Source organism: Pan troglodytes, chromosome 17 (genome assembly GCF_028858775.2).
Source record: "Pan troglodytes isolate AG18354 chromosome 17, NHGRI_mPanTro3-v2.0_pri, whole genome shotgun sequence".
In the NCBI taxonomy this organism is placed as follows: Eukaryota; Metazoa; Chordata; class Mammalia; order Primates; family Hominidae; genus Pan; species Pan troglodytes.
The window spans coordinates 27,506,050-27,578,138 of NC_072415.2; the positions used below are offsets into that span (position 1 = coordinate 27,506,050).

At 41.4% G+C, this 72,089-nt stretch overlaps 1 long non-coding RNA gene across 1 annotated transcript; it reads left to right on the plus strand.

Moving 5' to 3' along the window:
* Positions 1-31,948: 31,948 nt before the first annotated feature.
* On the plus strand, positions 31,949-34,833 carry LOC112206240 (uncharacterized). Its single transcript, XR_002940431.3, has 3 exons — positions 31,949-32,021; positions 34,286-34,403; positions 34,548-34,833. It is a non-coding gene; the product is annotated as an uncharacterized LOC112206240 (long non-coding RNA).
* Positions 34,834-72,089: the final 37,256 nt, after the last annotated feature.

Sequence of the window (72,089 nt, forward strand, 5' to 3'; positions counted from 1 at the left end):
CCTTACCTCACCTTTTGTTGAAGAATCCTGGACTCCTGTTTTAATTCAATTTGCTTTAATCTATTGCCAACACTATTTTTTTTTTTCTTTGGATGCTCAAAGTTTTCCAAATTTGGCCAGCAGAAGCCTCTTCTAGTAGACTCCTGTGTCTTTTTTTTTTTTTTTTAATTAAATGGACACAAAGTCTTGCTCTGTCACCCAGGCTAGAGTGCACTGGCTCACTGACTGCAGCCTCCAACTCCTGGTATCAAGGGATCCTCCCATCCCAGGCTCGCAAGTAGCTAGGACAACAGGTGTGGACCACCATGCCCAGCCAATTTCTGAAAAAATTGTATACAAATACAGTCTCACTATGTTGCCCAGGCTACTTTTGAACTCTTGGCCTCAAGGGATCCTCCCACTTGGACCACTTAAAGTGTTGGGAATACAGGTGTGAGCCACTGTACTTGGCTTCTGTGCCACTTCTACCGTCTTTGTGTGTTTTTGAACACTTTCTTATCTTCTGGAACAAAAATGATCCAGGCCTAACTTGTTGTACTTTCCCCGCCCCCAAACTGAAATTAGCCATTTTTCCAGACAGCCCTGGTTCCTTTTAGTGGGAATGCTATTTAGATTAATGTGCTTTAATATATAATACTTTTATGTTGTAAAATATTACTTTTGGATAGTTTGCAGAATTATGATAATTTACTTTAGAATCTATCTCTTCCATCATACATCAATTCTATGTACTTGCTAATTATGGGAATAATTTCTGAGAATTTTCTTTCTTTTTTCTTTTTTTAGACAGTCTTACTCATCACCCAGCCTGGAGTACAGTAGCACCATCCCGGCTCACTGCAACCTCTGCCTCCTGGGTTCAAACAATTCTCTTGCCTCAGCCTCCTGAGTAGCTGGGACTACAGGGCTATGTCATCATGCCTGGCTAATTATAATTTTTAAAAAAAATGTTTATCATTAGACAATGGTTTTCCTTAAAGTAGGAATAGTATTTAGTTTTCCCTACAGCAGTCTGTATAACTTTATAAAATAATGGTTCACAGATTTAAAATGTATTATTCAAAGTGATGAGGCTGGGTGTGATGGCTCATGCCTGTAATCCCAATACTTTGCGGGGCTGAGGAAGCAGGATCACTTGAGGTTGGGAGTTCAAGACCAACCTGTGCAACATAGTGAGACCTCGTCTCTACAAAAAAAAATGTAAAAATTAGTTGGGTGTGGTGGTGCATACCCATAGTCCCAGCTACTCAGGAACCTGAGGTGGGAGGATCGCTTGAGCCCAGGAGTTTGAGTTTATAGTGAGACATGATGATGCCATTGCATTCCAGCCGGAGTAACAGAGCAAGACACTTTCTCAAAAAAAAAAAAAAAAAAGTGATGAGATAGACGGGAAGTGTTTAACAATTTTTGGTTTCTGAATGAATAATTTTAGTACATCATCTTAAAGTTTTCTTCTAAAGCAATATGATATGATTTTGAAATGAATGGCAGCGGCCTCTACAGGAAATGATCATGTAATTGCTTATTTAATTGAATGATTCATTGACTATGACACATGAGGGAATTGTTTCTGTCACACTGTGGTATTGTCTGTCTAATGTTTAGCTATAGGCAATGGATGAGAAATCCTTTTTTGAGACGGATTCTCTCTCTGTTGCCGAGGCTGGAGTGCAGTGGCGCCATCTCTGCTCATTGCCATCTCTGCCTCCCAGATTCAAGAGATTCTCCTGCCTTAGCCTCTGGAGCAGCTGGGATTATAGGCACATGCAACCACGCCCAGCTAATTTTTGTAGAGACGGAGTTTCACCATTTTGGCCAGCTGGTCTTGAACTACTGACCTCAAGTGATCCGCCCACCTCAGCCTCCCAAAGTGCTGGGGTTACAGACGTGAGCCACCACGCCTGGCCGAGAAATTCTTCTTTGCTGAATTCACAAGAACAGTTGTGCAAAGTCTTGCACATATTTTAATACTTCTAAATATGTAAACATTTAATAATATTTCAGAAATTTGCCCTTTACCCATTTTTCTTTTGTGTGTGTGTGGTGGGGGAGGGTTATTGATTTCTTAATGCAAGAAAAAATGAGGAAAAGATAAAGTATTATCAAGAGAATATCAGTGGACACAATTGCTGGATATACATAATATTGGCATCTTTTCAGTACGAAAACATTTTAAGCTCTTTGGAAAATTTATCTCTGCTAGAGATGTTTATAGATCTAGAGTCCTGCTCTTTTAAGGCCCACTTAAACTTGAAAAATATGTGTTTTTGTTTTGTTGCTGTTATTGCTCTAGTGCGGTAAAATATCATTTTAACCATTTTTAGGTGTGACAGTTCAGTTGCAATAAGCACATTCACATTGTTACGCAAGGAAAAAGGCATGGTTGTAAGTGGCAGGTATTTCCCTATGGAGGTCTATTTTGAGTTATGTCAATCACAAGGGAAAATCTCTCAGAATATTGTTTTATTAAAGTCCATATGGAATGGAAACAGGAGTCAAGGTATATAACATTTCATCTAGTGAGGACAAATACTTCATATGTAAAATAAGAATGCTTTAAGGAGAAATAACTTTTTATTATATAAACCCACTTGAAAATAGACAACTAAAGCCTTTTGAAACTAATATACAGAGGGCAAATGCTATAGCCAAGCCACAAAATGTAACAATAATAAAAAGATAGTACTATGGATGACAAAAGAGCAAAAATGTATTAAGCTTTATTATAGGTCAAGTGCTGTTTTGGCATAGAAGCATTTGATTCTATTCTGTTACTTAATCCCGGTAACAATCCTATTAGGTAGACGCTGGTACATTGGAGAAGCTGTGCAGTGTTAAGAACATAGTTACTGGCCGGGCATGGGGCCGCACGCCTGTAATCCCAGCACTTTGGGAGGCTGAGGCAGGCGGATCACTTGAGGTCAGGAGTTTGAGACCAGCCTGGCCAACATCAGGAAACCCTGTCTCTACTAAAAATACAAAAATTAACCAGGCATGGTGGCCCGTGCCTGTAGTCCCAGCTGCTCGCATGGCTGAGGCAGGAGAATAGCTTGAACTGGGGAGGCAGAGGTGCAGTGAGCTGAAATCACGTCACTGCACTCCAGCCTGGGCGACGGAGCTAGATTCTGTCTCAAAAATAAAAATAAAAATAAAAATAACCTAGCTACTGCAGCCACAGTTCATCACCTGGGCTTAAGTCCTGGTCTTCAGTCCTGGTCTTCCACTTGCTGTGTGGCTTTGGGAGAGTTACTTAATTTCTCTATACTTTAGTTTTCTTATCTGAAAGATGGAGACTATGCCAAAAATAGTACTTACCTTATAAGATTGTTGTGAAGATTAAAGACATCACTGTGTGGAAAACATTTGGAAACTTGAGCCAGATACTTTTTTTTTTTTTTTGAATCAGAGTCTCGCTCTGTCGCCCAGGCTGGAGTTTCAGTGGTGCGATCTCGGCTCACTGCAAGCTCCGCCTCCCGGGTTCACGCCATTCTCCTGCCTCAGCCTCCCGAGTAGCTGGGACTACAGGCACCTGCCACCACACCCGGCTGATTTTTTTGTATTGTATTTTTAGTAGAGACGGGGTTTCACCTTGTTAGCCAGGATGGTCTCGATCTCCTGACCTTGTGATCCTCCCACCTCCTCGGCCTCCCAAAGTGCTGGGATTACAGGGAGCCAGATACATTTGACTTTAAAGCTCCTGGCCAGGCTCAGTGGCTCACACCTATAATCCCAGCACTTTGGGAGGCCAAGGATGGAGGATGGCTTGAGCCTGGGAGTTCGAGTCTGCAGAGAGGTATGATGACACTGCTGCATTCTAGCCTGAGAGGCAGAGGGAGGACTTGTCTCTGGGAAAAAAAAAAATCAGGAAAAAAATACAGCTTTTATTCACTTTAGTATGCTCTTCCAGTCATCCATTCATTCCCCAAATATTCACTGGTGATTTACTGACATGCTAGGCACCATGCTAGGTGCTGAGATGCAATAGTGATGAAGAAAGCCGAAAACAGCTTTCCAACTTGGGCCAGGCAGAATGACTCCAGCAAACAAAGGTAGCGAGAAGAAAGGCCATTCTGCCATCAATATTCACAAGTGCATACAGAGTGGGCTTCAAGAAGTGTGCCCCTCGGGCACTCAGAGAGATCCAGAAACTTGCCATGAAGAAGATGGGAACTCCAGATGTGCTCATTGATGCCGGACTCAACAAAGCTATCTGAGCTGAAGGAATAAGGAATATCCTCTACTGTATCCATGTGTGGTTGTCCAGAAAACGTAATTAGCATGAAGATTCACCAAACAAACTCTATACTTTGATTACCTATGTACCTGTTACCACTTTCAAAAGTCTACAGACAAAGTGGATAAGAAGTAACCACTGATCATTGAATACATCAAATAAAGTTATAAGACCACCAAAAAAAGGCCAAAAAATCTCTGCCACTAAGACTTATAACATGGAAATTGTTCAGCCTCAATGGTATTCAAAAAAATGAAAATGGTATTAAATGCTAAAAGGCAGTGTCAACATAGGTTTACTGAAGTGATATTCTAATATACAGGAAATGAGTATGAAATTACTGTAGCTAAGCCGGGCACAGTGGCTCACACCCGTAATCCCAGCACTTTGGGAGGCTGAGGTGGGTGGATCACCTGAGGTTTAGAGTTCAAGACCAGCCTGACCAACATGGAGAAACCCCGTCTCTACTAAAAATACAAAATTAGCTGGGCCTGGTGGCGCATGCCTGTAATTCCAGCTACTTGGGAGGCTGAGGCAGGAGAATCGCTTGAACCTGGGAGGCGGAGGTTGTGGTGAGCCGAGATTGCACCATTGCACTCCAGCCTGGGCAATAAGAGCGAAACTCCGTCTCAAAAGAAAAAAAAAAGAAGTTACTGTAGTTATTTTAGAAAACAATATAGCTATAGGTATTGCCATAAAATATTACATGATTTATTGCAACAATCCTAGAAAAAAATCCAAAATACAAAATTCTATCTAAAAGCTGTCTGTTGTAATATCATTTATTACAGGAAAAGAAAAACAGATGCAAGGTGTGTATCAACAAGAAAATTTTAAATGACGTATGATGTAGCTACTTAAAGTAGTGTTTTGGGCCGGGCACAGTTGCTCATGCCTATAATCCCAACACTTTGGGAGGAGGAGGCAGGCGGATCACCTGAGGTCAGGAGTTCAAGACCAGCCTGGCCAACATGGTGAAACCCCGTCTCTACTAAAAATACAAAAATTAGCCCGGCATAGTGGCACACGCCTGTAATCCCAGCTTGTCAGGAGGCTGAGGCAGGAGAATTGCTTGAACCTGGGAGGCGGAGGTTGCAGTGAGCAGAGATCACACCACTGCACTCCAAGCCTGGCGAGAGAGCTAGACTCCATCTCAAAAATAAATAAATAAATAAATAAAAGTAGTGTTTTGTAGCAATGAGGACATTCAAAATAATAATTGTAGCAGGCAGATGAGTGTCCTCCTGAAGATAGCCATGTCCTGATCCCCAGAACCTGTGACTATGTCAGGTTATGTGGCAAGGGGGGAGTTAAGGCTGCTGATGAGCTGACCTTAAAATAGGGGGATTATCCTGGATTACTGGGATGGGGCCGATGTAATTACAAGGGCCTTTAATGTAAAAGAGAGAGGCAGAGAACCAGTATTGGGTGATGCACTGGGAGAAGACTTGATCGGCCAAGGCTAGCTGTGAAGATGGAGGAAGGGACCATAAGCCAAGGAGTCTGGGCAGCCTCTAGAACCTGGAAAAGGTGAGGAAGCAGATTCTTCCTGGAGCATTTGGAAAGGAACACAGCTCTGCCAGCCTCTTGATGACCTCCAGAACTGTAACATATTAAATTTGTGTTGGCAAAGTCTAGCTCTGTGGCCCAGGCTGGAATGCAGTGGTGTGATCTCTGCTCACTGCAGCTTCGATCTCCCGGGCTCAAGAGATCCTGCCACCTCATCCTCCGAGTATCTAGGACTGCAGGCACACACCACTATACCCAGCTAATCTTTTTATTTTTGTAGAAATGAGGTCTCACTATGTTGCCCAGGCTGGTCTTGAACTCCTGGGCTCAAGTGATCCGCGCTCCTCAGCCTCCCAAAGTATCGAGATTTCAGGTGTAAACCACAACAAGCAGGCAATTTGTGTTGTTTTAAGTCAGAAAATCTACAGTAATTGGTTGCAGTAGCAATAGAAAACTAATGCAATAATCTTGGGTGGGAAGGTACCAAAAATTTACTGCCTGCTTCTAGGCTGCATCTCAACTGAGTCTTTAAAGTGAGCATGGCCACTCCCGTGGGAGGTGGTGAGTGAGTGGCCGATCCTAAGGAGAGGGAAGAGGATGGGCAAGAAGATGGTTTGAGTTCTTGAGTTCCAATTTTATCTTCTGCTGAATCCTTCATTTTCCTTCCTCAACTGGTACTATTCCTAGTTTGACAAATAACATAGCTTTTCAAATTCTGGTTGGCTTCAGACAACCAGATATGCAACACTTTTGGATTTCCTTCTGGGATAAAAAAAAGAGACCTCTAAGGAAAGCTATGTTTTCTTCCTTCTTTTCCTTCAGCTAAGTGTGTCTCTTTACTGTAGCTCCTTCCTGAAGGCTAAGGATGCATACAATATCCTGAGTTTTTCCCACTAATGATGCAGTTCCACTCACTGATGCAAAGACAGGCATTCTTTTTTTTTTTTGAGACAGAGTCTGTCTCTGTCACCCAGGCTGGAGTGCAGTGGTGTGATCTCTGCTCTCTGCAACCTCCGCCTCCCGGGTTCAAGCGATTCTCCTGCCTCAGCCTCCCGATTACAGGAGCGTGCCACCACGCCCAGCTAAAAAAAAGTCTACCTTCACTTTCGGGAGTTAATATCCTTGTTTAACTTCCCATTGCCTGTCCCAGAGAGGCTTTCTCATGTAGCTCAGTAATTCCTATAGTTTACAAACAGGAAAGTTCCAGAAAGTTTAAGAACAAATTCTGAAAGACCTATGAGCAAATGGTGCTGAATTTAAATATGGCTTCTTAAAGTCACATTTCATTGTCTTAGTCAAAGCAGAATTATTAAGTGGTTATTTTAAATTCATTTTTAAAATTAGCAGCTTCAGGTATAACAACTTTGAAGCTAGAATAAATATTTATTTTATATTAATAACAATGAATTGTGCCAAAAAAAGATACTCAGCTTCATGGTAACCAGAGAAACGTGGATTTAAAACACAGCAAGAGGCAAGTACTAGAAACAAACATAAAAACTCAGTCCAGCTACGTCTATGCCCAGTTCCAATATGACAAGGTCTCATGCCCACCCTTTACAGTCACTATTATTGATGGGTGGGCACCCTGACTGGAGCAGCTACCACCCCTGGGGTCAACTGGGAAGCATCTGGTGCTGCGATCGAGGCACCCCCAGAATCATTGCACTGAGTAAAGAGAGAAACCTTTCAAAGGAAGGGATGCTTGGCAGAGGAAAATCAGCACTCCCATTGTAGCGTTCAAGTAAATAAATTCAAGGTAAGTGAACTGTTGTGAACTTGAACAAATCTTTTTACATTTTCTCATTGGCAAAAGGATGATCAAAAGTCTACGCTCACTTCAAGGAGTTAGTATCTAACATGCATCAGTCTTTAAATCTGATGACTGTTGTGAAGTCGGCCTCAGAGGGGACTCCATGCCCTTGTCTTATTCCAAAAAATGTCCCACCACTACCTCACCGATAAGTTACAATTAGAGGTATAACACATTTTATGTCTATCATTTGGGGATCTCCAGCTACGATAAGGAGGTGTCATAAAAGATGAATTTAGGATAAACGTATGGTGTCTGACACAGCTCCCTGCTGAGGAGCCCTGACTTGGGAGTGGACCATGGTGTAGCCCCGACAGCAGGCAAGCTGAAGGAGGAGAGTGACCTCTGAGCCAGCGGGGAGCAACTCAGCATCGAGGCACCACACACACACACACACACACACACACACACACATGACTCTGCATCCCAGATATCCCCCCACCCAGCCTGCATTCCCTGGCTGGAGAAGGCAAGAATGAGTCACCTGTCCCTTCCTCACTGCCCAGCTGAGCTGTTGGGGCAGCTACAGCCACAGGAATACTCTTGAGAAAGGAGTGTAATACCTGTGTCCTCGGGGAGGGCTTGGAAGGATAAAGAAGGAACCTGGACAAGGACAGCTCGAGGGGTCCTTGCTTCGAGCAGACACCAACAGGATTCAGGAAGTCCAGTGACTGACCCCTGGACAGCAGGCAGCAGGAATGACTCCGAACATGCTTTAAAACCATGGTTTAAAGTCACACAAATTTTATCAAAAAAATAAAATTTCTGGAACTCAAACATCCAAAAGTGGATCCAACTTCAGGCAAATCTGGACGTTGGGAGCCTGGCAGTGTCATCAGGATATTTTTTGCTTGTTTGTGTGTTTTTGTTTGTGTATGTGTGTCGGTGTTTTTTAATGCCTCCCATCTTGAGCTTCTTTTTGCAGATACAGTCTCCTCATGAGGCTGGGAAGTCAGCTGCCAACATCCTCAGATTCACTTTCTCTGTTTGGGGACCAGAACAGAATATAAGCCCAGTTCAGCCCAGCTGAAGTACTGATATAGTTTGGACGTTCGTCCCCTCCAAATCTTACATTGAAATGCAATTCCCAGTGCTGGAGGTGGTGCCTGGTGGAAGGTGTTTGGATCAGGGGGGTGGATTCCTCGTGAATGGTTGAGTCATCCCATTGGGAATAAGTGAGTTCTCTCTCTGAGTTCAGAGATCTGGTTATTTAGAGTCTGGGACCTCCTCTCCCTCTCGCTCCTCCTCTCACTATGTGATATGCCGGTACCCACTTCACTTTCCACCATGAGTAAAAGCTCCCTGTGGCCTCACTAGAAGCCAGGCAGATGCTGGTACCGTGCTTCCTGTACACCCGCAGAACCATGAGCCAATTCGACCTCTTTTCTTTATAAATTACCCGGTCTCAGCTATTTCTTTATAGCAATGCAGAAAAGAACAAACACAAGTACCTTCAGCCAAATGAGCCCCAAGTGGCTAAAACAGATCCACCTAACACATGGTGTAGAAGGTAGTGCCCCAAACCAGTAATAATGAAAGCAATAATCTAAAACAATAATAAATACTATTCAGAATCACTGAAATAATTATTTCAGTAGCAATGATAATATAATATATTGAATTCTTACCAAGTGTCTGGCACTGTCCTTTACAAAGATTCTCTGGTTTAATCTCTACAGCCCATTAAGTAGCTGTTATCCCCATTTTACAGATGAGAAAACTGTTCCATCATAGGTTTTGCATCTCTAGTGCCGGCAGAGCTGTCAGATGCCATGGGTCTCTTGCTTGTGTTTCAATAATCAGTTCTTACTCTCCAGTCCCATTTTTATCGAGCATAAAATGCACTAGTACCTCTTATGCTGATTTTACAATCTATCTTGGCCACTACCCCTAGATTCATCCATCAGCAGCCCTATCCCAGGGTGAGCTGCTTCTGTGACAGACGTACTAGTTGGCATCTGCATTTTTGTTTCAGAGGCTAATCTTTTAGGCAACCTTGTCTCCAAACCTGGAGAATATGAAGAAGCTGGCTCTAGACATGAGTAAGATCCTTGGCCTTCTCCACAGAAGTGAAAGAGAGAGGCATCCAGACGAGTGACTATCCTACAATTGTCTATCATAGAAGTGTGCCATGTAAAAGGGAAAGATGAAGTTCTGTAGAGGAAACTGAGGCAAGTAAAGTCCAGGAGGGCAGAAACTTGATGTTTTTTCATTGTGGAATTCCCACCTCCTGGAACAGATTCATAGAGCACATGGGAAACATCTATCTAAAAAATGGATGAAGCAAGTGGCATTTGACTTGACTCTGAACAGATGAGCAGTGCTCCAGGCGGGGCTAGCATGTGCAAAGACACAGCAGGATCAAGACCTTTGTATGAACTGTATGCGAACACTTTGGGCCCAATGTGGTGGCTCATGCCTGTAACTCAGCGACTTGGGAGGCTGAGGCAGGACGATCGCTTGAGGCCAGGAGTTCAAGACAGACCTGCCTGGGCAACATAGTGAGACCCGCACCCCCCCATCTCTAAAAAAAAAAAAAATTAATTCTGCTCCTAAAAAACATTTTGGGATATTTAATGTGGTTCCCCCATCCTTTTCACCCCTTTACACAAACATATGCTGGGAGAAAAAAACTGTGTTTAAAATGCCATCTCTGGTGGTAGTATGGACTAGAGAAATGAGTCCTTCAGAAAGTTAGTAAAAATGATTTTTTTTTTTTTTCTGAGACAGAGTCTCACTCTGTCACCCAGGCTGGAGTGCAGTGGCGCTATCTCGGCTCACTGCAAGCGCCGCCTCCTGGGTTCATGCCATTCTCCTGCCTCAGCCTCCCAAGTAGCTGGTACTACAGGCACCCACCACCACACCTGGCAAATTTTTTTTTCTTTTTTGTATTTTTAGTAGAGACGGGGTTTCACCGTGTTAGCCAGGATGTTCTCGATCTCCTGACCTCGTGATCCGCCTGCCTCGGCCTCCCATAGTGCTGGGATTACAAGCGTGAGCCACCACGTCCAGCCAAAAATGATTATTAGAATGATTGTTCTGAAATACCCTTTGCATGACTCCTTTGTGATATTCATCAAATATTTCTTGCTCTCCACCCTCCAGACACATGGGAGGGTTGCAGTTTTCTACTCCACTGCCATTGACCTTTGGGTGTGGCCCTATGACTTACTTTGCCTCCTAAAATGTAATAGGACAGAATAGAAACTTTAAGTCAGAGGGCAGAGTCCCCACTGAATGAATGGGTGGCAAGAAATAAACCATCAATGAATGGGTGGCAAGAAATAAACCATCAATGAATGGAAAGCAAGAAATAAACCATCAATGAATGGGTGGCAAGAAATAAACCATCAATGAATGGAAAGCAAGAAATAAACCATCAATGAATGGAAAGCAAGAAATAAACCATCAATGAATGGAAAGCAAGAAATAAACCATCAATGAATGGAAAGCAAGAAATAAACCATCAATGAATGGAAAGCAAGAAATAAACCATCAATGAATGGAAAGCAAGAAATAAACCATCAATGAATGGAAAGCAAGAAATAAACCTTCTTGTTAGAAGCCACCCTACACTTTCACACTTCATGGTTTCATTTAATCCTCACAGAAGTCCTATGAGGTAGGTATTATTCCAGTGTCCCAAAAAAGGAAATCGGGGTTTATTCACAGCCAACATAACTCTGGAGCTGTGTCCTTCAACAGCACGGCCACCAGCCCCAAGCGGCAATCAAGCATTTGAAATGTGGCTGGTCCAATAAAACACATACCAGATTCAAAACTGGCATGAAAGAGGAATGTAAAAATCTCATTAACAGTTTATATTTTACCTGCTCTTGGTTGTTGAAAAAAATAGTTTCTATTAATTACACGACGAAATAATATTTTAGAGACACTGGGTGAGTTAAATAAAATATGATCTTAAAATTAATTTTGCTTGTTTATTTTTATCTTTTAGAACAGAGCTACTAAAAATGGAAAAGTACATAGGCAGCTTGCATTTGTAATCTGTGCTATATTTCTCTTGGACAGCACTGGTTTACTGGTTATAGATTGAGGAAGCAAAGATAGTTGCTCTGAATGTAAATTCAGGGCTCTTTGGAGCATGTATTCCTCCCCTCTCAAAGGGAACTTATCTGGTGGTGGTGATTTGACTGGCTGCTCATCTAAATGTATTTATTCATGGATTCATACAACACATATTTATTGTGCAGTTACTGTATACAAAGCTCTGCAGGAGGTGGTATGATTGTGCTCTACCCTGAACTCACAGTCCTGCCGAGGACAAAAGTTTTGTGGGTGAAGAGCTGATAAATGGCCAAGTTTGAAGGTAAATGAGATGCTAATAGGAATGCTGTTCAGGAAAGGGAAGTCTGACCTGGCTTGGAGTAGTGAAAATAAAAAACCTATCTGAAGACCATACTGCCCCAGCTTTAAATGCAATTTGCTCCTTGAACTTTCCCGAAAATACTCACAATTCATGTAATCTCAGCAAGTCTATACATTAACCCACTTCTACTCTCTACTTGTTACTTTAAAAAGAACTCAGTCACTCTGGATGCAAGTGTTTACCATGTGGGGAAAAACACTAAGGAATTCAGCTTCATTTTGTCCCAATTAGGCTTATTGAAATAACAACATCAATGCCATTAGCTCAGAGGTGAAAATAACTGGACAATTCCACTATTTATTCTTCAATGATTAATTACTAAAAGGAAAATTATATCTAAAATGTCAGCTGATGAACCAGTATCACATTTTCATTTCCAATGGTTCAAAGCTCATGTCAAACCCTTTGATTTTCTTTTCTTTTCTTTTTTATTTTTTGAAATAGGGTCTTGTTCTGTCACCCAGGCTGGAGTGCAGGGGCATGATCACTGCTCACCCCAACCTCAACCTCCTGGATTCAATTGATCCTCCCAATTGAATGATTGTTCTGAAATACCCTCTGCAGGACTCCTTTGTGATATTCATCAAATATTTCTTGCTCTCCACCCTCCAGACACATGGTAGGGTTGCACTTCATTACTCCACTCCCATTGACTTTTAGGTGTGGCCCTATTACTTACTTTGCCTCCCAAAGTGTAATAGGACAAAATAGAAACCTGAAGTCAGAGAGCAGAGTTCCCACTCTGAGTAGCTGGGACCACAGGCGCACGCCACCATCCCCAGCTAATTTTTTATTTTTTTGGAGAGATGGAGTTTCACTGTGTTGCCCAGAATGGTCCCAAACTCCTGGGCTCAAAGAATCCTCCCACCTTGGCCTGTCAAAGTGCTGGGACAAGTGTGAGCCACCACGCCTCACCAAACCCTTTGCTTTTCATGTAATCTTTTAACTAAATCTTGTGGATAATGAGCAATTTTCTTTCTTTCTTTTTCCTTCCATCCTTCCTTTCTTTTCTTTCTTTCTTTCTTTCCTTCTGTCTTTCTCTCTCTCTTTCTTTCCTTCTTTCTTCTTTCTTTTCTTTTCTTTTAAAGATGTATTAGTCTGTTTGTGTTGCTATAAAGGAATGAATGAGACTGAGTAATTTTTAAAGAAAAGAGGTTTATTTTGGCTCACAGTCCTGCAGCCTGTACAGGAAGGGTGATGCTGGCCTCTGCTTTTGGTGAGGGCTCCAGGGAGCTTACAATCATGGCAGAAGGTGAAGGGGAAGCTGCTGTATCACATGGTGAGAGAGGAAGCAAGAGAGAGAAGCAGGAGGTCCCAGACTCTTAAACAACCAGATCTCGTGTGAACTAAGAACTCACTCATCACCAAGGGGATGGCACTAAGTCATTCATGAGGGACCCATCTCTATCATCCAATACCTCCCACTAGACTCCACTTTCAACATGAGATTTGGAAGGGATAGACATCCAAACCACATCACAGCTTTTTTTTTGAGACAGAGTCTCTCACTATCACCCAGGCTGGAGTATGGAGTGCAGTGGTATGATCTCAGCTCACTGCAGCCTCCTGAGTTCAAGCAATTCTCCTGCCTCAGCCTCCCAAGTAGCTGGGATTACAGGTGCCGGCCACCATGCCCGGCTAATTTTTGTATTTTTGGTAGAGATGGGGTTTCGCCATGTTGGCCAGGCTGGTCTCAAACTCCTGACCTCAGGTGATCCCCCCGGCCTCAGCCTCCCAGAGTGCTGGGATTACAGGCATGAGCCACCACGCCTGGCCTTCAAAGTACTTTTTTAGGATGTTCTTTATCTTTTATATCTCTCTGCCAGTGATTTTCATGGTGTGATATATAGTCAACCCCACATCAGATCACCTGGAATCATTGTCGATATTGGGTACAACTTGCCTCACCCCAGAATTTCAAGGAGTGTAACCTGCGAGTCTGTATTTTTACCAGGTGATTCTTATGTTTGTTAAAGTTGGAGAAGCATTGCTGTTAGTCCAGGAAACAAACAAGTTGGTCTCTTGGATTCTCCCTGACAAGATCAAAGGGCAGTAGAAGTAAAGACTAGAAAATATTTTGAAAGTCCTCCAACAGTCCAGGGGAGTGGAAAGGATTATTCATAACCCTTTGGTGCCAAGAAATCTGGAACTTCTAAAGCTATGGGCTAATGCATCTTGCATTAGCAATTTGGCATGCAGGAAATCCCCCCACCCAGAGTGCCAGGGGCACAGGGAGTCTTGGCATCCCTTAAATAAAACAAAGTTGGGATTTTCAAGTTACCCAAGGCTTCTGATTTCCTACTTTGTGGTCTGAAAGAAAACAAAATGACTATACTCTTTTCCCAAGGTTGGCGAATATATGTGATAATTTTTCTTAATGGCATAAATGAAACTGTGGCTTGAGGGGAAGTAATGAACAAATGGTTCAGGAAAACGGAATTGGGAAAAGCCTGTTCCTTGGTGAGAACAGATCAGCCTCTTAGGTGTCGATACAGCCTTTCACTTGCTGCAGCACAGCACAGTCTAGTGTTCTTGGAGGGTTCAGACCTCCTTTGGGACCCAGATGTAGTTTGGATTATCTTTAAATTGGGGCATTGGTTGGATCTAAATACTTCCTTTTTAGCTTTTTGTTTTGAATTACTTTTAGACTTTCGAGAAGTTGTAAAAATAGTACAGTGTGTTCCCATCACCCTGCTTCCCACATTGATAACATCTTACATAGCCACAGCATATTTTCAAAACCAAGAATTTGAAATATGTGCAATATTATTACCTACACCACAGACTTGGTCCCTGTTATAGTCTGAATGTTTGTGTCACCCCCAAAATTCATATGTTGAAATCTTTCTCCAATGCATTAGTATGAATAGGTGGGACATTTATGAGTTGATTAGGTCATGAAGGTAGAGCCCTCATGAATGGGATTAGTGCCTTATAAAAGCGGTCCTTTGTTCCCCTCTTTCATCATGTAAGGACACAGCAAGAAGGCCTGAGGAACGGCCCTTACCCAACAGTGAATCTGTTCGCACGTTGATCTTGGACTCCTCAGCCTCTAGGACTGTAGGAAATAGATTTATGTTATTTATAAGATATTTTGTTATAGCAGCCAAAATGGACTAAGGCAGCCACGTTTGTGTAGCATGTAGGCAAGATGTCTCAGGAGCAACCTTAGGAAGCATCTTACGATACATATTGGACATGTGCACAACACACATAGAACACTAGTTTGGTTGCAGACTCCACTGGTGTTTTGTTTCATAAGAGCAGCCACAGTGCCCTGTGGAAGGTGGCACCATCTTCTTTTCCATAAACATTAGCCATGCCATCTACTATGAATGACAGAGATTTTTTCAGTTCAAGTTTCTGAGGACTGCAAACAAGTATCAAAGAGCCAGATGTTTCTTTGCATTAAACCAGTTTTATTACTCGCCTTTTGTCTTATACACTTAATAAATACAATTTTCTACATTTCTATGGTGCTTTAAATTTGCAAAACCATATATCTTAGTTTATTTATCCCTTGCAATCAGCCCAGAAAATTATGGTCCATACTATAATTTGTATTTTATATGTGAGGAAACTGAGTCTCACAGAGGTTAAAAGACTTGGGCCCCAGCCTCCCATTCTGGTAATTACCTCATTACGATGCCTCTTTTATTGTTCCTACTCTCCAAATATTTGGTTGTTATTTATTACACGTATCACTTTAATGAATGAAATGATTCTATAAGGTTTACTGTAAAAAAAGAGCAGTCCCTTGCACTGCCCTTTCTTTCTAGTTCTGATTGTCAAATGTCCAGAAATGTCTTAGTCTATTTTGTGTTGTAATATTAGAATACCACAGACTGTGTAATTTTTTTTTTTTTTTTTTGAGACAGAGTTTCGCTTTTGTTGCCCAGGCTGGAGTGCAATGATGCGATCTCGGCTCACTGCAACCTCCATCTCCCAGGTTCAAGTGATTCTCCTGCCTCAGCCTCCTGAGTAGCTGGGATTACAGGCACGCACCACCACACCCAGCTAATTTTGTATTTTTAGTAGAGATAGGGTTTCTCCATGTTGGCCAGGCTGGTCTCAACCTCCCGACCTCAGGTGATCCACCCGTCTCAGCCTCCCAAAGTGCTGGGATTATAGGTGTAAGCCACCACGCCCAGCCTCGACTGTAATTTTTAATGAACAGAAATTTATTGGCGCACAGTTCTGGAGGCTGAAAGTCCAATATCAGATGTCAGCATCTGGTGATGGTCTTCTTGTTGCCACATAACATGGTGGAAGGTGCCACGTACTGGAAGGGTCAAAAGAGGGTGAGAGAGAGCACAAAAAGAAGTGAACCTATTCCCACAAGAATGCAGCGTGAGTCCATTCATGAGGCTAGAACCCTCATGACCTCATGAACACTTCTTAAAGATCCCACCTCTTAACACTGTCGCAATCACAATTACATTTTAACATGAGCTTTGGAGGGAAAAACATTCAAATCATAGCAGAAGGAAACTACTCTCAAACTTTCAGCGACAACTGTTGGTCTTTATCGTCCTATCGCTGATAGCACACTTACACTGCTATTTCTTGATTTTTCACTTTTAGGTGCCATCTGCTGACTTCCCACATCAGAAGGTAAGGACTTACTTCTTCGCTGCCTCCGTCCATGTCCCCATCTCCTACACATATGACTTGACCACCTCCCATACTCCCATTACATATCCCAATTTTGGCTACATTGGTATTCACTGATTCCTATGACTCTAAATGCTAGCCACTGCTGTGTAGCTGAGCCATACAGTATACGATGATTACTTTTCCTCTACTGCTAACTTTGTATTTTCACTGGAGTTAGTAAATGTCAAGTATTTTCCTTTGCTTAGTTTTCTAAGCAACATACAATAATTAACATATTTCTAAATTTTCCCATGGTTTAAATCTCCTCTCAATACATCTGATTTTCTCTCAGTCTCTTCATGGAATCATCCCTACCTGAATGTTCCAACCTGCCTCTCTCTGGACTGTGACTCTCTGGGCTTGCAACAAAGCTGTCTTCCTGGGTCTTCCTCATCATTTCCCTGGGGGTACTGTTCACGTCCTTCTTTTGTTGGATTCCCTAAATTCAGTGTCTTCTTCTTTTCGGTTCTTTCGCTTATTTTGGTGGAGTACTTCCTGTAGTATCTTTCTGGGAAAGGGTACTCAGAGATCAATTTTTTGAGCCCTTGAACATCTGGAGAGATCTTCATTCCAGTCTCATATTTAATCAAAATTTGACTGGAAAGAGAAGTCTAAATACAAATATCATTTTCCCGTGAATTTTTATGTTATTTTATTTTATTTGCATACAATGTAGTCATTAAGAGGTCCAGAACCATTCTAAGACCTGTTCCTTTCTAAGAAATCAGATTTTTTTTTTTGGAAGTTTTCTTTGTTTTGTTTTTGTTTTTAGAGATGGTGTCTTGCTGTATCACCCAGGCTAGAGGTGTAGCCTCAAACTCCTGGGCTCAAGTGATCCCACCCTCCCAAGTAGCTACAACTATAGGTGCACACCATTATGCCTGGGTAAGTTTTAAAATTTTTTTGTAGAGATAGGGTCTCACTATGCTGCCTCGGCTCGTCTCAAAATCCTGGCCTCAAAGCAATTCTCCCACATTGGCCTCCCAAAATGCTGGGATTACAGGTGTGAGCCACCATGCCCAGCCCTGTTTGGGAGCTTTTAAGATCTTTTAAGTTCTTCACTCTTCACAATGATGTACCCTAAAGTCTTACTGTAACTATGCTTGGCACTTTGTGTGCTCTTACCATCTGAAAGCTCTTTTTTGTTTTTGTTTTTGCTTTTAAAATTGAGACAGGCTCTTGCTCTGTCACCCAGACTGGAGTGCAGTGGTGTAATCAAGGCTCACTGTGGCAGCAAACTCCTGGGCTCAAGTGATCGTCCGACCTCAGCCTCCCAAGTAGCCGGGACTACAGGTGTGTGCCACCACACCGAGCTAATTTTTAAATTTTTTTGCAGAGATGAGGTCTCCCTATGTTGCTCAGGCTGGTCTCAAACTCCTAAGCTGATGTGATCCTCTGGCCTCCCAAATTGTTGGGATTACAGGTGTGAGCCACAGTGCTGGGCCTGAAAACTCTCATAGGTCAGTTTCAGGAAATGTTCTCAAATTATTTCTTTGTTGTTTTCTCTCTCCATTATGTTCTGTTCTCTCTTCTCTTTCAAACTCTTGTTATTCATTTGTTGGACTTTCTGGTTGGATTCTCTAATTTTCTTATCTTTTCTCTTTCATTTTATTTTCCTGTGTCCTTTTTTTCCCACTCTCTGAGAGATTTCTTAAATTTTATCTTCCATCCGTTCTAGTGAGTGCTATTTTTTTCTTTTTCTTTCTTGCTTTTTTTATTTTTTTTGAGATGGAGTCTCACTCTGTCACCCAGGCTGGAGTGCAATGGCGTGATCTCGGCTCACTGCAACCTCTGCCTCCCAGGTTCAAGCAATTCTCCTGCCTCAGCCTCCTGAGTAGCTGGGATTACAGGCGCATGCTATCATGCTGGCTAATTTTTGTATTTTTAGTAGACATAGGTTTTCACCGTGTTAGCCAGGATGGTCTTGATCTCCTGACCTCGTGATCCGCCCACCTCAGCCTCCCAAAGTGCTGGGATTACAGGCATGAGCCACCGTGCCCGGCCTGTGAGTGCTATTTTTTGAATGTTCTTAATTGATTCTAAGATGCATATTTTTCAGTTTATAACCTCTGTGATCAGAATGTACTACATAAATAATGAACAATGACAATGACCATTGTTTAGGCACCAGTCACAGCGTCATTGCCATTGCCTGTGTATGCACAAGCTTGCCATCTCCTCAGTTGAGTTATATGCATGGTTGATGCCACACATGTTGATACTACCTGTCAGGAAATGCAACTGAAGGCAGTAAAAATGTCAAATCCTTGGGAATAAATGAGAAAACTTTCAAAGCAATAAGTAGTTGGTATGACCAATTTGTGCATTGTACAGGTTTATCATTGAAGCATTAAAACTTAGTTTGTCAGAAGCTTCCTCGGACCTTGGACCGAAACACCATGACATTCAGTGATGTGATTCAATGGAGAAAAGGTGAAATGATTATTTAAGTTAAATAAAGCCAAATTAAGTGCTAGCTTCAAAATTAAAACTTGGTATCAATAGCTTAGAAAAAAATCCCTGACACACTAGTGGAACAATTGGCTAAAATATAATGCATCTATCAATACTCTTAATGATATGGAGAAAGATATTAAATGGGGAAAAAACAATGTCAATAATTCTGAGCTGGGAACTGGTTTCACAGGACTCACACTTTAAATGTGAAGATGTTTATGAATTCCTTAAGTAAAGTGTTTTGCCAATTTTTTCTTTTATATATACAAACAATGGTGATATTTAATACATTTATCTCTAAGTAACATTAAAAGACTTTTTCAATGGGCAAAACTTGTTATGTTAAGCAGTGTCATACATTGGTTAGCGGTTTTGTTTTTTTTTTCTTTTCTTTTCTCTTTTTTTGAGGCAAGATCTTGCCTTGCTGCTCAGGCTGGATTGCAGTGGCATGATCATAGCTCACTACAGGTGTTTACCACCACACAAGGCTAATTTTTATCTTTTAATTTTGTAGAGATGAGGTCTTTCTCTATTAGCCAGGCTGGTCTTGAACTCCCAGGCTCAAGCAATCCTCCTGCTTTAGCCTCTTAAAATGCTGGGATTATAGGAGTGAGCCACCTTGCCTGGCTTTCTTTTTTTAATGGTACAGAAAATAATGGGGTGTCTTATGGTTACAGGCATCTTAAATGTGGGTATTTTAATTTTTTAAGAGTTGGGTTGCTGGGCACGGTGGCTCACGCCTGTAATCCCAGCACTTTGGGAGGCCGAGGCAGGTGGATCACGAGGTCAGCAGTTCGAGACCAGCCTGACCAACATGGTGAAACCCTGTCTCTACTAAAAATACAAAAAAATTAGCTGGGCGTGGTGGTGGGCGCCTGTAATCCCAGCTACTTGGGAGACTGAGGCAGGAGAATCACTTGAAACTGGAAGGCGGAGGTTGCAGTGAGCCGAGATTGTGCCACTGCACTCTAGCCTGGGCAACAAAAGCAAAAACTCTGTCTCAAAAAACAAAACAAAACAAAACAAAAAACAAAAAGAGTTGGGTTTTTCCTGAAAAGTTTTTTGGTGACATCTTGTTTTTTTTGCATGGATAAAATATTTGTTCATCTCTGTGAGAATGTTCCTGATTTTTTTTAAGTTTTCACTTCTATGTATAGTCCAGGATTCCTCTGAATTGATTTTTTTCCCCCAACTGATGTTTAGAACTACAACTTTGATATGAGAAACTCCCCCTCAGATATCTGATCATCCTTGGCTTCCTGTCATTGCATAAAATTTAACTACTAAAAAGCTGTTTCAATACTTTGCATATATGGAAGGGGGCTTGGGCTTGCTTGGAGGCTGAGCTTCTTCAGTGAGGACCCTTCCACACCCTCAGTTTCAGGATTTTTAGGTATTTTTCTCTCATGCTGATCAGCTTCCCCAGAAGAAAAAAAAAATTCGATTTCTTGTCTGGGGGGTTTACACCTGACAGCCAACATTCAGGAAGCAACTTGCACACCCACCCACCCCCCAACAAGGTGGGGCTCACTCAGCTGAAGGTTTAGAGGGAGGGTCCTAAGGATGTACCCAACCTGTTCCATTCCCTCCTTTATCTCTCTTCCAGAAGGAACTGCCGTGCCATTTCCCCGGCTGCCTCGGGCTTCCCGCGGGAAACCAAGCTGCCTTACGGGGAGCTGAGTTAGCTCACCACTCTTTCTGCTTTCGGCCTTTGCTCTTGTCTTCCCTCCTGTACTCTTTGTTCTCTGTGTTTACAGCTTTTGTTTGTCCCTTTGTCATAATTTCAGTCATGTTTCTGGAAGGAGAAGCAGTAAATGTGTGTGTTCAGTCCACTGTCCATCAACAGAATCTCCTCATATTCCCAGGCCGATTGGCATATTTTCAAACTAAGTTGTATAATTTGCTTTAAGGTCAATATTTGTAGGTGATTATTTTCTTTTTTTCCTCCTCACTTCATTCTCTCCAAAGCATAATCATTTTATTTTGTTTAACTTCACTTTTATTTTTATGAGAGAGTCTCGCTCTGCCGCCCAGGCTGGAGTGCAGTGCTGCGATCTCAGCTCACTGCAACATCCGCCTCTTGGGTTCAAGCGATTCTCGTGCCTCAGCCTCCCGAGTAGCTGGAATTAGAGGCGCGCCCCGCCAAGTCCAGCTAATTTTTACATTTTTAGTAGAGACAGGGCTTCACCATGTTGGCCAGGCTGGTCTCAAACTACGGACGTCAAGTGATCCGCCCGCCTCGGCCTCCCAAAGTGCTGGGATTACAGGCGTGAGCCAGACCGCACCGGGCCTTAACTTCATTTTCATTTGGTGAGAGAAGAGGAATTTAATTTTGGAAAATGGAGAAGGGAAGGGACAGGAATCCAACTTGAGAGTTAGTTCATTTAACGCCCACGCAACCCCAGCAGGACAGGCACTAGCACCTGTTCCTTGGGGAAAAGGGCAGGAAGGTTCCACAGCTGGCTCATGGCTGCGCGAGGCCCCTAAATAGCAGATCCGCGAATGCACTCAAACTCCACCTCGGAGACTCCTCGTTCTTTGCTGAGAAAAGACGGGAAATACCAGAAGCACGCAGTCAGACGTCTTTGCTATCTTAGACCGGATCCTTTTTTAAGCCATCTTCTAGATCCTTCCCTTCCTTTTACAGCCGTGGCAGAACACATTTCCTCCTTCCCACCTCCCTCGACCTCTGGGCACTTCCTCAGGACCTGTCAGCCCCCGCCACCCTCACCCCTAACCCCGGCCAGCTGTAGATCGACAGTCTCTACTAAGAGCCTCTATTGGGGAAATCACTTAAGGATTTTGTTTCCCAGCTTAGAGCTGGAAAGGCTGATGTGCGGTCATTTCCAGTGATAAAGAGAAATGAAAGTCAGCCTGCCCCGGAAGCCTAAAAGGGGCATTGGTTCTTATAATCAAAGTTAAGGTGACCTGGGTCCGTGAGGCCTGGAGCGGCAGTGAGAAGAGAGCGTGACAGAGGCCGGGCCTGAGGGGCGTGGCCCTACTTTGCTGCTGAAGGACGCAGGGCTCTTCAACAACAGGGGTCAGTGAGACAAGGCAAGCTTTGTCAGGCTCTGGAGTGGGACAAAGGGCTGCTGGTTCATTGGGATAGGGAAGGACTGCCAGCTGACTTGGAATTTCATGTAAACAACTGATCATTCTTCAGTATAGATATGTCCTATGAAAAATATGGAACATACCAATCCTAAAAAACTTTATTACATATCCAAAATTCAAATTCAGTTGAACATCATGTATTTTTACTTGCGAAACCTGCCGCCCTTAAGTGGGGGGGCAGATAGGAGTAGCCTCCAAAGATAGTTATTACTATAAACCATCTTGAAGGATTTTTTTTGAAACACAATCTTTCAAGGATGCCAAATGTGATGGCTAATTTTAGGTGTCAAGTTAAAGAACTGACAAAGCATTATTCTGGGGTGTGTCAGTGAGGGTGTTTCCGGAGGAGACTGGCGTGTCAGTCTGACATGCCTAAGTGGGGAAAATTTGCACCATCCAATTGACTGGAGTCCTAGATAGAACAAAATCAGAGGAAAGGCAAATTGGTCTCTCTCTCTCTCTTCTGGAGCTGGGAAACGCTCTTCTTCGCTTTTAGACAGAACTCCAGGCTCTCTGGCCTTTGTACTCCAGGACTTGTACCAGTGGCCTTCAGGTCCTGAGGCCTTTTTACTTGGACTGAGCCATGTTACTGGCACCCCACATTCTCCAGCTTGTAGATGGCCTATCAAGGGACTTGTTAGCCTCCATCATCAGGTGAGCCAATTCCTCTAACATGTCCTTTGCATCTATTTATCTATCTATCCATCTACCTATCATCTATGCATTTTGTTTCTCTGAGCAACTCTGACTAATACAACAAATATATGTTTTGAAAATAGGAATAAATCTGCTCAAGTTGAAGCAGTTATAAGGGGCCTCTCTCCCATTAGCCTTCTCCCAGACTCCCTTTCCTGCAATGGCTGAGGCACCACAGCCAAATGTAAAAATGCACTGAAGAACAGGCAGCAATGGGAGGAAAGGGGGATGATTCTTGGGTTATTTCTGCAACACCCTTAGGAAAGTGCTGCCGTGCCCCTCGGTGGAAATCCTACAGTGAGAGTTGACCAGCTTTGGAGGAAGCAGAGGCCTCCCCTGCAGCAGTGCACAGCATCAGCACCAGGTGGCTGGGTGACATCCCTCGTGGGAGCTGGGACTCACGCAGCCAATACAGGTTTTCAGTTAGTTTGGTCCTCGAAGAGGCCAATGTGTAAGGTTTTGCAGGCCTTCTTTGGTGTTCAGAGATCTGATAGATCAGCCATGAATGGGCAGGTAAACATGTTCACTAGACAGGAAGCATGGAGAGAAAGAAATATGTACCTTCTGATACTGACATCATTTATGGAGAACAGAATGGTGTGATTCAGTACATGATGTATGTTACTTCTGATACTCATTTAAAAACATTGTTGGTAGTATATGACAAAGACTCAAGATTAATTCAAAACTCAAAGGAATAAGGAAAAATAGAACTACATGTGGAATCCTTCAGTATGTTTATAATAATACAAATTAATCTATCATATCAATGGATCCTATAGTCAGCAAGGGAATCTTTGCAGCTCTGGATAGTATATCTTGAATTAAACTGATATCTACTTAATGAGATTTTGCAGTGTAAAGTATATATGGGACATTGAATAACATTTTGCCCTGATAGAACCAGGAAAGACAAAAAGAAAGATCATCAGTGTAAATGAAAAAATGTAATGTATGTGATAAAACAGCACAAAAGACAAAGCTTTTGTTTTCTCTCTCAAGCAGAATGATCTTCAACCCAAGACACAGGCAAAGAGAGCATCTAACTGCTTAAAATGAGAGCAGGAATGGCTGTTGGCTTAGATAGATGGCACCCCAGAGTCCTGAAAGCACTTGCAGATGTGATCACAGGACCATCTGAACCGGAGAAACCGGGGGGAATGGAGAGACAGCAAAAGACCGGAGATGGGTAAATGAGTTCCAGATTTTCCAACACAACAGGAAAGGTGACTTACGGGTCTGTGTGCTGGTTACATTTAATGTTGAGCTTCAGCAAAACTCCGGAACAGATGATTGAAGGGGCTTTGTGCGTATTTATTAAAGAAAGTAATGATTGCTAGGCACTCTCATGAGTTCCCCAAAATCTGAGCTCGTGCCAGACAACCTTGTTTCCATGCCATAGCACTCCACTTGACGAGCAGGAAAATATCATAGTCAGAAATGACTTATTTTAGCAAGACACTTAGCAAAAGTCTCACGTGACATCCTTGTGGACCGAGGAATGTGGACTGGTGGTTGCTTTGTGTCCACATTTCAGGGGACCCACTCAGGGTCCTCCTTATGCCCATGTCTCTACACGAAACCTCAGCCACAAAGGTGCAAGGGAAATAAAATGACTGTCACAGAGACAATTGCTAATGAGCTTTTAAAAAACGAATGACTTATTTTTTAAAATTTTTATTTTTCGATCAACAGAACTAAATTTATTCTCAATGTTATAACTATGGAAAATGGAAAAAATTGCTACTTCTTACTTTCTTATTCCTTTTTAATTGAATATATTTGAGGTGTACAGCATATTTTCATATACTTACCTTTTTTTTTTCCGTGAGAGACAGAGCCTCACTCTGTTGTCTAGGCTGGAGCATAGCAGTGCAACCATGGCTCACTGCTGCCTCCAACTCCTGGGCTCAAGTGATCCTCCCACCTTAGTGCCCCCGAGTAGCTGAGACTACAGGCACATGCCACCACATCCAACTATTTTTTTCTGTAGAGACAATCCTCCTGCCTCAGCCTCCCAAGGAGCTGGGACTATGGACACGCACCACCATGCTCAGCTGATTTTTAAATTTTTTGTAAAGACGGGGTCTCACTGTATTTCCCAGGAGTGTCTTGAACTCCTGGACTCAAGCAATCCTCTGCCTTTGCCTCCCAAAGTGTTGGGATTTCAGGCATGAGCTACTGTGCCTGGCCAATATACTTATCTTGATATGCATATACATAGTGAGGTGGTCACTATAGTCAAGTAAATTGATATACTGGTACATTATCTCTATAGCTACTTTTCCTCTGTATGTGTGTGTGTGTGTGATCAGAGTACCTAAAATCTACTCTCTTGTCAAATTACCAGTATAAAATAGAATATTATTAACCGTAGTCCTCATGTTGTACATTAGATTTCTAAACGTATTCATTCAACAGTTAGGGCGCAACTTTGTACGCTTTGACCTATATCTTCCCATTTCGACCCTTCGCCTCCAGGCTCCCTTCACCTCTGGTATCCGTCCTTTTACTTTCTGGTTCTACATATTCAATTTATTGAATTTAGTTTTTTAGATGTCACTTAAAATAAGATCATGCAGTATTTTTCTTTCTGTGTCTGGCTTATTTGACTTAGCATAATGTCCCCTAAGCTCATCCATGTTGTCACAGATGGCAGGATCTGCTCTTTTTAAGGCTGAATAGTATTCCATTGTGTATCTATGACACAATTTCTTCATCTAGTCATCTGTTGATCGACACTTTGACTGTTTCCATATCTTGGCAATTGTGAATAACGCTGCAATGGACACGGAAGTGCAGATGTTTTTACGAGGTGGTGACTTCATTTCCTTTGGGTATATACCCAGAAGAAGCATTGTTGGGTTATATGGTAGTTCTATTTCTACTTGCTTTAGGAAACCCCCATACTGTTTTCCACAGTGGCTGTACGAATCTACATTGCCACCAACAGTGTACAAGAATTCTCTTTTCTCCACACCTTTACTATTTCTTTGTAAGAAGGATTAATGACTTTTTGGTAAAAACCATCCTAACAGGTGTGAGATAATATCTCACTGTGGTTTCTATTCACATTTCCCTAATGACTAATGATGTTGAGCACTTTTTATTTCACCGGTTGGCTGTTTTTATATCTTCTTTGGAGAAATCTCTATTCAAGTCTTTTGCCCAGAGTTGTGTGAGTTCTTATACATTTTGGATATTAACCCCTTATCAGATTTGTGGGTCACAAATATTTTTTCCCAATCTGTAGACCGAATTTTCATTTTGTATACTGTTTCCTTTGCTATGCAGAAGCTTTTTAGTTTGATGTAGCCCTGTTTATTTTTGCTTTTATTGCCTGTGCTTTTGGTGTCCTATCAAAAAAAAAATATATTGCCAAGAACAATGTCAAAGAGATTTTCCCCAAATCTTTTTGTAGGAGTTTTTATGGTTTCAGAGCTTCTGCTTAAGTATTTAATCCACTTTGAGTTGATTTTTGTAGATGGTGCTGGATAAGGGTCCAATTTTATTTTGCATGTAGACACCCAGTTTTCTCAGCACCATTTATTGAAGAGACAGTGCTTTCCTCATGGTGTCTTCTTCTGCCCTTGTTGAAAATTTGTTGACTGTGTGTGCTTGAGTTTATTTCTGGGCTCTGTATTATGTTCCATTGATCTATGTATCTGTTTTTTGTGCCAGTACCATACTGTTTGGGATGCCTCCAGCTTTGTTCTTTTTGCTCAGGCTTGCCCAGGCTATCCAGGGTCTTTGATAGTTCTATATGAATTTTAGGATTTTTTGTCAATTTCTGTAAAAATAAATGTCATTGGAATTTTGATAGAGACTGTATTGAATCTGTAGATCACTTTGGGCAGTAAGGCTTCTGGTCACAAAAGCTCCTTGTCTAGATGACCTGTGGCATCTACCAGAGTCACTTCAACACAACTTTGCTCGTTGCACCTTATCTTCCCTTTTATTTGGTCTGAATTGCCTTTGGAGCACTTTCTAGTTGAAAGACACATGTTCTTTTTGTTGTTGTTGTTTTTGAGACCAGAGTCTTGCTCTATCACTCAGGCTGAGATGCAGCGACCATGGCTCACAGCAGCACTGACCTCCCAGGCTCAAGCAATCCTCCTGCCTCAGCCTCCCGAGTAGCTAGAACTACAAGTATGTGCCACCACCCCTGGTTAATTCTTAAACAGTGAGATGGGATCTCACTATGTTATCTAGGCTTGTCTTGAACTCCTGGGCTCAAGCAATCCTCCTGCCTTGGCCTCAAAGTGCTGGGATTACAGGCACCAACCCCCAGTGGGCCCAGCCAAAGACACGTGTTCTAAAGAATTTGAGGAAACCCTTTCATTAAGAATGAGATAGCAGGCCTGGCGCGGTGGCTCACACCTCTAATCCCAGCATTTTGGGAGGCCAAGGCGGGGAGATCACGAGGTCAGGAGTTCAAGACCAGCCTGGCCAACATGGTGAAACCCTATCTCTACTAAAAATACAAAATTAGCCAGGTGTGGTGGCACACACCTGTAGTCCCAGCTACTCGGAAGGCTGAGGCAAAAAATAGTTTGTACCTGGGAGGCAGAGCTTGCAGTAAGCTGAGATTGTGCCACTGTACTCCAGCCTGGGCAATGGATTGAGACTCTGTCTGAAAAAAAAAAAAAAAGAATGAGATAGCAGACACTCAGATGTGTGCAGCATGATGTTGCAGTTGACCCTTGTGAGCCAGGAAAATTTTATTTTTCAACTTTAACTCTTAAAGAAAGTTAAATATAGTCTAAAACTTCGGTCTATATCACTGACTTTTTCCTGCCCACTAAAGCATACAGCAGCAGAAAGTTTCAGGCAATCCCGATCAGTAAGTCTGTTTCTCTCTCAATGAGGCTATGAGAGAACCCCCTTTTCATGCTTATTCAGTGAGTCAAAGAGTCTGTGTGGGTAGAGACACTCAGAACATCTCTGAGGACAGACACGGTAAGATAAGATGCAAAGTATTGCCACAAAGTATTTTCCAAGGTTACCTGCTACTTGCTGTGACTGATTTTGTTGTAGGCAAAAACTGTCTTATGGAAATGAATCAGTTCAGATTAGGAGCATTAAAAAAGCTCAAAATACTCATGGCCTCAGTAAGGCAGAAGTTTATTTCTCTCACAGAGAAGTACAGGGGCTAAGAACCCAGGGCTGCCATGGCAGTTCTGTGAAGGCATTTCAGGGCTCAGTCCAACTGAGAAAACAAGACCAAGAACACTCTTCTCTCTCAAAGTCCAGAGGAGAGAAGTCAGCATATTCTTCCTCTGTAAAGATCTTTTATCCCAAGTCAGATGTTAAACACAGGGTAGAGCTGACAAAGAACACTTCTTCTTTCCCCCATAAGGAGAAAGGTGGAATCTTGAGCTGTCACTTACATCTCGTTGACCTGAACTTGGTCTCGTGGCCACACTGGGCTGCATGGGAAGCTAAGAAATAAAACCTAACAACTGAAGTTCTATTATTAAACTGGAAGGGAAAAGAAACATTGGGAGGTAATTATCAATCCTTGCCACAACAACTTGGGGGCAAATTAGTCTCTACATGTGTACTGTCCAATATGGCTACCACCAACCACATGTGGCTACTGGGCCCTTGAAAAGTGGCTGCTCTGCTGATAAGATCATTCCACAATGTGTGCATGTCTTGAAACATCACATTGTATCCTGTAAATATATAGTTATCATTTGTCCGTTAAAAATACAAGAAGACTTTTTTTAAAAAAGAAATGCTGCTGGTCCAAATTGGGATGTGCTGTAAGTATAAAATACACACAGGATTTCAAAGTCTTAGTATGACAAAAAGAACGCAAACTATCTCTCAGCTTTTATATTGATTACATATTGAAATGATACTATCATTGAAATAATACCCAAATATACTGGTTTAAATACATGTTATTAAAATAATTTCATCTGTTCCTTTTCACTTTTTAAAATGTAGCTTCCCCGGGCGCAGCAGCTCATGCTTATAATCCAAGCACTTTGGGAGGCCAAGGCGGGTGCATCACTTGAGGTCAGGAGTTCATGACCAGCCGCGCCAACATGGTGAAACCCTGTCTGTGCTAATAATACAAAAATTAGCCGGGCCTGGTGGCAGGTGCCTGTAATCCCAGCTACTCAGGAGGCTGAGGCAGGAGAATCACTTGAACCTGGGAGGTGGAGGTTGCAGTGAGCAGAGAGCGCACCACTGCACTCCAGCCTGGGTGACAGACTGAGACTTCATCTCAAAAAAATAAAATAAATAAAATAAAATAAAATGCAGCTACTGTAAAACTTCACATTATACATGTGCTGCACATTATATCTCTATTAAGCAGTGCTGCTCTAGAATAACCCATACAGTCTTCTGAAAGACTCCAGGCTTGGAAAGTGGGACAGAGATGGGAAATTTAGCAAGAGAACAAAGAAAGAGAAACAAAAGAGTTTCAGAGAGGAAGGGAGGGAGAGAAGGAGAAAGGAAAGAAGAAGGAAGAAAGGAGAAAGGGAGGGAGGGAGGGAGAGAGGGAGGGGAGGCACTAACGATGATTAAGTCATGGATGAGTTCTAGACTGCAAGGTTGACTTCCCCAAAGGAGTGGAAGGAAGAATTTGAGGAGATCCAGGGATGCAGAAAAGATGTTGAAAGATGGCTTCATTGAATGAACCAAAAGGAAAACTGCATTTTTGATTTTCCAGGCCTGGATGTAAAGGTCTGAACCCTGGGGACTGCACATAGAAAATCCAGAACCAGGGCTCCAGCACTCTGGGGCATTTCTGGGAGCTGTCTCAGTAACTCTATATACCTGTCAGTTGTCTACCACCCCGACTCCCCTCAAACTCAGGCAGTGGCCGCAGAAGACTCTGGCAGCAGGCAGAGCAGGGAGCCCTATACGGTAGTCCTGGTGCCTCGTCACAGATCCCAAAGTGCCTTTACTGGAAGGCTAGGACTATTGCAGTTGTTGCAGGGTCCCTGGGGACTGTCAAACATAAGCCTGGCCCCATAAGAAAACTGGGCCATGCACTGAAGAATGCAAAGAACACTCTTCTGTCTCCCAGAGCTCCAGAGGGGAGATTCCAGTTCACTTTTGCTTCTAAATGAATTTTTTTTTAAATCCCAAACCAGATGTTAAGCACAGTTAGAGTTGAAAAAGAAAATGAAAGATTTGGCAATCATCCGGTGAATTTCAGCTGGATAGAGAGCTACCCTAGATCTGCTTTGGGAACTAATTGATCTTGGTGAGTTATTCACATTGATCCAAAAAAAAAAAAAAAAAAAAAAACCCCAGAGAAAAAAATGCTCCCCCTTCATTTTGAGTGTTGATATATAGCGAGAGGAATCCAAAGGTCTCTTTATTCCTGAATAATATTTTCACCAACCATTACTCCCACTGTCATGACCACAAATGGAGCAAAATATATTGTTAAATACTTTGTGTTATTACAGGAAAGGGATGCTTTCACCGCCCCTCGCTTTTTTTTTTTAATTATAAAGACAGCGTCTTGCTCTGTCACCCAGGCTGAAGTGCAATGGCATGATCATAGCTCACTGCAACCTGGAACTCCTGGGCCCAAGTGATCCTCCCACCTCAGTCTCCCAAGCAGCTGGAACCACAGCCATGCGCCACCATGCTCAGCTAATTTTTTAAAAATTTTGCAGAAGGTGAGGTCTTGCTATATTGCCCAGGCTGCTCTCAACCTCCCGGCCTCAAGCTATTCTCCTGCCTTGGCCTCCCGAAGTATTGGAGTTACAGCCGTGAGCCACCACACCCAGCCCAAACATTTTTATAATAATAAGAATTTTTATTATCATTAATGTTACTTTAAAGGCAATTCAGCTTTTCCAACTCGAAGTCTTTCTGTTGCAATTTAATAACTTTAAAAAGTGTTATTAAATATACTTTTCAAAGATTTGAACTTTTTGACAAAAGTTTTCAATTTAGATCCACTGGAATTTGTATTGTACATTTCAATGCATTTGGTGTGGCCACATTTAAATAGCCATTATGTTTTCTTTTACTCCTAGTATTAGAGAGTCAGGAGTTGCAGGCTTTCTACCAACGTCAGACACCTGCTAACAGGTTTTGTTGACATTTAGAATGAAATAATTAAGGTACAAAACATAAATGTGGGTAACTGAGGAATTATTACCTGTACAATGAGCTGACAGTGGGTAGAGTGTGAAGCCTAGGGAACTCATGGTTACTGCCAGTCAGTAAGCAAGTAAACACAGTGACTGTGTGGAAGTTTCCCACCTGGGAAATGGCCCAAAGAGCAGTAATTCCAGAATCCTCTGAACCTGTTCAGACAGTTGGGGTGGAAGGTTTATGATGCTATCTGACTGCTCTCTCACTTGGAGTGTGAATATGCTTGTGTCATGACTCAGAGGGTTAATTTCCTTTTAAAAGGAGGCTTGTGGGCAAGGGCCAGAGGCAATTGCCTTTGGACAACTGCTCCTTTGGCACGTTTTGCTAATGAAGAAGAATGAATGCTGCTATTATTTAATAAAGATTTTTTTTTTAACTTAAGGTTCGGTCCTTTCCATTTTATGGTTTTAGTTTTTATTTTTCTTTTTTTGAGACAGTCTCACTCCCTTCGCCCAAGCTGGAGTGCAGTAGTGCCATCTTGGCTCACTGCAACCTCTGCATCCTCGGCTAAAGCGATCCTCCCAACTCAGCTTCCTGAGTAGCTAGGACAACAGGCACCAACATGCGGGGCTAATTTTTTTTATTTTTGGCAGAGACAGGGTTTTACCATGTTGCCCCGGCTGGTCTCCATCTCCTGGGCTCAAGTGATCCACCCCTTCTGCCTCCCAAAGTCCTGGGACTCCAGGTGTGAGCCACCATGCCCAGCCACATTTTGTGGTTGTTATTTGGCAATAAAGCTGGAGGTACTTTGTCTCCTAGCTGAAACTAGCTAAGTGGTGATACTAACTCTGTTCTCTGAGTTAGGAAATTCCTGCAGCCTACAAAAGCCTGCTGAGGAATTGTCAAGTCAAAGAGTTCTAGAATGCCAAGAGACCTTCAGTCCAGCTGGTCTTCAGTCCAGCTTGTTTCACACGTGAGGAATCTGACCCTCAGAAAATAATCACATACGCGGAGCTCACTAGTGGCAGAGCCCACGACACCCGCTCCTCTCCAGCTCTCTCTTTAGGGACAGAGAGGTATCATTCTTATTTTTAATGAAAACAGGTGCATATATTGTGGATAGAATTGTTAAAATATCTAATTGTATTAATTAGATATGCACTTTTAAATATTAAGCAATATTTTGGTTTCAACCCGCAAGCCACACAAAAATACAGAAATCCTCCACCTCAGGCCCTCTTCCTTGGTTCCTCCGCCGTTACCAATACGTGAGCCATTCCCAGGATTTGAGCTGAAGTGTGCGGGAAGGAAGGAAGCTGTGTGGCAGCTGGTGGAGCTGATTATAGGGTTGGACGTCGCAGAACTAGAACCCGTTTCTCTTCATTCCCAGCCCAGTCATCTTTACACAACTTTTTCTTTCTTCCTTCATTTTTCTTTTTAGAAACAGGGTCTTGGCCAGTCGCAGTGGCTCACGCCTATAATTCTAGCATTTTGGGAGGCCGAGGAGGGTGGATCACCTGAGATCATGAGTTGGAGACCAGCCTGGCCAACATGATGAAACCACATCTCTACTAAAAATACAAAAATTAGGCCGGGCGCGGTGGCTCACGCCTGTAATCCCAGCACTTTAGGAGGCTGAGGCGGGCGGATCAGGTCAGGAGATTGAGACCATCCTGGCTAACACGGTGAAACTCCGTCTCTACTAAAAATACAAAAAATCAGCTGGGCATGGTGGTACTCGCCTGTAGCCTCAGCTACTCAGGAGGCTGGGCAACATAGCAAAACCATGATTCTACAAAAAAAAATTTTTAAGCTAGCTGGGTGTGGTGGTGCGTGCCTATAGCCCAAGCTACTCAGGAGGCTGAGGCAGGAGAATCGCTTGAACCCGGGAGGCAGAGCTTGCAGTGAGCCAAGATGGCGCCACTCCAGCCTGAGTGACGGAGCGAGACTCCGTCTCCAAAAACAAACAAACAAACAAACAAACAAACAAAAAACAAAAATTAGCCGGGCGTGGTGGCGGGTGCCTGTAATTCCAGCTGCTCGGGAGGCTGCGGCAGGAGAATTGCTTGAACTGGGGGCGGAGGCGGAGGTTGCAGTGAGCCAAGATTGCACCACTGCACTCTAGCCTGGGCAACACAGTGAGACTCCATCTCAAAAAAAAAAAAAAAGAAACAGGGTCTTGCTCTGTTTGTTACCCAGGCTGGAGTACAGTGGCACACTCATGGCTCACTGCAGCCGCGAGCTCCTGGGCTCAAGCCATCCTCCCGCCTCAGCGTCCTGAGTAGCTTGGACTATAGGCACGCACCACCACACCCAGCTAGCTTTAAAATTTTTTTTTGTAGAATCATGGTTTTGCTATGTTGCCCAGGCTCGTCTCAAACTCCTGGGCTCAAGTGGTCCTCCTGTCTTGGCCTCACAAAGTGCTGGGACTACATGTGCACACCATCGCATCTTGCCTTCAACAACGTTTAGTTGTTCCTTTTACTAGGGACGAACAGCAGCAGTAATAACATCCCCCTCACACTACTGGTAGGTTGGTTTGATTTCTTTTCTCTCTCTTTTTTTTTTTTTTTTTTTTTTTTTTTTTTTTTTTTGAGATGGTATCTTGGTCTGTCACGCAGACTGGAGTGCAATGGCGCGATTTTGGCTCACTGCAACCTCCACCTCCCAGGTTCAAGTCATTCTCCTGCCTCAGCCTCCCGAGTACCTGGGACTACAGGCGTGCGCCACCACGCCTGCCTACTTTTTGCATTTTCAGTAGAGACAAGGTTTCGCCATGTTGGCCAGGCTGGTCCTGTACTCCTGACCTCCAGTGATCCGCCTGCTTTGGCTTCCCAAAGTGCTGGGATTACAGGCGTGAGCCACCGCGCCTGGCTGGTTGGTTTGATTTCTATCAGACATATTTTAATTCCCAACATTATTTAATGTGTAAATGTAGAATTTCATGTTCTTTTTAGTGAAAGAAGTTCAGGTCTTCAGGGTATAATGAGGTAGGAAGGCTTAGTCATCTAGGGAAACTATACCATGTACTTATTATCTTTTTAGTGTTGGGATTAGGGTTGCCAGATAAAATACAGGATGCCCCACTAAATTTGAATTGCTAAACAACAGGGACATACTTAGACACAAACATCATTCAGTGTTTATCTGAAATTCAAATTCCGCTGGGTGTCAGGCATTTCTGTTTGCCAACTCCAGCAGCCCCAGCTGGGAGGTGCCCTCTGAGCTCCTCTCCCTGGAAGTCCTCTTACCTGCTGTCAGCTGAGCAATTTGCCAGGCTTGCTTTGGGAGCTGGCTTGAAGTTATTTGGATTTGATGACTTTCTTTCTCTTCTGTACAGGAATCTACTTACCAAGATGGCAGGAGCAAGTGGTTATCAGAGCCTGCTTTCTAGAAATACAATTAAATAAGCAGCCCCTGTCTCTTTTTCTCCACTTTCAGTCTTGGGGAAGGGATTGGTAGGTTAAAGTCATTCTACCTCTTTATTTAATAATTCTGTTTTGCATACCCTTTACTGGATGATCATTCCTTAGAGAGGTTTGCAGTCAAAAGCCCCATTCTTTATTGTATTAAACATCACAGAGTCCCATGTTTTCCTTCAGGAATATGTGAGCAGGAGAGAAGGGTCATGTTGGAGCAGCCAGGACTCAGAGCATTTCCGCAGGCTGAGTCTGGATCCTTTCCTTCAGCCTCCAGGAATACTCCCGGCTCCACACCCAGAATGGTAATCCAGGCAAGGGCTCTGGTGTGTGGCCACACTGCCACCTATTACCTGTGGGTCCAAATGCAGTGACTCAACTTCTCTGTGCCTCTCTTTCCACATATATAAAATGAGGATAATGTTGCTATTGTAAGAATTGCATCAATTAATAAACAGCACTCAGTGAATCTGTTAACCAATCAGTGGATCACGCCTTACATGCTGGGCATGTTCCCTCTTCTCTCTAGACCTCAGTGACCCCAACTGTGAAGTGGCTATAGCTAATCCACTTGGTCTATAGGATTTGTAAAGGAACATGTTAATAACCCTCAAGTGACTGCAGAGAATGGGGGCATTCTTTTTGGGAAAAATATAGATTGTTTATCATCAGGGATGAATACTTAAAATCTGGGAATTTTTTTGTAAGTCACAAAGAAGGATTTGGGAGGGGCTGCACACTTTTGAATGGGATTGCCTCTCTGGGAACTGTAGGGAAATGGGTGACACAGAAGTACTAGGGGATTTGGAGCTGTTCTGAGTGAACACACAGGTCCAGTGTGGCTACTTGGGGGCAAGGCCCCTGGAATTTATCCTGTTTTGCCTGCAAAGCTGATTACCCAGCTGCCTCTGCTTTTCTCACTTCCATGATATTATCACCAAGCAACTGACAACAATTAAATCTGAGGACTCAACAATCATGCACTAAGATAAAAGACCACTGTGCTGTTGTGTTTCAATAGGTATATAGAGAGAAGTGGGAAACTTCCGGGTTAATGAAATGTAGATAATGTCGAGAAATGGCCAAAACACTGAAGCACTAAATTAGGAGCCTTATGCAAATATTTGGTACCAATGCCTGCTTTATTTTTTTACATTTTTTAGTTTAATTTTTGTTTTTTGATACAGGCTAGAGTGCAGTGGCACAATCACGGCTCACTGCAGCCTCTACCTCCCAGGCTCAAGCTACCCTCCTGCCTCAGCCTCCCAAGTAGCTAATTTTTCTGTGTTTTGAAGAGGTGGGTTCTCACTATGTTGCCCAGGCTGGTCTCAGCTCCTGGACTCAAGTGATCTTCCTGCCCTGGCCTCCCAAAGCACTGAGATTACAGGCATGAACCACCGTGCCCGGCCAATGCCTGCTCTAAACAACAGGAATAGTCATTTATCAGACCCTTAGAATGGCGTGGGCATCCAACTGGAGTGAAGTCTGAGTATGGATGGTTTTGAAAAGCTCCAGGGATTAAGAGTGACTAACTTAATGTATTCGAAGTCCCATACTTTCATTACATTTTAGTGAAGACAAATTGGAAGCTGGTCCAAGAAACTCACTCTATATTTTTTGCAGTGTGCCGCATGTTTATATAAACTGTGTGGTCAGCTGTACATCATGCTCATTCCATGGTGTGCATTCATTCCTGATTACCTCCTTTTGTTGCTTTATTGGTTCTGATTTGAATTACCCTCCAGATATTGGACCTAGATGACTCTTGGGATCAGATGGCTTTCTCTAGCCATGAGAGTCAAGAGGATAGTTTGGAGAGTGGGAAGTGTACATAGCCCCTCCTGCATTGCACAAAGTTAGCCAAATTTATGTCTTTTCCATGTGCACCATATGAGGTGTAAGTTGGAAGGATGAGTAGGCTTGGAAATAGAGCTGCAGCATGTTGGAACCCGCTCATAAGCATGTTGGACATCACAGAGGCTGGAGCCCTGCAGAAGAGAATTGTTGTATTCAAATGTTATTGTGAAACTACAGGAAGAGAGCTGACCTGCCAGCAAGAAGCCTAGTTCTTCTATTACTGAGCATGTGACCTTGTTGGATCATTTTAAATCTTCAGAATCACAGTTATAACACCACCCATCCTAACTTCCTAAAGAACAAGTGAGCCTGCACACATGTGGAGACCATAAAACCCTATCCAAACGCAATGCATGATTAAATAAGCACATGCTTATGTGAGCATATTGTTTAGGTTTAGTTTGCCCTGGAGGTTGTATTTATTATATAGTCTCCAAGGGCAAGAAAGCATGTTCCACTATATGATATTCATGTGTGCTAACTATTAATTCTCTGAAAATGATTCTGTTGTTATTACCAAAGGACAAGGGCTATAAGAGAGTTTTATTAAACAAACTTGAAGTCTGTCATCTCTATAAAACATCCTTATTTGGGTAAGCAGAGAGGCTTCCACAGGTTTACAAATGATTTCACAATCAAGTCTAAAATTAGTGACAGCATCCAAAAAGATCTTTGGTGTCTTTCCAAACTGCTCCAAGCATTAGACTCTCCGAAAGGGAGTGTTTCATTAAATCATCACAGAGCTGGCCTATTCTCTGTCCAGTCTGGGGTCCATTGTTTGTAGAATTATGACCTTGTCAGGGCATCCAGAGGTGAATAGTTTCTCAGATTCTGACTCACATTAATCAAATTCACAAGAGAGTGGTATATATATTTCTTGGATTCTGACTCACATTAATCAAATTCACAAGAGAGTGGTATATAAAATAGAATATCAATCGATTGAGTAATTGCTATGTACTATCAATTAATTGATAGAAGTATTAACAAGGCAGATACTCATGTTTGCTGATGAGCACATTCATTCCCTGAAGGCAAATCCATGAGGAAATCCTGTTAAAATACTAAGCCTTCCTGCAGAGCGTGAAATCAGAATGAATTTCCGATTCAGCTGGAACCTCCATTTCCAGCTCAGGTGATCCCATCACACCGACCAGTGGGGCCTCCCTCCTGCCCTGTGAGGTTGCTAAATGAGTTGAGTAGGTCAGGGTCAGAATTTTTAAAATAAATAAATAGAAGATTAAAATAACAGAAAGCATCATACCTAGCAAGAGGAAGATTTGTTTCATGAAACCCGTTTTAATTTAGATAGATAGATATAGATAGATAGATAGATAGATAGAGAGAGAGAGAGAGAGATAGATAGACTGATAGAAGTATTGGGTCCTATGTGAAAAAAAAATGTGTTTCTTACAGTGACTGCTTTCCAAAAAAATGTGTGAACATCACTGCTATAGAGATGCTAACATCTTTTATTTTTAAATGAATATTTATTAGGTGCCTATTCTGTAATCTTGTGGAGATTATACTGTAGGGGAGAGATTATGAGAGAGATGAAAGACAGGCAATACACAAAATACCAATACCCTTTGGGTCCCCTACCTCTTTCTCTAGTCTGATGCCTCCAGTGGTACATTTGCTCTTCCTACAGATACAGCTTAGGATGGACTCATCAGTCCTCCTGTCCTAGGATCATGCTTGGCCTTTGAACTGGCCTGTGCCCTGGCAGGTGGTCTCTTAGACTGGAACTGTGCACAGAAGGGGCTGCTTTCAGCCACCACCTGCCTAGTTTTCCTTTTCCTCTTTTTTTTTTTTTTTTTTTTTTAGATGGAGTCTCTCTCTTTGGCCCAGGCTAGAGTGCAGCGATGTGATCTCGGCTCACTGCAACCTCCACCTCCCGGGTTCAAGCGATTCTCCTGCCTCAGCCTCCCGAGTAGCTGGGATTACAGGCACCAGCCACCAGGCCTGGCTAATTTTTGTATTATTAGCACAGACAGGGTTTCACCATGTTGGTCAGGCTGGTCTCAAACTCCTGACCTCATGTGATCCACCTGCCTCGGCCTCCCAAAGGGCTGGAATTACAGGTGTGAGCCACCGCACCCAGCCTCCTTTCCCTCTTTTAACTCTTCGTTGTTTATATCACCCACCCACCTTCTTGAAATAGCTCTTGTTTTTTTTTTTACTCTGTCTAAAGATAATCAGGCAAAATAGCACATAAATATACAGTTCAAGGGCCTGAATGAAGAAAACTACAGTATGCAAGAAGCTGGAAGAAATCCTGGAAATTCTCTTTTCAACTTTCTTATTTTTAGATGAAGAAACAGATTCAAGAAGGCTGTGACTTGCTCAAGGTCAAAGTCATCCAGTAACAGATCTGACACTAAACCCTGGATCTGTAGACCCCATGTCCAGTGCTCCGTCATTCTGCCACACAGCCTATCGAAAATAAATCTGCTCAACCTGAGGAAGCAGATTACGAAAAAAAAAAAAAAAAACATGAAAGAAATCTGACTTTAGAGAACACCAAGAATGCTTCCTTCTCAGGTTACTGAAGATGCATCATTATTCTGTGTTGTGGTTCTAGATCAAGAACAGGCATGGAAAAAACTGATTGTGATATTTTCATGATGAAAGATAGAAGGAGCACCACTGAGATAAAAAAAATTTAAGGCAGCCTTATATTTGTAGTCTTAATAAATCTCCAACCTAGGAACTGATTTTATTTATTAACTTTTTCATTCACTCAACCAACCAATACTTACCAAGCCCTACTATGAACCAGGCAGTGTTCGAAGTGCCAGTGGTATGTCAGTGTTTATTAGACAACCAGTCTCTGCTCTCAGGAAGTTTTATTATCATGGTTGGGGGAGGTGGGTGGGTATGGTAGACACAAAGATGCTCCACTCAGATCCCCCTTCAAGGAAGAACTTGTTGCCCAGCTGTGGGGCGTGGTCAGCAGCAGACTCCAGCTGTCAGTTCCTTCAGGGCCAGCCTCAGTTGCAGGCTGCTATTTTGCCCTAGGTCATGCCCTTCCCAAGGCAACCCTCACCCAGTGGTTACACAAAGCAAGAGTATAGAGGCCTGGCCATTTCTACCTAATACAGACAACGCTGATGGGCAACATTTTCTCTACGACTCCCTGCCAAACTGGCCAGTGTTTTGTCAAGCCTCTATCTCAATTCAACTTCTCCCTCTGCTCCGTTCTGCTTCTCCCATATCTTCCTTTCACAGGCGCTGAGCCTTAATAAACATCCTGCACCCCAAACTCTGTCTCAATATCTGCTTTCAAAGAACCCAACTTGCAACAGGGTGTGTGTGTGTGTGTGTGTGTCTGTGTACGACTATTTTATATAAGGTGGTAAATGAAGACTTTTTAAAATAAAATGAGATTTGAGCATCTGAGCAGAGACCTGAAGAACGTCAGGAAGTAAGTCTTACAGAGATCTGAGGAAAGAACATTCCAGGCAGAGGGGCGATCGAGTGCAAAGGCCCTGAGGCAGGGAGCATGTTTGGTAGGTGTGAGGAACCGCACAGGGCCATAGGGAGTTGGAGCAAAATGGAGAAAGGAGGTAGAAAATGAGATGTAAAGGGCATGTAGTGTGGAGTGGGGAATGACACCATCCTACCATGCAGGGCTTTGTAAGCTATGGTAAAGACCTGGTTTTTACTCGGAGATAAAAGGGCAGCTTCAGAGGGTTTTGAGCAGAGGATTGACATGATTCAACTTATACTTTAAGAGTTTCATGGCCGGGCGCGGTGGCTCACGCCTGTAATCCCAGCACTTTGGGAGGCCGAGGCGGGTGGATCACGAGGTCAGGAGATCGAGACCATCCTGGCTAACACGGTGAAACCCCGTCTCTACTAAAAATACAAAAAATTAGCCGGGCGTGGTAGCGGGCGCCTGTAGTCCCAGCTACTCGGGAGGCTGAGGCAGGAGAATGGCGTGAACCCGGGAGGCGGAGCTTGCAGTGAGCCGAGATCGCGCCACTGCACTCCAGCCTGGGCGACAGAGCGAGACTCCGTCTCAAAAAAAAAAAAAAAAAAAAAAAAAAAGAGTTTCATTCTGGACAAAGGTGGAAGCAGGAAGGTCAGATGGGAGGCTATGGTGAGAATTCAGTATGAGAAGTAAAGGTGGCTTAGATCCAAGTAAAAGAGCAGGTGGTGAGAAGTCAGAGGCTGAATATGTGGTGAAGGTAGAACCAGTATGGATTGGAAGTGAGGCATGAGAGAAAGAGAGCATGGGTAACTTCAAAGGTTTTTGTCTCAAAAACTGAAAGGAAGGAGTTGCCATTTGCTGGATCAGGAGTTAAGTTTGGGACATGTTATGTTTGCAAATAGAATCTGTTATGTCCCTAATTAATATAACTTATTATCCAAAGGGGAAAACTTTTAAGAATAAAAGAGGATGTGGCGAATAATTTCCGTAGTGTAAACCAGGATTATTCATGGCAAAGCAGAGCATATGACCCTGGGGTAGCCCAGGACTCAGAAAAGGGCCCTGCAGCATATGTTGGGAGAACTGGACTTAAGCTGGCACTCTGTCATTGCTGTTAGTAGGTGTATGGCCTGAATGTATATGTCCACCCAGAATTCACATGGTGAAATCTAACCCCCATGGTGATGGTTTTAAGAGATGGGACCTTTGGGAGGTAATTAGGTCATAAGGGCTGTACCCTCATGAATGGGATTAGTGCCCTTATGAAAGAGGCCTCAGGGAGCTTGTGAGCCCTTTTTTGCCCTTCTGCCATGTAAGGGTCCAGCAAGAGGCACCATCTATGAAGCAGAGAGCAGGCCTTCACCAGACACCAAATGTGCTGATGCTTTGCTCTTGGACTTCCCAGCCTCCAGAACTGTGAGAAATAAATTTCTACTATTTATAGGCCAGGCGTGGTGGCTCACACCTGTAATCCCAGCACTTTGGGAGGCCAGGGCAGGTGGATCACCTGAGGTCAGGAGTCCAAGACCAGCCTGGCCAACTTGGTGAAACCCTGTCTCTACTAAAAAAATACAAAAATTAGCTGGGCGTGGTGGCAGGCGCCTTAATCTCAGCTACTTGGGAGGCAGAGGCAGGAGAATCATTTGAACCTGGCAAGCAGAAGTTGCAGTGAGCCGAGATCTAGCCATTGCACTCCAGCCTGGGGGACGAGAGCGAGACTTCTCTCAAAACAAACAGACAAGAAAATTCTACTATTTATAAATCATCCAGTCTAAGGTATTTATTAATAGCTGGCCAGACAGTCTAAGAGGAAAATTTTTTTCTCTACTCACTTTGGTTCAATGGTCAGAGGCCTGAGAATTAAGTAACAATGGACAGATTAACAAAAGAAAGGACAAGGTTTATTTACATGTACTTGTGAAATACTCAATAATGGGCAACTCCCTGAATACTCAGAGGTAAAGGTTTTTGGTTTTTGGTTTTTGGTTTTTTGCTTTTATTTTAAGTTCGGGGGTACAAGTGCAGGTTTGATACATAGGTAAATGTGTGTCATGAGGGTTTGTTGTACAGATTATTTCATCACCCAGCCATTAAGCCCAGTACCTATTAGTTATTTTTTCTGATCCTCCCCCTCCTCACAACCTCCACCCTCCAATAGGGCCCAGTGTGTGTTGTTCCCCTCTATGTGTCCATGTGTTCTCATCCTTTAGCTCCCACTTATAAGTGAGAACATGCAGTATTTGTTCCGGTGTTAGTTTGCTTAGGATAATGGTTTACAGGCTCCACCCACTTCCCTGCAAAGGACATGATCTCATTCTTTTTTATGGCTGCAGAGTTAAAGGTTTATATACCAACTTAACAGAGAGGGGGAGTGGGGTTTGGACTCCATGGGAAAGTAGGGAAGTTTCTATTGGGCCTTGTGATGATAAGGGACAGCTAAATCCTTACTCGCTGATGCTAGGATGAGTCTTCTCACAATCGGGAAACTCCCTCAGAGGGGGTCATAGAAGCTGTAATTCAGGAGGCTCTGCCTAAGTTTAGATAATGTTTCTTTCTGTGCCTGCTGATTGTGAAGATGTTTTGAGTTTAAAGTAATTTTCACACCATTTTGGTGGGCTGTTAATTCCTTCCTTTCCCCCATTTAATACTTCCCCAGATGTTTCACAAACAAGGAACTGGGTTTATTGAAGACACTGGTCAGGCCTTGTGAGGTAAGGATCTGCAAAGGGAAGGAACATACATCAGAACAAATATCAATCAGCACCAAAGACCTAACATAAGCACACTACACCGTATTTTGTCAAACCAATCTCCTAGTCTTGGGCATGAGGGGTATTTTTATGGAAACGTAAAGAAAAACAAAGATTAATGGTGAGAGCAGAAGATAGACCCAATTTCTGAGCCCACAGTTCAGCCAGTTGAGATGATTTCTAGATACTGGGCTTGAAGCATCATTAGATGATGGAGTGAAGATAGCAGTGGCAATCTGACAGATTTCTCAGTTCACAGGTCATTATTTTTGGTGACGGTATAGATATTACAGTCACAGTCATGGTTACTTCCCAGATTAGATCATGGAAGATATGGGTGTTCTGGTGAACTTCCTCAGTGACTCACACAGTTGTAGTGATGAGTCCTTTGAAGTTTATATCAAGTCACCCAACTTCAGTTTATAGGGCTTTGGGCAAAGGACAGCCACAAGACAACCCAGAGTCTCAAAAAGGATCTCAGCAATCAGGTTTCAGGTCTCAACAACACCAAGTCAGAAAGGTGAGAGTAAAAATTGGAAATGTTAATTTGGAGCCTGATATGGAAGAAAGCTAGAAAAAATGAGAATTTGATAAAAATGTAGAAAATGGCAGAATTCAGTCAAGTTTATAGGTAGATAATAAAACCTCAAAGGCAATGAACAGGACTAGAATATGGTAACTCACAACGTTTGATGATAGTTTTCTATTGAAACATAAAATTCCTCTCAATTGCTATCCCTATTTTGATCAAAAATAATCAAAGTAAGATTATTGTTGTTTACAATTCTAGTCTCATTAAGCTTGGCCTGATTATTTACATAAGTGCAGCAAGAAGAGTAATTGAACTCAGAGACTTTTAAAGTTTGCTTTGCTGGAATTTTCTATACAGAATCACAGATTCGACTTTTAAAAGCCTCTTGAGGCCAGGAAGCCAAGCCAGGAACTTCCTGTCAGACTTTGGCAATACCTATACATTTGGGTGAATGCTTCTCTTCTTGAGGTCCCCCAAATATCCTAAGTTTCTTGGACTTGCCAGGAGGTGACCTTATTTACTCTCTTCAGGGCTGGGAACCCTATAAGTCAGGTACCAGGACAGTTTTTCCAAGAGGACTTTGTAAGCACTGGCTCCATAAGTCAACTTTAGTTTTTAAAACTGTCTGGTAGAAGCGGGAGGATGGGAGGGGGGCCAGGGTTGAAAAACTACCTTTCGTGTCCTATGCTCACTACTCGGGGTGATAGGATCATTTGTACACCAAACCTCAGCGACGTGCAAATTATCCGAGTAACAAATCCGCACAGGTACCCTCTGAACCTAAAATAAAATTTAAAAAAACTGATCATATCTGATTCTATGCACATCATTCTTAAATATGACATACTAGTCAAAGCCTTGGTTATACAGCCAATGTTTCTAATCATGCCTTGTTATAAGAAGAGCAAATTCTTATTGAATTTACGCAAATAAGTATGAAAATAATAGTACTCACTGAGAGTTAATGAATTCTGGAGGGATCAGGCAGAAAGAAAAGAAAAATTTTTCATTTTTGTTGCAAACATTTAATCTGTTAAATTGTTACAAGTATAGGTAACTAATGAGAAAAGAATAAGAGATTCCTTAAATCCAGAAAATGGAACATTAAAGAAACAGAAATGTTCCAAACAAAAGCCATAATTATCTTTCCTCAATTCATTTAGTCCCATGTAACTAATTCTTGTTCTACCTGATCTTGGATTGGCAGTTTTATGAACCCATAGCTTCTCCGCTAGAGTTCTAGAAACCCTTACTCAATTCAGTGATATGATTTCAGTTATTTAAGCAATGCCATCAGAAGCCTGTGCCCCAAAGTACCTGGCATGGTCCTCTTCATGGGTATCTGAAATAGTCTCCTTTTGTTAAAGATGAAGCATTCTGGCCTGTAGTTGATGGCAAGAGCTTTTAGAAAAGCATTGACATAAAACAATTGTCTGTGGATGACAAAAGACTTAAAATGACCATGATTAAAAATCTGATGAGAGTTCATTGTAAAAATAATGCAATTTGAGAAGAGAATTTGGTTGTTTCTGGCATACAACATTTAACATAATAACCGAAGTTGCCACCGATAATATTATACTGTGGTTGTCTAAAAGCAGGGATGACATTACCAGGACACGTCACGTACTGTGAGGGCATTGCCAAACTTCTAGGAATTTTATATAACTTCTGAAATAGTTATAGTAATAATATTTACCCACATGAATATAATTAGGGAAGGTTAAGCATCTCTTCTTCCCTGACAATGCTTTTCATGCAATTCAACATATTAAAAAAAACTAATTTTAAAAAATTGCTCTCTTTTTATTATGTAAAATAACAAATTATTTAAGATTTTCCAGAAGGCCTCTGGAAAATCTCAAAGTCAATTGAGATTAAGATTTTATCTAGGATTTGAATTTTGGAAGGCAATACATATAAGGTGTAAAATGTCAAAATGTTTGAGAAGAAAAGATAAATTTTGCATTTCTACTTGATTAAATAGGATGACAGATCACTGTAAAACAACAGACATACCATATTTTCAGCTTACAATGGGTTTATCCAGATGTAATCTCATCATAGTAAGTCAATGAGCATATTAAATGTGTTTTACCTTCACACTATCATAAAGTCAAAAAATTGTAAATTTAACCATCATAAGTTAGGAGCTGTACTTAGTTACCTATTTAATCAAAGTGATAAAGATTTCAAAGGTAAATATAGGAGGTAACATGATTGTAAGGGAAATCTTAGCTCTTTTAAAAATGAGGTTTGGTTCCCTTAAATAATTGAGGACACCATAAAGACAACATAGAAAATTATCCTGCTAAGGCATAGAATCTTTGTTTTATGGGTAGATTACTTAAAAGGTAAGAAAAACTTTTTACAATATTTTATTAAGAGCAGACCAATAATCCAAGAAATTTTTGTCATTTTAAGAAAGATTGAAAATCAAACTCTAGTTTTGCATTCGGGTACTATTAATACTAAAGCTCATTTTATTTTATTGATTTATTTTGAGACAGAGTCTCGCTCTGTCACCCAGGCTGGAGTGCAGTGGTGAAATCTTGGCTCACTGCAGCCTTAACCTCCTGGGCTCAAGCAATCCTCCTTTCTCAGCCCTTAAGTAGCTAGGACTACAGGCATGCACCACCACAGCCGACTAATTTTCTTTTTTAAGAGGTAGGGTCTTGCCGTGTTGCCCAGGCTGGTCTTGAACTCCTGGACTCAAGTGATTCTCTGGCCTCAGCCCCCCAAAGTGCTAGGATTACAGGCATGAACCACTATGCCCAGCCCCTTGTGTTTGTTTCCCTTCACTGTTATTATTTTTAGTAGTTTAATTTACTTATATTAGTTATAATTAATTTTTATCATTAGTAACCTTCCTTTTATAGAGAAAACTAGACAGTAGTGAAAAGTAGACAATTGTGAATTGTCTGTCATATTCCAACATTCCATAGCAGGCTAGCAGTTTATGAATACATCATTTCGTAATTCGTATATGCCTCTTCATAATACAATTTTTCAGTGTGATAAAAAAATGTTTATTTACAGATCCAAGTATCTTTAGTCTCTTTGTAAAAATAAGAAATTAAGACCGGGTGCAGTGGCTCATACCTGTGATCCCAGCACCTTGAGAGTCCAAGACAGGCAAATCACTTGAGCCCAGGAGTTTGAGACCAGCATGGGCAATATGGTGAAACTCCATCTCTAAAAAAATACCAAAATTAGCCTTACATGGTGGTGCATGCCTGTAGTCCCAGCTACTTGACAGGCTGAGGTAGGAGGATCATTTGAGTCTGGGAGGTTGAGGCTGCAATGACCCATGATCATGCCACTGCAGTCCAGCCTGGACAACAGAGCAAGACTCTGTCTCAAAAAAATAAAAAAAAAAAGAAACTGAAAAAATATAAGCTTAAACTTTAGTTTAATAATGAATGTTTCAGGAGATTGTTACTTAGAAATGATATAGATTTTTAAAGAATATCTATTCATTAGCATAACTCTAAGGTTGCAAGTCACCAAAAAGGTTTTTGAAACTATCTTAAAGCGTACATATTATAAAACATAATTGTTAAAAAGCCCATTCATAGGCCGGGCGCGGTGGCTCACGCCTGTAATCCCAGCACTTTGGGAGGCCGAGGCGGGCGGATCACAAGGTCAGGAGATCGAGACCATCCTGGCTAACACGGTGAAACCCCGTCTCTACTAAAAATACAAAAAATTAGCCAGGTGTGGTGGCGGGCGCCTGTAGTCCCAGCTGCTGGGAAGGCTGAGGCAGGAGAATGGCGTGAACCCGGGAGGCGGAGCTTGCAGTGAGCCGAGATCGCGCCATTGCACTCCAGCCTGGGTGACAGAGCGAGACTCCGTCTCAAAAAAAAAAAAAAAAAATCCCATTCACATAATTTTTATCCCACTTATATCAACTTAATAAATGTATTCTTAACAATTCTGTTTGGGTTGTTCATGGAAATTTTTTTCTTCTTTTCTTTCTTTTTTTTTTTTAGAGACGGAGTCTTGCTCTGTTACCCAGGCTGGAGTATAGTGGTGGGATCATGGCTCACTGCAGCAAGCCTTGAACTCCTGGGCTCAAGTGATTCTCCCACCACAACCTCCTGAGTAGCTAGGACTACAGGCATGTAATGCCGGACTGGTATTGAACTCCTGGCTTCAAGTTGGAACTTCTTTTCCCAAGGTTCTGGGATTACAGGCACGAGCCACCATGCCTCGCTAAAATTTTTTTGTTTTGTTTTGTTTTGTTTCAGACAGGGTCTCACTCTGTCACCCAAACTGGAGTGCAGTGGCGCTACCTCAGCTCATTGCAACCTGTACCTCCCTGGCTCAGGTATCCTCCCAGCTCAGCCTCCTGAGTAGCTGGGACTACAGGCACACAGCTCCATGCCCAGCTAATTTTTGTATTTTTTATAGAGATGGGGTTTCGCCATGTTACCCAGGCTGGTCTCAAACTCTTGGTCTGAAGTGCTCCACCAGCCTTGGCCTCCCAAAGTGCTGGCATTACAGGCATGCACGCCATTGCACCCAGCCTGAAAATTTCTTAAGACATTAAACAAAGCTACCCATCATCTCAAGTTATTTTTCTGTTAACTTATTTCATGTTAACTTATTTTAGGCAATTATCAAAAAAATCAAAAAAGCAAATAACCTAAAATAAATAAAACTAAAATTTAAAAAGTTAAATACTTTTTTTCTGTGCTTCATATACAAGAAATAATGGATATCATGCAATTCATTTTTATTGCATCTTTACTCGTACATTTGTTCTTTAGGTTAAGTTTATAGTTTTTTAATCTTAAACATCTGACAGATACAAGGTTATTTGACTGGTAAACCCAAAGCAAATAAAATGCATACTTGTTTCATGCTTAATGCTGATAACTTGGAAGACATACCACCTGTTTTTATTAAACCAACAAATTCAATTTAGTCTTATTTACCAAAGATTTACCCAAATCACATGAACTTGAAAAACATTTGGGTTAGTTTCTATACTTCTGAAAGTTTTAGGAATATTTTAATTTATATAGCCCTTGTTTGTCTAAGCCAATTAGAACTCCTTTAAGGGATTTTAGAAATTAATTTATTAATACCACTCAGAGATAGAAAAGTATCACATATACATAACATACATGCATGCATACAAACTGGTGCAAATAGAGATCTGATGGCTTTCATCCTAAAATTTTTAGCCATCTATAACAATAGTCACAGCACCCAAGGCGTAAACACAGTAACACAAAATTCACTGGTTTACAAGAGTTGGTTCCTGTCTTTACTCCCCTTTATGTTTTTATCCAAATTGTATTTTTATTAGATGGAATAGGTTGAGATTACCAGCTCAATATGAGGATTAAAACTGTCCATGGATATTTACAGGAAAGAGTTTAAGATTTTTTTTTTTTTTTTGTAATCTTATGGAATCTGTGTACTAAGATTTAGGACTGAGTTTGTGGACTAAGGGACTGAGCACACATCAAGAGGTTGTGTGGATGTCCTCCAAATCCCATCTGAGTGGATGAAACATCCATTCTATTTTCAATAAGCCTTTTTAGCCTCATATGATTGCATTTGGGGGCCCCTGAACCCCTCAAGAGCCCCTGTTGATGGGAGGAGAGCTAAAGCTTGAGTGACTGTAAAGAGATGGGGGGCTGGAATGGGAAAGAAAAGATCTGACAGGGGCAGAGAGAGGGATGGAGGAGGTAGGGTCTTGAAGGGGACATGTCAAAGGAGCTGAAGGGAAGACTTGAGGCAGTAAAAGGAGGAGGAGAGATGGTAAGAGAGAGGTTTTAGAGGAGCTAGTTTGGGGAGATCTTAGTTTTCCAAAAGGGCCACTAAAGTCCCATGACTTTATCCTTATTAAAGTCTTATCAACAAGAAAGGAAGTGGCCAAATTTACCACCAAATGGAGTCACTCACAGGGGCCCCAGCAGAGACCCAGGAGTCTAATGCTTAAGAAGGTTAACATTTACCAGCTTGGTCAGAGGTCTGAGATCGCTGCTGTCTGTAGATTGAGTGGGGAGTCCTAATCATTCCATCCTACACTTGCTGAAAGTGTAGAGAGGAAACTTTGTTTATCCACTGATACGGGTTGGCTGTGTCCCCACCCACATCCCATCTTGATTTGTAGCTCCCATAATTCCCATGTGTTGTGGGAGGGACCCGGTGGGAGATAATTGAATCATGGGGGCAGTTTCCCTCAGACTGTTCTCATGGTAGTGAATAAGTCTCATGAGATCTGATGGTTTTAATAAAGGGGAGCCCCTTTTTGCTTGGTTCTCATTCTCTTTTTGCCTTGCTGCCCTGTAAGATGTGCCTTTCATCTTCCACCATGATTGAGGCCTCCCCAGCCACGTGGAACTGTGAGTCCATTAAATCTCTTTTTCTTTATAAATTACCCACTCTCAGGTATGTCTTTGTTAGCAGCGTGAAAACAGACTTTTTGCCACTGACGGGCAAAATGTTGGGAGCCTGAGAATTAACTTACAATAGACAGATTAGCAGGCGAAAATAAAATACAATATTTATTTACATGCGCATGTGGGAGTACTCATTACTGAGTAACTCCCTGAATACTCAGAGGTAAAGAATTATATACCAACTTAACAAAAAGTGGGAGTAGGGTTTGGGCTTCAATGGGAAAGTAGAGAACGTTCTGTTAGCCTTTATTATGCTGATGGGTAGCAGAATTCTTACTTGCTGATGCTAGGGCCAGTCTTCTCCCAGTCAAGAAACTCCCTCAGAGGGGGATCATAGCAGCTGTAATTCAGGAGGCTCTGCTTAAGTTTACATAATGTTTATTTTTGTAGTTACAGATTTCAGATGTTTCTAATTTTTATACCACTTTGGAGGGCTACTACTCTTTTCATTGGCCAACTTTATAAGTTGGGCAAATGACCGTTCTCTAACCAGAGGCAAGAGTTATGGCCCATAGAAGGTTTGCTCTGAGAGAAAAGTACCCCATACAGTTAAGAGCCCAACCACATGATTTCCAGATAACTCGTATAGCCTAAAGTATGTCAGTTGAATTACCTTGCAAGTTGTAAACTAATCGACAAACTCAGAATCAATTGGATATTATTTTAATACCCTATAAGAGTTATGAAATCCTAAGAGTAAGAATAAATGTAGGAATCGAGCAAATTCAAAGTTCTTTAAAGGAACAAGGACAACATTTACACATCTTTGCCAAAGAGATGCAAATCCAATCAAGTGATGTGAGTGGGGTAAACTCTTCTGAGAGAATCAGAAGGGTCTTGGTTTTGGGCTACTTGACCTATCCCTCTCCTGAAATTAAGGAGTAATTGACATAGCAACCACAAATAGAATTCATTTAGTTACCAAAGAACTCAGCCTCCTGGCCAAAATATTTGGTGGTTGGGCAACCTCAAGCTATAGTTACATGGGAAAATTGTAGCCTGAGTGGGAAGTGCCTTACCCAAATAAGTTTTGAGAACAAAACTCACCGTATTTGTATTTTGGGGTTAAGGAGTTTATACATATTTGATGTTTTATAAACTTATCATGTTTTAAGATGATTGAATTATTCTAAATCCATTTTAAAATACACAAATACATAATTGATTCTGATAAGTGTAAGTTTATATCCAGGTCTTAATTATTTAAGAGAATTTCATGTTCAACATATTATCAGTTTAATTGACCATATCAAATTTAAAAGAATTATTTAGTGCTCAGGAATGTTTCATTTATTAAGTCAGATAATTGTTTAATAAAATTAAATATGAATTAAATTTATAAGTGCAGTATAAAAGGTTCTAAAATATTTGATTTTGTTTATAAATAGGACCAAGTTTTAATCAAAGTTCTCTGTAGGCAGGATTCAGTGGCTCATACCTATAATCCCAGCACTTTGGGATGCCGAGGTAGGTGGAACACTTGAGGTCAGGAGTTCAAGACCAGCCTGGGCAAAGTGGTGAAACCCCATCTCTACTAAAAATGCAAAAATTAGCCTGGCATAGTGGTGCATGCCTGAAATCCCAGCTACTCAGGAGGCTGAGGCAGGAGAATCGCTTGAATCCCAGAGGTGGAGTTTGCAGCAAGCTGAGATCATGCCACTGCACTTCAGCCTACCCAACAGAGCGAGACTCTGTCTCAAAACAAAACAAAACAAACAAACAAAAACAAAAAACAAAGTTCTCTGTAAGGTGATTACCAAATTCACCCAACTTTAAAAAACAGAATTTGTAAGGTGGACTTAAAAACCTAAGGAAGTATTAGATTGTGAGATTTGTATCTTAATATACTGAATACTAATATAACCATTTAAATTAAATATTCTTTTCCTGCAAACAAATCCACCTGTAAGGATAATCCAAAACTCACATTTCACATAGGTCATTGTGAAAATTGAAAGTGATAATCACCATGAAAGTACTCTGAAAAGTCAAGCATGCTCTGTGAGTATAAGGAATAAGGGAGACAGTGATTGGCTCTGCAGCACCTATTCAGCTCCTCTGGCTGCTCAAGGCTCTCCCGTGCCCTTGGAAATGCTCAGTTAGGAAAAGGCCTGTTGTTGTGTCTGGATGTGATGACTAGGATCTCAATGGCCATCTAGGGAGAGGATTCAACCTGCACCATATAAGGGAAACAGCAGAGGTAGAGAAGGAAGCTGAAGTGCCTACCACATCATGACTGGGGCTACCCTATCTCCGGACTTCCTATGGAAAAGAATACATTTCTTTATGGTTTATATGGATCCAAATTGTGTTTTTCTATTATTTGCAGACAAAATAATCTCACAGACATAAGAAGTTATTAAAATCCATAAAGCAGTGCTTTCTGACCATTTAAACGAGTAAGTGGCAGAGCTGGGTTTGATTCCACTTAATAGCCACATGTCTTTGGGCAAGTTGTTTGACCTCTAAGTGAAACAGCCTCATTGTCTGGAGTCACACCCGAGGTTCATTTTCTCATGGCCACGGAGAACAATAATGAGGACACATAAAGATTGAGGTTGAGAGCGGAAGTTTAATAGGCAAAAGAAAGAGAAGAGTTCTCTGCTGCAGAGAGGGGTCTCAGAAAAATGGGTTGCCGGATCCGCGGTGAAATGCAGGAGGTTTTATAGATGAGCTGGTGGGGAGGCGGTGTCTGATCTACATAGGCAAGAAAGGGCAAGAAAGACTGGTTAGACCAGTTGTGCTATTTGCATAGGGCACGAATCTCTGGTATCCCCCATCCTAACCTTTTTTTTATTATCCAGGCGCTTCTCTGCCTGAGGTGCACCATGTTGCCCATTTCTTTATTACTGTACACGTGATAACAAAAAAAGAGAAGATGGAGCCTCCATGTTGGACATGGCCGCCCCCAGGTAGTCCTTTTCCTTTTCTATTGGCACAGCTGCCGTCATTCCCCTGTGCAAGCTTCCATCTTGTTTATCTATGTATCTATGTTTGCAACTCAATTTTTCAGGCTTCTCTTTGTTATGAAAAGAAATGATTTTGAGGGCTGCTTTTTGTTAGAGGGGAAGCTCTGCTGAGGACTCTTGGGCTCTCACTATCTGCCTAAATAATTTCTTTCTACCTCCTGTATCATCAGCTTCACTTTCTTGCAGTGTTGTTGCAAATGCAGAGCTATATAGGTAAAGCAGGTAGTTTAGTGTCAATTTCTTTAACTGTAAAATGAGGATATTATTAGTATCTAGCAAATACCAAATGCTAGATACCGAATGGTATCTAAAACCTCATTGTTATGAGGATGAAATGAAGATCTATGTAAAGACCTTAGAACAGTGTCTGATACACAGATATTTTTGTCATTGTTATTTTCAGAATACCAGAGTGGACTACAAAGACCCTGAGAGAGTGTGTCCTAACAGTTGGGCCTAATGGTGAAATTTTACAGCCTTGCCTTGCACAGTCCCTCTCACAGCCACACTATCTCCTATCTCCACTGCCAGGTCTGCAGTAGGGAATTTAGGGAATTTAGAGAATTTACGGGTCTTTGGAATAGCAGTAGTTTTGGAAATATTGCCCCAAGGGATTCTGGAGATTTAAACCAGAGAAGATGGAGTTCTAAAAGTAGTTAATATTTGTCACTCATTCCTTCTGGCAACATTTATTGACATGGGGGTTACAGAGATGAACCTGACCCTCATAAATTCAAACTCCCGTGGAAGCAGAGAGACCTGTCCCTGAAAAAATTTACACCAGGTGCTGTGATGAAACTATGCTGAGTGCATAGATGGCCACAAGGGAGAAGGATGCTTCTCTTCCTGGGGGAGTCAGGAAATGACTTACAGGTGAGGCGATGCTTGGGAATGTTGAGTAGAAGCTTGAAAGATTGACTGAGATGGGGAGGAGGGGCGGGGAAGCGCTTCCAGGGAGGCGGCAGGGAGTTAAGGCGGTGCCTTTCCGCTCTGGCTGCACATCCAGAATCACCTGAGGAACTTCAAAACATACTCCTGCTTGGGCCTCACCCCTGAGCAGAGTAATTGGAACCTTTAAGGGTGGGCCCAGGCATTGTCTGTTTTTAAGACTTCTCACATACCTCTAATTTGCAGTCAAGGGTAGAACCATGGATCGAAGAGTAGGATTGGAAAAAAGTGGGTGGTGTGGCAAGGTTGGAGAGCTTAAAGAGAGAGTCTGGTTTGAATTGGGAAGACTGGCAGGAGTCATATCATGGACGATGATAAAACATATTGTTTTGCAAGTAGCTTTGTTCCTAATTAAAAACGAAAACAAAAACTAACCCGAACACCACTGGCCTCGAGGGGACTGCTTTCATAGAGATGGTAGCATCAGCACTTAATCTTTATCTACTGAATAAATGAGTCCACCAAAAGCCCAGTCTTTACAAGTGAAATGGCTTTTCAGGAGTTTCTTTAGAATCCTTACCAGTTTCTCTTTTCTTCCAGTCTTCCAATCAAAAGTCTGGCTAGCTTGGCAGTGATAGTGATCATGAACCAGTATTCAGAATTTTGCTTGTTCTAGAAAGGCACTTCCTCATCAACCCCTAACCTTGGATGAGGCTAGCTGCTCCCAATCTAATTTCAGCAGTTCAGATTTCAAGCAAAGTATCTACACAACTAATAATCTCATTCTATTAACATTCCCCCAATCTTCTATGTCTAGTGTGTAATTTGAGGAAGCAGTTGGGCCCTGAAAGCTCTTGGCAGACCTCTTGTCTGATAAATATTTTAGTACTTTCAGTAGCCCTTTAAAATTGGCAGTTCTTGCTCTAAAGATTCATTCAAGTACATGTGATAATTTGAAATTAACATGCTGCCAGATTTTGCGTTTATACAAGTAACTTTGATAGTCAGTACCAACAAAGGGATTTTGTCAGCCATGAATGGATAAACACAGCTGTTTTCTTTACTCATGAGAAGGATAGAAAACTAAAATTATAGGGTAGCCTATGGGCCTATGATTTAAATTCTTACACTGACTCTTCCAAAGTCTAAATAAATTAATGATGTTTATTGGGTTTAAAAAAGTGCATTGCAGTCCATGGTATAAAAATCAAAGGTTTTAGAGTAAAATTGTTTTCATTATTTTCTAAAATAGTCAAAGGAGTGCCTAAAGCTGTTTAATTTACTTGAAATCCCTTATTGGGTAAAGAGAAAAACCCATAACTCTCTTTAATTCACAGAATCTTAAGGCATTCCCTTTTTTTTTTCCCCCACCAACTACTCAATCATACAAAAAGAAGAGTATCTTCAAAATATGATCTGTAAAATCTCTCCCAATTTAAATATCAAATAGAAGATAAATTTGTGTAATTAGAAATAACCTCTGGAGAGGAGTAAGTCTAAAAGAAGGGTGAAATATATAGGTAAATAAACATTCTTTTTAGAATGTTAATCACATAGTAAGTTATTTTCTAGTTTTAGCTTGGTAAGAAATTAGCTTGTTCAGTAAGATATGAACAACTAATCCCTATTAATCTTCATTTGTTCATTCATCTATTGAAGGTCTACTTGCTTTTGGGAATGATGAGACACATGATTAAATTACAGTCCTATCTCGGGTCACCTTACAAGTTACTGGGGAAGACAGACATGTAAATATATCATTATAGGGTAGTGTGGTAAGAGATGTAGATAAGATATTGCCAAAGAACTACCAAATTATTGGGAAAAGAATAGCTGGTTTTTAGAAACCAATGCCAATGGATTCTCCATAGAGGAGGTGCTGTTTGGACTAATCTTTACGGAAGGGGTAGTCCTACTTTTTGGGTAGGGTGATGCACTCAGGGCTATATGCTGATGTCTTCCAGATCTCCATCTTCAGCCTAGATCTCTTCATTGGCTTTTGGATTTGTGCATACAGATGTCTACCAAGGAACTACATCTAGAAGTACCTCAGGCATCTCGAAGTCCAAAACAAACCTATTTACCCCACCAAACCTATTCTTTCTCTCACATTGTCTACCTCAAGTTAATAATATCACCCTCCCTCCAGTCACTCAAGCACAACCTGGTGTGTTCTCTGTGTTCTGGCTCTTTAATGCTACAAAATAAACCTCCCCAAAACTCAGTGGTGCAGCAATTTCTTACTGTCCTTCCTGATTCTGGAGGTCCATTGGCTCAGGCAGGTAGTTCTTGTTGGGTTATCTTAGGTCATTAAGGACAGATGTTGTCTGGGGCTGCCGTCATCTCATGGCTCAGCTGGACTAGCTGCCCAAGACGGCTCACTCCTGTGGCTGGTGGGTGATGCTGGCTGGTAGCTAGGAGCTCCGCTGGGTGGTTTGGGCTTCTCACAGCGTGAGAGCTGGGTTCTCACTCCAAGAGGCCCAGGCAAACCTTCCTCCAACCTAGCCTTGGAAGTCATGGGAAGTCACGTAGTACCATCTTGCCTCATTCCATCAGTTTGAATGGCCCAGTCCAGAATCAATGTGAGACAACCCTACTGGGTGTGGTTCACTGGGGACGATCTTTAGAAACTAGCTACCACACCCTGACTTTACCCTTTCCTCCATTTGCTTTAGAAAGTTCCCTAATCTCTCCATCCCAGCTATTAATGTCCTAGTTCTGCTTCTTGTCCCCTGACACCAGGATTATTGCAATAAAAAGCCTCCCTCAACCCAGCCACTCTTCCTGACTTCTATCATGCTTCTCTACAATTCATACAAGATACTCTTCTCAAAGATGGTAAGAGATCCTTAAAGAAAAAAAAATAGACTTTAGGCACAGTGGTAATCCCAGCACTTTGGGAGGCTGAGGCAGGAGGATCACTTGAGACCAGGAGTTTGGGACCAACCTGAGCAAAAAAGTGAGACCCCATCTCTACAAAAAAATAAAATAATTAGCCTGGCATAGTGGCATGTGTCTATAGGTCTAGCTACTTGGGAGGCTGAGGTGGGAGGATCGCTTCATCCCAGGACGGTCCAGGCCACAGTGAGCTGTGTCCACACCACTGTCTTCCAGCCTGGGTAACAGAGCAAGATCCTGTCTCAAAAGAGAGAAAAAAAATAGACTTTATATTTAGCAATACAACCTGCTTACAGAAAAGGGCACAGAATATAAACGTACAGCTTAACACATTTTTATAAAGCAAGCTTCCTATAACCACAAGAAATCAAATATTGCCAGCATCCCAGAAGCCCCCTCACATTCCTTCCCAATCACACCATTCCCCTGCCCCGCCAACCAGAAGTACTGTCTTGACTTCTGTGGAAACTACGTCTTTGCTTTGTTTGATTCTTTTATCACCTAAGTATTCATCTTGAAAATACCTAGTTTAGTTTTACCTGTTTTAAAATTTTATACAAATGGAATTATACAATACATAGTCTTGTGCCTGGCTTCTTTCATCCAAAATTGTGCAGATGTATTCATCTCATGCCTGTATCTGTAGTTCATTCATTTCATTGCTGTAGAGTATTCCATTGTACGAATATGCTACATGTTATTTATCTGTTCTAGAAATTGAGTACACTGATTACTTCTACTTTATTTTTCTTTTTCAAAATCATTTTTGTTATTCTAGTTTCTTTGCTTTTCTATGTAAATTTTAAACTGATCTTGTCTATACAAAAATCTTGCTGAGATTTTGATAAGAATTGTGTGAAACTTGTTTATCAATTTGGGGAGAATTAACCATTTTTCTATGTTGAATATTCCAATCCATGAACACAGGATGTATCTTCATTTATTTAGATCTTTTCCAGTTTCTGTCATCAGCATTTTGTAGCATTTTGTGCATGAGTCCTATACATGTTTCAAATAAATAAATAAATGAAGTGAAACATGAGTCCTGTACATGTTTTGTTAGAGTACACTCACGTATTTCATTTCATTCATTCATTTCTTTGCTTATGTATGTATGTATGTATTTTTAGAGACAGGGTCTCGCTCTGTTGCCCAGGTTGGCATGCAATGGCACGACCATGGCTCACTGCAGCCTCGAACTCCTGGGCGCAAAGCGATCCTCTTGCCTAGCCTTTAAACTCTCTTAACATTTGTTTTTTTAATGAATAATTGGTACCTATTTGACATTATAGTCACAACATCTATTGACATATAAAGTATATGGGAATAAAAGTTATTTAGAGAAATATTACTTAAGAGAGAAAGCTTTCTGTTTTACTATTTTAAAATGTGTGTTAAACAAATGCTTTATAAGAAAGAACTCATCTTTTGCTGCAGGATTTTCTAGCTGGCTCAACCAGTTAAAAATAATTTACCTAAGCAGCATTATTTGAAAGGTAGAAATTTGGAATTTGGTCTTTAATGTCTACTTTATCCACTGAGATTCTTAATCTGTAAAATGGTGTTGATGCCTACTACTTGGAAACACTAGATATTTCTAGAAGGTGTTTAATGTTTGTAAAAGATTAACATTATTATTACAGTTACGTGATTGAACACCTTCTTTAGTCTAGGCATTGTGCTAAGGCTTTTACATACATTACCTCTTTTAAGACACAGCAACCCTGCAAGGTACAGATAATAGCTGTTTTCTAGGTGAGGATCCTGAAGCCACAGGCCACAGCCATGTGGCAGCAATGACCTCCCTCCATTGTCTTTGCTTCCGTGCCACCACACTGCCCAAGGGCTCTAACAATTCTTGTCCATTTTTTTTTAAATCATTCCTAAATCAATTTTAGGATATTGTTTTTACTTTGATTAGGTAGAACTGGAGCTTTTTCTATGGTGTTTGGCTGGACCAAAGTGGCTGTTGTCTAAGTGTTCTGTTATGCTAGGCTGTTCCTCACCTGGTCCTTTGACTAGAGAGACGAGGACTTTGTTGTTACCAGGTTGGTGCAAAAGTAATTGTGGTTCTTGCCATCATTTTCAATGGCAAAAACGGCAATTATTTTTGCAACAGCCTAATATTTTTGCCTGTACTCGCCATCACTTCTGGGTTGTTGACTTCTTCAGCTCCAAGTATTAGCTATACATGGCAAAAAGCAAAGCCAAGCAACTCATCTTTTTGTTACTTGAGTCTCAAGGTTCTTAACGGATCTACTGTTTTCTTTCCACTTTTCAGAGTTTTCTTATGTGTGTTCACATATTATGTCCAGGGTTTAACATTGTACCTAATGGGAGGAATAGAGAAAATTACATCTACTCTATATTTCCTGAAGCAAATTTTCCCTTCCATATTTTTAGCATGTATTGTAAATGTTCTCTAAATATCTCGTTAGTAACATGAATTCTATTTTACACATCTAATAATACTAGTAGGTGTCCTAAGAGAGCCTTTCAAATGGACACCTATGACCTTGTGTAACGGGCGAAATAAATTAGGCTGGACCAACACAAATTTGAAAATAATTCTACCCTCCCCTGTTGGCCCCTGGCTGACCCTGTATTCTTCAGCCTGACTCATCACTTCCCTTTTGTTCATTTCTAGTCTTCCTCTCCAGCCTCTCCATCTGTCGTTCTCTAACTTCTTCCTTTATTTTTCCTTTTCTCGGTTTCATTGTGATTGTTTTAAAAACCACGTCTATGGCAAATATACCCACAGGTACTTTTTAGAGGGCTTAATGACAGTGTTTATCAGCAGACTCTAGAAATGTGTTCATGACAGATCAATGCTTATTTTTGTGGTTCAAAGGAAAGTTGTAAAAATTTTTAGAAATTATTAGTATTTTCTTGCGGGAATAGTGAAAGTTAGTTGTGTGTGATCATTTTTTAAGCATCAAAGATTGGAAAGTCTGAAATTGTGTTTCAGGTGTGTTCCAACCTACTGACTTTGAATTCATCACTTATTGTTACTGAGGGTCATTTTTCCTTTCTGTAAATATACACATTTTCACCAACTATTCCCAGGGAAATCTAGGAAGTCAGATGCAAATAGAATATGGTTGATATTCAACAATATTCAGCCTGAAGCAATATCAAGGTAGGGTATGTACTCTGCCCTTCTTGAAGGACTAGCAGTAGCTGTTAGGGTGAATCCTACTGGATCAGTGAGGAAAATCTACAATGAGCTAACCTGAGAAAACTGTGCATGCTTTGTAAAGTATAATCTATTTTTCTGAGTCGTTCTAGGAGCTGCCATATCACAGGACACAATGCAGCCATTGACGTGTGTGTTCTGCTCTCAACTGTATCAGTTAAATTACAGAAGGGCTGGACACGGTGGCTCACACCTGTAATCCCAGCACTTTGGGAGGCTGAGGCGGGCGGATCACGAGGTCAGGAGTTTGAGACCAGCCTGACCAACCTGGTGAAACCCCTTCTCTACTAAAAATATAAAAATTAGCTGGACGTGGTGGTGCACGCCTGTAATCCCAGCTACTCAGGAGGCTGAGGCACGAGAATCGCTTGAACCCAGGAGGCGGAGGTTGCAGTGAGCTGAGATTGCGCCATTGCACTCCAGCCTGGGCAAGAAGAGCAAGACTCCGTCTCAAAAAAAAAAAAAAAAAAAAAAATTACAGAAGATGTGCCCACTAGGGGGCACATTTTCTGAAACAAAATAAGGTACCAAAACACAATGCAAATGTCAGGTGAGTCTTGATATTCTTTAGTTGCACAACCAAATCTAGTTAATTGTTAAACTTCCAACGTTATCATATACTAAATTGACAGCTGACAAATGCAAAACAAACCAGTTAAAAATGAAAGAGCCTCTTTGTTAGGCCAAATACAAGAAATAATCAATCTTACATCATCAATTCTGATCTTAAAATCTGTCACTTGCCACATTTTTATTTATAAGCTACAAAAAATGTTAAAAAATGGATAATTCTCAGTGTTGGAAAGGAGGGACAGAGAAGAGGCACCCTGCTACATGGTCAGTGGCAGGATAAATTGGCAAACATTTTGGAAGGGTAATTTTACAGTCTTCCAAAATTTAAAACACACATCATTTGACACAGTAATTCTACTACTGGGAATTTACCTTATGGGATACATTTGCAAAAGTATTACTTAATGCATACAGAGATGTTCATTAGAACTTTAATTGTAATGAAAAAATTCTGGGCCGGGCACCATGCTCAAGCCTGTAATCCTAGCACTTAGGGAGGTCAAGGTGGGCGGATCACTTGAGGTCAGAAGTTCAAAACCAGCCTGGCCAACATAGTGAAACCCCATCTCTACTAAAAATACAAAAAAAATTAGCCGGATATGGTGGTGGGCGCCTGTAGTCCCAGCTACTCAGGAAGCTGAGGCAGGAGAATCACTTGAACCTGGGAGGCAGAGGTTGTAGTGAGCCGAGATGGAGCCACCGCACTCCAGCCTGGATGACAGAGCGAGACTCCATCTCAAAAAATAAAAAAAAACGAAAAAATTCTGGAAATAATCAAAACATCCATTAGTAGGAGACTGATTAAATAAATTGTGGCATACAATGAAATAATGTGTTGCTGTTAAAAAGAATGAAATAAATTTACACATTTCACATAAAGACTTCTAAGATATATTATAAAGTGAGAAAAACAGCAAAATATAGTCAGTATTTAATATATCATTTGTATAAATGTTTTCAAGACTATACACATATATGCTGATATTTGTATAAACAATTCTTGAAGGATAAATAATTACAGACACTAATTATATTTTTAAAAAAGGGCTGGAAGTTGATGGAGAGGAAGACTTCATTTTATATCATTTTATACTGTTTGGATTTTTTTTTTTTTTTTTGCCATCTATGTATCTTATGTTTTAAAACATCGCCTCTCCCATGGGGAGAGATAACTGCCCAACACATCCATTCTAACAGTTCATAAAACTCAAAATTTTATAGCCTCATAATTCTAGACTTGAGATCTTCTTGTCTCATAAATAAGAAAATTGAGGTCGAGAGCATTCAGATGATTGAGACTTGAAAGTGATTCAGCAAGCTGGTAACAAGCCAAGATGAGGCCAGGTCCTCATCTGACATGGCCCCAGGCCAAGTGACTGACTATTGCACTCCACTATCTTGATTTTGTGGCATCTGGGAAATTTCTCCAAGTGTGCCTCAAATTTCAATTCGTTTAGATCCCAGTATTAGAGAATCATTTCCTGAAAAATGTCATACATTATATGTATTAAGCAATGGCCTCAAAGTTAGTCATTGTTTTTCACTGAATAATTTTGAAGTGGCTTAAATGCATGGGAACTAACAATCCCCTTCAAACTGAGGTTACTGCTGGTGGCCAGACACCCCTCAGATTCATGGGTGATTCAATGCACCTGCAAAGTGCAGTGTAGCATTTCGGTCCACAATTGTGTTCATGGAACACACGTGTGAGCTGTCAGGCAGCTCAAGGCATTGCATGAAGGTAACTAGAAACACAATTTGCACCTCTTTATAAACTAGTGTAGTTCAAACCTTCCCTCATTTTTAAGTTCTTTTTTATTGAGGTGTAACTTACATTCAGTAATGTGCCAAGTCCTACGTGTTCAGGTCAATAAATTTTTACAAACACACACACATGTGCACAATCCCCTATAGCCACCACCCAGATCAAACACCCAGGGGGCTTCCTCAGGCCACCTCTTATCAATTTCCCACAAAGGTAACCATTATCCCGGCCTTTAACACCAAAGGTTCATTTTCAAGCCTTCACTATTAAAAAACAACGTCAACAACAAAAAACAAGCAACTAATGGCATGGGGTCGTAGGCTGGATAGGAAGGGCAGCCAAGAGTGTTTTAATCAATTTTATTAAAAAAAAAAACTCTGTTACTATCTTTTAACTTATCGTCCTTGCTCACTGTGTTCTTTTAAAATATAACTGTGTGAAAGATCTTAGATTTAATACATCTCTTTTAAAGGAGAATTTTTCTAGACTTCTCTTTTTATGGTTTATTTGTGCCTGAACTTTTGGCATGCTCTAGAGATCAGAGAAAGCCTAACGACGCGGAAGGAGGAAAATAATTTCAGAAGGACATTGATTTTCTTTTTTAGTCTTAAGTTCAATTTTCATACCTGTTCTATTTCTCACTGCTTTGACTCTGGACCAACACTTAGCTCTAAATATTTACCAACGTGTGTGCATACTATTGCAGAATATACATATTGAAATATTATTGTTTATTATTTAATGCTTTAGAATAACTGCAGGAAGATTGCATAGTTTCAGCATAGAGATTTCAGGGAGGAAGCAGGTTCTGAAATGGATTTTGTTTAAAGTGTGGGGGTAATTACTCTGGAGTCCCAAAGCAGCAACTTAAAGGATGCTGAAATTGGACCTGAGTGCAAAGGGAGTGTCTGGTATGGAACATCAATGTACTGGGGGTGGGGGTAGCTCCTGATTGGGTGCAACCCAACCCAGAGTTCCGCATCTGGCCATCAGCTGACCTAATGTGACCCTTCCTACCAAGAGTAGATGACCTCTGCTTGCATCTGTTGGGACTGAGAACACTCCAACACCCTTTCAGCTGTGCTGAAGGAAGCTAACAACTTTCAAGAGGCTGGAGGTGGCAGTGGCAAACCCAGCTCTGTCCCCTACAGACAGTAGCCCTGTCCCGTACAGACAGTAACCCTGTCCCCAGACACTTAAAGTCAGAGAGCTAAGACTTCAATAGAAAAGCTTACAAAACAACTGGATGCAATCTTCATGCAGCATCATAGTGAACAGTAAAGATCAGATTCATGGCTGATCCGGTAAAAAACTGTAAAAGCACTCTTCTCTATACGTTCAAAACGTGGAAGCAAAACTGATCATTGATATTTATTTAAAACCTTGATTGTCCCGCCATGCCACATACTTTTCCTTTAGACTACTCTCTACAAGTATTTTCTGACGCTATTTAACAACAAATACAAACATACTGAGAGTGGTGAAAGAAAATAGGAGTGCTCTTAATTAGAGGTAAAACCACAAGCTGACACAAAATGATATTTTGCTCTAGAAATGAGAATTAGGAGGTGGGAGACTGATGCTGCTGTCTTTTCAGATGGAGCCCCGGGGGGGCCGTGGCTGGCCTGGAGCTGGGGTGGCAGAGTCTGTCTCCTGGTTTTGCTCTCACAGAGCGTGACATCTCCCTGGAGCAAGGTGGGACCACTGCTGAGCTCACATCAGTCACTGTACTTCCTAGGAAGGTTTCTGATGCAACGTCATTTCCTGTAAGTTGGGATTTTTGCGCATGGGACAAAACAAAGATGACAGCTCATCTCTCTTGACCCTGGTAGGTATTTAAGTGAAAACCAGAATCAATGATACATTGCCCTGGGATGTATATTTTTCTGGAAAAAGAAAAGAACAATCTCTGCCTACATCTGCATACCCAAAAGATGGATATAAAATGAAAGCCTCCCCCACTCCAAAAGGAAAGCAAAAGAGTGTTAATGAAAATCAAATGACCAAGGTCATTGACCATGTTATAGTACATCTGAGTGATGCAGAGGGGTAGTAGAGGTGATAGGAAACAGACACACACAAAGGGGAAGCTGCAATTTTGTCTTCCTTTCAGGAATGTGGGCAAGAAAGTGAGTAAGCAATATATGGCAGTTCTCCGGACCTGTTAGGTTAGTATTATACTCTGGGAATAGGGGGGAATGTCTACAATGTAAGTGTCTCATTAAAACAAAGAGGAGGGGGCTGGGCATGGTGGCTCATGCCTGTAATCCCAGCACTTTGGGAGGCCGAGGCAGGAGGATCACTTGAGGCCAGGAATTCAAGACCACCCTAGGTAACATAGTGAGACCTCATCTCTACAAAAATAAAAAAAACTTAGTCTGGTGTGATGGTGTGTGCCTGTAGTCCTAGTGGGAGAATCAACTGAGTGAGCCCAGGAGTTCAAGGTTATAGTGAGCTACGACTGTGCCAATGCACTCCAGCCTAGGCAACAGAGCAAAACCCAGCCTCTAAGAATAAAAAGTAAATAAATTAAAACAAAGAGGAGGGGAAAGGAAGGATATTTCCATGTGAAATAAAAGAGTATAATTTTGAAAGAAATAGTTGCACTTCTTGGCTGGGCGCGGTGGCTCACACCTGTAATCCCAGCACTTTGGGAGGCCAAGGGGGGTGGATCACCTGAGGTCAGGAGTTCAAGACAAGCCTGGCCAGCATGGGGAAACCCCGTCTCTACTAAAAATAATAAAATTAGCCAGGTGTGGTGGCAGATGCCTATAATCCCAGCTACTTGGGAGGCGGAGGCAGGAGAACTGCTTAAACCAGGGAGGCAGAGGTTGCAGTGAGCCAAGATGGCACCACTGCACTCCAGCCTGGGCCACAGAGTGAGACTCAGTCTCAAAAAAAAAAAAAAAAAAGAGAGAGAGAGAGAGAAATATTTGCACTTCTTTATGGCATTAAGCTGTGCTTAAGCAAGGATATTATTGGTAAGCACTTGATAAATGTCAGCTATAATTATAGGCATATCTCATTTTACTGTACCTTGCTTTACTGTGTTTCACAGGTATTGCAATTTTTACAAATTGAAGGTTTGTGGCAACCCTGCATTGAGCAAGTCTATCTGTTCCATTTTTCCAACAGCATGTATTCACTTCCTGTCTCTGTGTTACATTTTGGTAATTCTTGTAATATTTCAAATTTTTCATAATGATATGTATTATGACGATCTTTGATGTTACTATTGCAATTTTTTTGGGGTGCCACAAACCACACCCATATAAGATGGCAAACGAAATCCATCAATATTGTGTGTTCTGACTTCTCCACCAAATGTGCTACTGAGTGGCCATTCCCTCATCTCTCTCCCTCTCCTCAGGCCTCCCTGTTCCCTGAGGCACAACAATTTTGAAATTAGGCCAATAAATACACCTACAATGGCCTCTAAGAGTTCAAATGAAAGGAAAAGCACACATCTCTCTCTTTAAATCAAAAGCAAGAAACAATTAAGCTTACTGAGGAAGGCATGTCAAAAACCAACATAGGCTAAAAGCCAGGCCTCTTGTGCTAAACAGCCATGTTGTGAAAGCAAAAACAATGTGAAATGCAAAAGAAGAAAATGTAAAATGCTACTCCAGTCAACACACGAATAATAAGAAAGTGAAACAACCTTATTGCTGATATAGCTAAGGTTTGAGTGGTGTAGATAGAAGATCAAACCAGCCATGACATTCCCTTAAGACAAAGCCTAATCCAGAGCAAGCCCCTAACTCTCTTCAATTCTATGAAGGCTCAGAGAGGTGAGGAAGCTACAGAAGAAAAGTTGGAAGCCAGCAGAAGTTGCTTCAAGAGGTTTAAGGAAAGAGGGCATCACCATAGCATGAAAGTGCAAGATGAATCCCAAGCGCTGATGGAGAAGCTGCAGCAACTTATCCACAAGATCTAGCTAAGATAATTGATGAAGGTGGGTACACTCAACAGTAGATTTTAAATGTAGACAAAACAGCCTTCTGTTGGAAGAAGATGCCATCTAGGCCTTTCATAGCTAGAGAGAAGTCAAGGCCTGGCTTCAAAGCTTCAAAGAACAAGCCGACTCTCTTGTTAGGGGCTAAGGCAGCTGGTGACTTTAAGTTGAAGCTAGTGTTCATTTACCTTTCTGAAAATCCCAGGGCTCCTAAGAATTATGCTAAGTCTATTCCCACACCCCCTAAATGAAACAACAAAGCCTGGATGACAGTATATCTCTTTTTCTTTCTTTCTTTCTTTTTTTTTTTTTTTTTTTGAGACAGAGTCTTGCTCTGTTGCCCAGGCTGTAGTGCAGTAGTGCAATTTCAGCTCACTGCAACCTCTGCCTCCTGAGTTCCAGCAATTCTCCTGCCTCAGTCTCCCAAGTAGCTGGGATTACAGGTGCCTGCCACCATGCCTGGCTAATTTTTATATTTTTAGTAGAGATGGGGCTTCACCATGTTGGTCAGGCTGGTCTCAAACTCCTGATCTCAAGTGATCCGCCTTACTCGGCCTCCCAAAGTGCTAGGATTACAGGTGTGAGCCACCATGCCTGGCCAACAGTATATCTCTTTATAGCATGGTTTACTGAATATTTTAACCCCATTGTTGAGATCTACTGCTCAGAAATAAAAATTCCTTTCAAAATATTACTGCTCATTGACAGTGCACCTGCTCACCCAAGAGCTCTGATGGAGACATACAAGGAGATTCATGTTGTTCTCATGCCTGCTAACACAACATCCATTCTTCAGCCCATGGGTCAAGGAGTCATTTTGACTTTCAAGTCTTATTATTTAAGAAATACATTTTGTAAAGTTAGAGCTGCAATAATGATTCCCCTCACAGCTCTGAGCAAATACACTGAAAACCTTCTGGAAAAGGCTCACCATCCTCTATGCCATTAAGGACATTGGTGATTCATGGAAGGAGGTCAAAATATCAACATTAACAGAAGTTCAGAAGAAGTTGATTCTCTGGAACCTCAAAGTTGAACCCCTCAAAGTTCATCCTCAAAGTTAATCCTCATGGATAAAGTTGGACCCCTCAAAATTCATCCTCATGGATGACTTTGAGGGGTTCAAGACTTCAGTGGAGGAAGGAACATCAGATGGGATGGAAATAGCACAAGAACTTGAATTAGAAGTGGAGGCTGAAGATGTGACTGAATTGCTGCAATCTCATGAACAAACTTGAATGGATGAGGAGCTGCTTCTATGGATGAGCAAAGAAAGTGGTTTCTTGAGATGGATTCAACTCTTGCTGAAGATGCTGTGAACACTGTTGAAATGACAACAAATTATTTCAAATATTACATGAACTTACTTGATAAAGCAGTGGCAGGGTTTGAGAGGATTGACTCCAATTTTGAAACAGGTTCTACTGTGGTGGGTAAAATGCTATCAAACAGTATCCTGTGTTGCAGAAAAATCTTTCATGAAAGACAGAGTCAATCAATGAGGCAAATTTCATTGTTGTCTTATTTTAAGAAATTGCCGCAGTCATTCCAGCCTTCAGCAACCACATCCCTAATCAATCAGTAGTTATCAACATTGAGGCAAGACCCTCCACCAGCAAAAAGATTACAACTTGCTGAAGGCTCAGATAATCATTAGCATTACCAACCCAAATGTCCATCAATGATAGACTGGATAAAGAAAATGTGCCACATATATACCATGGAATACTATGCAGCCATAAAGAAGAATGAGTTCATGTCCTTTGCAGGGACATGGATGAAGCTGGAAACCATCATTCTCAGCAAACTAACACAGGAACAGAAAACCAAACACTGCATGTTCTCACTCATAAGTGGGAGTTTAACAATAAGAACACATGGACACAGGGGCGGGGAACAGCACACACTGGGGCCTATAGAGGGGTGGAGGGCAAGGGGAGGGAGAGCATCAGGACAAATACCTAATGCATGAGGGGCTTAAAACCTAGATGATGGGTTGATAGGTGCAGCAAACCACCATGGCACATGTAGACCTATGTAACAAATCTGCATGTTCTGCACATGTATCCCAGAACTTAAAGTAAAAAAAAGAAAAGAAAAGAAACCAGTAGTTGCCCCTACTGTCTGTTCTTCCTTTTTCCTTACTAGAAAAATCTACACGTTTTTATTGGGCACAAGGCCTACTCAGAAGAAAATATATATTTCTACACCAGCGTTGTAGCTAAGTGCAATCGCAGTGGTGAAGTCCTATGCAATATGTAAATGTTGTGAGAAGATATTTAAATGGAGTGGACATTCCCATTTCCTCTTCTTCTCTCTTTCTCCTGGCTATAAAGTAGATGTGATGGCTGGAGCTAGAGTGACCATCTGGAACCACCTGGTGAACTTGAGCTTGAGACTCTAACACTGCAGAGTGTCATACCAACTGTGATGACCTACTCAGACTTCTAAGTAAGACAGCAATAAACTTCATTCTGATTTAACCCACTGTTACTTTGAGCTTTTTCTATTACAGTCAAGTCTAATCCTAACCGATATATGCTCCCTTCAACTTTTCCTCAGGCACTGGGAGAAAAGACAGAGCACAAAAGATGCAACCTGAAACTGAATTTCTAAGAGGAAGACAAGTCTCAGGGCAATGGGAAAAAATAATAAAGAAAAGTAATAAATAAAAATTCATCCACACTGTATCTGCAAAAATAGAAAACATGGATAGAGCCCCACATGTTAAAGAGTAGTATGGAGAGGAGTATATGAAAATGCAAAAATATAGCAAAAAAAAAAAAAAAAAGGAACAAAAGATTAAAACTATTATCTGGAAAGAAACACACCTTTAAAATGTGAAGAAAAATTCCTAAAACCAAAGTTTTGTAGTCTAGGAAAAAAATTTAAAGTACAGATGGTCCCTGATTTATGATGGTTTCACTTGCAATGTTTTGACCTTACAGTAACGCAAAAGTGATACGCATTCCGTAGATGATGTTTGGTAGGTTAGGTGTATTAATGCACTTTTTACTTACATACAATATTTTAAACTTATGATGGGTTTATCAGGACATAACCCCACTGTAAGTTGAGGAGCATCTGTGTATGAATTCAATGAAACAAGAAATCAAAGGAACGTAAGGCAACAGAAAACTGAGATTGCCATGTGTGATGGTTAAATTTATGTGTTAAGTTGATCGGGCCAGGGTGTGCTCAGGCATTTGGTCAAACATTCTAGGTGTGTCTGTGAGTATGTTTCTGGATGAGACTGAAATGTGAATCAATAGACCAAGTAAAGCAGATTGTTCTCTCTAATGTGGGTCGGCCTCATGCAATCAGTTGAGGAGCTGAATAGAACAAAAACGCTGAGTAAAAGGAAGCTCCTCCTACCTGACTGCTTTGAGCTGGGACGTCAGTCTTTTCCAGCCTTTGGACTCAAACTGAGACATTGGCTGTTTTTGGGTGTCAAGCTTGCACACTTTTGGATAGGAACTTACGCTATTGCCTCTCTTGACTCTCAGGCTTTTGGGCTGAGTTAAATCTAGACTACAGCCTAAAATTAGTTTTTACATTTGTAAATCATTTAAAAATAGTTTTGACATATGAAATACAAATGTGTGTGTCCATGTAATTTTAACTGGAACACAGCCACACCCATTCATCTCTTACTATCTATGGCTGCATTTGCTATATAGGACAAATATGTAGTTGCAATAAGACTGTATGTCTGGCAAAGAGGAATATTTATTATTTTTCCCTTACAGATCTGATTTAGATAGAGCAAAATGTGGAGGAAAATTTAATAACCCTTCCTCTACATTAAATTGTCTGCGTCTTCCTTAAAAGTAAATAAGCTAAAAAATTTTGAACAAAAATTCCATAGCCTAGAAGATCTAAAAGTAAACAACCAGACTTCCAAGTTTCAAAAAGAAAAGTACACACTTAAAGCAAACAGAAATCATTAAGCAAAACAAAGGTTGTGTTAAAACTATAAATATATTCTGGTGAAAAATTAACATCAAGTATATGACATATAAATAAAATAAATGTAGTAAATACATAGGAGAAAAAAATCAGATTGGGTTAAAAAAAGATTAAATGTCATATATAAGAGAGTTAGAAACAAAGTTATTCAGAAAGATAAAAGGGAGGGCCTGGCGCGGTGGGTCACGCCTGTAATCCCAGCATTTTGAGAGGCCAAGGTGGGTGGATCACCTGAGGTCAGGAGTTCCAGAGCAGCCTGGCCAAAATGGCGAAACCCATCTCTACTAAAAATACAAAAATTAGCTGGGCATGGTGGCACGCGCCTGTTGTCTCAGCTATTTGGGAGGCTGAGGCAGAAGAATTGCTTGAATCCGGGAGGCAGAGGTTGCAGTGAGCCGAGATAAAGCCACTGCACTGCACTCCAGCCTGGGTGACAGAGCGAGACTCCATCTCGAAAAAGAAAAAAAAAAAAAAGAAACATAAAAGGGAAAGAGAGATTAATAAATCTCAAGACAATGAAAGCAAAAAGAGAGCTGGTATCAACATCAGTCAAGGATGAATTCAAAACAAAGAAAAAGTTGAAAAATGATAAAGAAAAATTTTATGATGATAAAGAAGTGAGGCTTTACCTATCATAAATCTTTATGGACTAAATTACATATTCTTCAAATACATTAAGAAAAAATTGCAAATGCACAAAGAATTTTAAAAAGACAAAAAGAGTAAAAGACATTAACTCCTTGGGAAATTCATTTCCAGTTCTTTGAAAAATACTAAAGAATAGGCTGGGCGTGGTGGCTCAACCCTGTAATCCCAGCACTTTGGGAGGCTGAGGCGGGTGGATCACGAAGTCAGGAGATCGAGACCATCCTTGCTAACACGGTGAAACCCCGTCTCTACTAAAAATACAAAAAATTAGCCAGGCGTGATGGCGGGCGCCTGTAGTCCCAGCTACTTGGGAAGCTGAGGCAGGAGAATGGCGTGAACCCGGGAGGCGGAGCTTGCAGTGAGCCAAGATAGCGCCACTGCATCCCAGCCTGAGCGACAGAGCGAGACTCTATCTTGGGGAAAAAAAAGAAAAAGAAAAATATTAAAGAACAGCTAGAGGCCAGGCGCGGTGGCTCAGGCCTTTATCCCAGCACTTTAGGAGGCCAAGGCAGGCAGATCGCCTGAGGTTGGGAGTTTAGAGACCAGCCTGGCCAACATGGTGAAACCCCGTCTCTACTAAAAAAAAAAATACAAAAATTAGCTGGGTGTGGTGGTGCACACCTGTAATCCCAGCTATTCAGGAGGCTGAGACAGGAGAATCACTTGAACCCTGGAGGTGGTTGCAGTGAGCCGAGATTGTGCCACGGCATTCCAGCCTATGCGACAGAGCAAGACTCCGTCAAAAACAAAAAAAAGAAGAGATAGAAAATAAGGAATATGATTATGCAAAAAAAAAATACTAAAAGAGAAGAGAATTGAAGGAGATTAATCCTAACAGAAGTGAGCACTGATTCCAAAACTTCAACAATTAACTGACCAATGGAGTAGATTAAAAAGTCCAGAAATAAAACAAACAAACAAAAAAAAGAAGTATTTTTAGGTGATAAAAATCTGTGGAACAAAAGTAATTATTCAATAAACATTGTTGGTTCAATTCACCAACCATTTAAAGAAAAGCATATTTTAACTCTTGCCTTATTCCAAAATAAATTTGAGGCAGAAAAATGAAGCAATTGAAATGCTAGGAAATGCTAGAAAAATTGTGAACAAAGTGAGAAAATTTTAAGTACATATTGTTGAAGTAGATCTTCTTTCTAACCAGAACACAACCCCACAAGCCAAAAAAAAAAAAAAAAAAAAAAAAAAAAAAGCATACATTTAATTTGATGAAAATATAAGTTTTCTGTTTAGCTTTTTAAAAAAAATCACTCAATATAGTTTTAGAAAACAAGCAACAGGCCGGGTGTGGTGGCCCACACCTGTAATCTCAGCACTTTGGGAGGCTGAGATGGGTGGATCCCTTGAGCCCAGGAGTTCCAGACCAGCCTGGGCAACATGGTGAAACCCTGCCTCTACAAAAAATACAAAAAATTAGCCAGGTGTGGTGGTGGGCCTGTAGTCCTAACTACTCAGGTGGCGGAGGTGGGAGAATCGCTTGAGCCCGGGAGGTTGCAGTGAGTCGTGATGGGGCCATTGCACTCCAGCCTGGGCAGCAGAGCGAGACCCTGTCTCCAAACAAACGAACAAACAAAAAAAAACAGGGAAGTAGTTGCCACGCACATCATTGAAAAGGGCTAATTTCGTTGACAGATTTAAAATTTCTTATTCAAAAAATATTTGATAAACTTGAGTTTGTGGAGTGTGTGAGTAAAGACATTACAAACTCCTGAAAACCTTTTGTTTTATTTTTTAAAATTCTTTATTGAGATAACATTGACATGTAAAAAACTGCACATATTTAAATGATTTGATCAGTTTTGACATGTAAATAAATCTGTGAAACTATGACGGCTTGAAAATAATGAAGAAA